General features: G+C 40.5%; 1 protein-coding gene and 2 long non-coding RNA genes across 5 annotated transcripts; 2 read left to right on the top strand and 1 right to left on the bottom strand.

Annotated features, from left to right (window-relative positions):
• Positions 1 to 14,146: 14,146 nt before the first annotated feature.
• On the top strand, positions 14,147 to 15,436 carry TCIM (transcriptional and immune response regulator). The gene has a single exon (XM_036838449.1). It carries the CDS (start codon positions 14,208 to 14,210, stop codon positions 14,526 to 14,528), a length of 321 nt encoding a protein of 106 aa, XP_036694344.1. The 5' UTR covers positions 14,147 to 14,207; the 3' UTR covers positions 14,529 to 15,436.
• Positions 15,437 to 45,430: 29,994 nt separating this feature from the next.
• On the bottom strand, positions 45,431 to 54,625 carry LOC118888087. Of its 2 annotated transcripts, XR_005018233.1 has the most exons (5): positions 54,444 to 54,625; positions 52,387 to 52,505; positions 50,295 to 50,358; positions 49,371 to 49,542; positions 45,431 to 47,899 (listed from the first exon to the last, which is right to left on the bottom strand). It is a non-coding gene; the product is annotated as an uncharacterized LOC118888087 (long non-coding RNA). The 2 variants fall into 2 exon arrangements; XR_005018234.1 differs by lacking the exon at positions 49,371 to 49,542.
• On the top strand, positions 52,518 to 62,878 carry LOC118888088. Of its 2 annotated transcripts, none has more exons than XR_005018236.1 (3): positions 52,518 to 52,695; positions 53,699 to 53,836; positions 62,643 to 62,878. It is a non-coding gene; the product is annotated as an uncharacterized LOC118888088 (long non-coding RNA). The 2 variants fall into 2 exon arrangements; XR_005018235.1 differs by lacking the exon at positions 62,643 to 62,878 and adding an exon at positions 60,589 to 60,671.
• Positions 62,879 to 72,089: the final 9,211 nt, after the last annotated feature.

Here is a 72,089-nt window from a genome sequence, read left to right as displayed (position 1 = left end):
ACATACATATAGATATAAATATCAGAAACATTAATAGATGGGTATAAATATTGTAAATGTATCTATTAGTTACATATATAATAAAATAATGGTAATTTCAGAGAGTGATGGGCTATGAGCTAGAGAGTTTTTAAACGTTGGGGCAAACTTTTGATTGAATTCTGTATTAATTTCCAGGATTGCTGTACAAATGATCACAAAATGAGTCATATAAAGCAACAGAAATTTATTCTCCCATGGTTCTGGGGGATAGAAGTCTGAAATCAAGGTGTTGGAGAGTCCATCTAGGGGAGCTATGTTTCCTTGCCTCTTCTAACTTCTGGTAGGTGCCAGCAATCCCTGGCATTCTTTGGCTTATTAGATGCATCACTCCAATCTCTGCCTTAGTCTCCACATGGCCTTCTTCCCTGTGTGTCTGTGTCCACATTTTCCCTTTTGTTATAAGGATACCATCAATGGATTAGGGCCCAGTCAAATCCAGTATGACTTCATCTTAACTTGATTATACTTGTAATGATTCTATTTTTAAATCACAGGTCACATTCACAGGCACTGGGGGTTAGGATTTTAACATGTCTTTATGGGAGACACAATTCAATCCATAATAAATGCTAAGAGAAGGCCCCTATGGAAGAGGACATTAGAAATAGAACCTGACTGATGAGAAAAAGGAAGGCACCTGACCATCTGGGAGGAAGAAATGGTTTTAGGCAAAGGGCAGTATAAAGTCCTAGAGCTGGATCACTCCTGAGAGAGACAGAGAGAGAGAGAATCTAAGACCATATATGTGAGCAGGAACCATATCAGAGTGAGCTTTGTAAGCTCACATAAGGAGTTCAGGTTTTAGTCTATTCAGTGTGAAGCTACTGAAGTGTTTTATCCACAGAAAAATTAAGATAAGATCTACGCTTTCAAGGAAACATTCTAGATGTTATGCATGAGAATGGTAAAGACACTTTTGCGGTAATCCAGGAGAAAAATGACGGTGGCATGGAAACTGGTGGTCCAGCAGAGTTAATGAGATTTACTCTGAGAAGCCAGTCCACCAGAAGTCACTGAATTGGACATAAGGTGGGAGAGAGGAAACAGGTGGAGGGAAGGACAGCCTGGGGTGGATACTGTCACCGTTGCCTGAGAGAGTATGGACTAGGGCAGGAGTAAGTTTGTGAAGCGGGGGTTGAGTTTAGTTCTTTTTTCTGTGTCGGGCTCCCCCATCAGTGTAAATTCTTGAGTGGAGAAACTGCGGTGACATGCCACGGAGGAAGCACGTGAACAGAGTTTGAAGTAGATGTTCTCCATCTCTCTAAACCTTATTAGACGTTCCACCTGAGGCACGGCTCTCCTTCTTCTTTACTCCATTCATACATCTTCTCCAACACAGAGCCCTTCCCTCTCTTCTCTCTTGGCTCGAACATGGCTGCCAAATTATTGACACGCGTAAGCTGCTCTTTCAAATGTCAGAACAAATGCAGGGGGATTGTGAAAAAACAGAGACCTAGAGTCACACGGACCTGGGACAACCCTTCCATCTCAGCCGCCCAATGTTCTGTGTGATACTTTGCTTCCCGAAGCCTTAATCCTCAAGGGTTCAACGAGTGGCTGGGAGGATGATTTTAGATTTTGTATTTACTGATAGATGATAGATGACAGAGAGATGGATGATAGAGAGATGAATATAGATATAGATATAAATACATAGATACTGTGGGTAAAGCACACCATGAATGTACGTTTAGGAGAAAAGTGGGGGAAGAGACAGAAGCCAGGACCAAGGCAACATGGTGGATGCAGTATTTTGGTGGACAGGTTCTCTGTGGTTTTGGATTCAGATAGATCCAAACAAGAAACGAGACCCTGTGCATTCACTTATTAAATAAACCTCCCTTTCCACAAAGAGCCGAGTCCCGATCTTACAGGACTCTGGTGACGATTTGTAAAGTGTATGAAAGGTGCCTGGAACGGGAGGAATGCCTGAAATATGACTTCCCTTCCCTCTTTGCTCTGCCCAGAGCCCTGCCCGCCAGAACCCTGGCGAGTCCAGGTCATCATCTAGTGTTAAATTCCAGACAGTAATTTTCCAACTTTAACTTTTCTCTGAATTTTTCTTAAAAAGAAACTAATTTCCCCTCTCCCACCACTATCGTGATAAGTCAACACAGAGCAATGTCCAGAGGTATAGGGACAAAGTTAGGAGAACTTCCAATTTCCTAATTAAAATGATGACGGGGGTCTGAACCAGAGGCAGGGGGCTCTCAGTCAGATGTCTTGTGGTCCCTTGCAGTTCAGGGAGTCTCTGAAAAGCTGAGTCCTGGGTCCAGTACAGTCACGCAGGCCTCCGAGAAAGAGCAAACTTTCAGACAGGGGTGAATTGAGCCTGGGACCCAGTACTCTGCCTTACTTCTCTTTTCTAAAAGACTTTGCAGCCCCTCTCGGCTCTAAAACGCAATGACATATTTGATTTTAGTGTAAGGGATCCGATGCTAAGGCCATTCTCAAAATCCGGTTACATAGATGCATCTAACGTCTTTCACGGTTTTCCTGGCTTCTAGGCAAGCTGAAAACTGAACTAAATTCAAGATTTAGGCAGCACTCCGTGATTCTTTTTTTTTTAAGTGTCATCTTGTATCAGTGACTTCCTGCCAGGAGTACAAAGAGGAAGGAAGGTGAGGATGCCAGAACAGCCAGATTCCTTTTCGCACAGCCTCTGCGAGGGACCCCAGGGGTTTGGGAGTCAGAGGGGAGCACGAAGGGCCAACGAGCTGTAACCTCACAGCTGCTGGGGGTGCAGCCTCTGGCCGTTCTTCCCTGCTTCTTCCTGGATTAGGAACCAGGGGACAAGCTAGCCAAGAGCTGCAGTCCCCTCTGGGACACGGAACCTGATTAGACCAGAGGAAAGTCCGGGAACGCGGTGTCCTGAAGTGCTTTAAGGTTAGACAAACAGGAGGCTGGAGGGATCTGGGAACTGGAGAGAGACCCACCGTGGTTCAAGCGTGCGAAACTCACCACGGAGTTTGCACCTTTCTATTAAAAGTCAAAAATAAGTGAGCAGCATGCTGGACACTCAGTATTATCTACTTTGTGATTTACTGAGAGCTACCAGGGGTCAGGTGTACAGTCCTATAAGGATACTAGTCAAGCAGCTGAGGAGAAACTGAGCAGGAAGGAGAGATGGCCGTGTGTCATGGACCCATCGACCCCAGGGTGACATTGGGAGGGAAATAAGGCATAAATGCAAATACCCTCTCTAAAGGGTACCACAGAAACAGTATAGAGCACTGATTCTCAATCCTGTTGCAGAGTAAGTTTGAATGCAAGGGAAAGCATTTGTTACCCGGAAAGAAACGGGAAGAGGAGTCCTAGACGTTTAAGACAAAAGGTCCACTACCCCAGTTTCCAGGAGATCAGCCATTGGTTTGTTTTAACCACTGCCGGGCCACCCAAAACAGCTGTGTCCCTCAGAAAATTGCCTCCCTGCCTGAGCCCCATCTGTGCGATGGCACGGTGGTCCCATTCTGGCCACAACATATGTAAGATACTACGGACCCCATGGCTCTGCCGGCATGTCAGTTGAACTCACTTTTATCACTAGTAGAAATATTTAATGCACATTAGAACTTAGAACATAATTAACTAGAAATAATGTTTGACAAGATTTGAGAGCACGTGTGGAACACTATAGGTTGAAAAACAAAAAGACAAAAGACAACATACTAAGTTGATGTCAGGGTTTTTTTAAAAAAAGACTAATTATAGGAAAGTTAATACACTCTAAGGGGTTCTGTAAATATTTAGTTAGTCTTGTTCAGTGACCTTGGACCAATTCCTTAATGTTCAAAACAAAAACCAACAAAGTTCAGGGACCATGATCTCTTTCTTCTGCTTTTGAGTCATAAAATCCATCATAAATTCTTACTGAGTGTTAATCTCTGCACGATCCTGGAACACATGTGACTACATTAAATGCTGCTTTCCCTTCCTTTCCAGGCTGTCTGAAAACTTAGATTTGACATGCTTAAATAGAAAAGTAAGTTTATCTCCAGAGATACAAGCTTGGATTGTATAGCAGTTGTGCAATTTTTCCAGCATTTTAGGGACTCTCATATTCATGTGTCAACAAGTAGTAAACTAGAAGAGGGTCAGTTTTTCACTTCATGCATTTGAAAATGGGTGCCTGTTGAGTGTCTTGGGAATCTGTTGGGATCTACTTTGTTAACTTTCACCCAAGGCTATGTTTTTTTTTTTTAATTGGAGTATAGTTGATTTACAATGCTGTGCTAGTTTTAGGTGTACAGCAAAGTGAATCAGTTATACGTATACATATATCCACTCTTTTTTAGATTCTTCTCCCATATAGGTCATTACAGAGTATTGCGTAGAGTTCCCTGGGCTATACAGTAGGTCCTTATTCATTATCTATTTTACATATAGTAGTGTGTATATGTCAATCCCAATCTCCCAATTTACCCCTCCCCCACCCAAGGCTATTCTTGACCTCCCACACCCGACATCAGCATCCTTATCCTGTATCATGGCACCCTTTTTTCTACCTTGGTCCTCCAGTTCTTATCTCATTATCCCTGTAAAATGGAAGAGGGAACACCTTGGGATGTTTGGAGGAATGGCAAACAGGACTTATAAGCACATAGAGTATTTGTCTCTTTAGGGCATAGCAAAGGGGATGGGAGGCTTTTGAAATAAAATAAATAGATATTTTATTGACTAAATGAGCAAAGGATTGAATGTATGATTGCCCTTGTGGTCTAAACTACTGAGATATTTTTATGTGGTTCTACTACCTAGTTCTAGAGACATGTTAAAAAAAAAATTATTCCCCAAATGATTATAGTGATGGCAGCTGTACTGGACTGTCTACCATTTCAGGGCGGTTATGTCGAAGCCTTTCCTATACACAAGTATCAAAAACAACAGCACAGCAACAAAGCGACAACTAGTTACGTAAAAGTTTATTGAAGCACAGGGTCACGATCTCCTCTGCTCAGCATCAAAAGAGTCATTAAAATTGTCTAGACCAGTGGTTTTCAAACCACAAGTTGTGACTCATTAGTGAGTCTGAAGTCAGTTTAATGGGTTGTAACTGGCCATTTTGTAACGACCAGAGGATACAATAAAATAGAATGAAATACGTAGTGCATAAAGCTAGTAAGTTTAAAGGTCTTTTTGAAATTTGTGCTTCAGCTATGCATGTACATTATTTATACATACATGAAACATATATATATGTTCTTCTATATAATGACTGAAACAAAAATGTTACACACTTTCTTATGTGTGTATAACCTGATGACACAAGCTGTAGATCATAGGCAACAAATAGAATAAGTAAAAATAAGCACTGGTCTAGTCTCACTACTTACATGTCTCTACGAGATACCTACTAAGCGGTCATCCTGACTGTACTTGAATGTTCTCACTGTTTATTTTCTCATTGAGTAAATGCCTTTAATTGTGCTGAGTCAAAATATGTCTTTCTGGAGCTCACCTATTGCATTGGCCATATTTCTACCACCAGGCACTTTTCAGATAAGCCTAATTTTTCTTCCATTTAATAACCTTTCAATACTTAAACAGAGATATGTTGTCCTTGCTAAGAGTTTGCTTCACCTTATGAAGAACTCCAAGAGTCCAATTGTCCTTCAGCGGCTTGGAGAAGCTTCGGGACCGGATTTCTCCAGGCCCCTCAGAAGTTTGGGCTGCCTATCGTTCTTGGAAAGTCAGACAGAATTAGTAGGTCAGTCTGAGGAGAGAGGAGCCAGGTGTGACAGTAATCTGCTCAGGAGAAGGGCCTTCAGAAGTGGCCACGTGTATGGTTTGCGACACTACTTACGAAATCTGGGAAGCACATGCCAGGAGTTCTTTCTCTGTGGAGTCCCACTTTGAGAAAAACCGAAATACGCCAATGTCACAACTCTCATCTAGAGGCACGCACTGCGGGAGAGGGAGCAGCAAGTGGGAGGAGATGGTGCATCAAGACGTTTTTAGCTTTAGTCATAGATTACAGAAACACACACTACTATAAATACATATAAATATCTCATGCCCACTTCCTGAGAAAAACATGTTAGTTTATGTTCACAACTGTTTCCTTTGAAAGAAGCTATTAATACCAGGAGCTCAATATCTGAATCTGAGCAGCTAATTAAAATGTTAAAAAAGAAAAGCTTATCTTCAGTTCCTTTTTTAGGAGATGTTGCAAATATAGACTGTGGCTTAGGCAAAGACAGCTGTTTCACTTCACATGCAAAGGCACCATTAAAAAAGCAGCACTTTAAAAAAATGGTCTTGGTGGTAATTCTTTGCAGTAAAGTTGTGGATTTTTCTCCCCATATTTTGATTGAAAGCATTTTGGAAAAGCGTTTCTCTGTTTTTTGTTTTTTTTTTCTTTTCTCAAAATTTTTATTGCTTCAGAATGTTTAATTAGTTCCTCTCTTTGAGTAAAAGTAAATGTCAGAATCAAAGTTTCTAGAAGAAAACCTGCCATTTGTTCTCATCAGCAATCACTAAAGATTTAAAAAGACATTTAATAAAATTTACTGAAATAAAAATGTTTGCTGATTAATTTTTTAAAGGGATTAACCACAACTACAGCAGAAATGGACATCTAGTATAGATTTTATATAAACATATGGAATACAGTAAATGCCCTCAAAGAAATTACTTAAGAGAATGATTGCCATTTCAGTTGTTAAGTACAGAAAAATGAAGGAGGTTTAAGTGTCCAGCGAAAAGAAGTCACGTGACCATTGACCATTGTTTTCACATGTTATTCAGCCCTCTCTAGGCTTCGGTATTTTCCTCGTGTAAAATAATTCTAAAACTATTTATATGAATTCTACTTTGTGCCAGGCATTGTTCTAGATTCTGGGTTCATGCATAAGTAGGATAAAGAGAGCTGCAGTCAATGTTGATTTCTTGACAATTATTACTGAGAAAAAATAAAAATTAAAACTATATTTCAGACTTCTCCTCTGAGCTCTAGATTCACATACTCAGCTATCTTCTTGGCAGTTTCCCAGGCATTTCAGATTTACTGTGTGCAGCACTGAACTTGTATTTTCTCCCAAATCCTTTTCACTCTCAACCTTCCCCACCAAGGAGGCCAAGGCTTAACCTGGGAGTGACCCTTGACACTTAGCCCATCCCCTATTAAAGTCATCACCAAGTCCCTTTGAGTTTATTTCCAAACTACATTTAGAAGAGTCTATTTACCACCTGAAACCATAATTGTTCTCTTTAGTTGCTGTCTTTGATTACCCAGCAAAGCAATTTAAAAAATTAAATTAGAAAAGCGCAGCAGTTTCCCTTCCATGCTTATAACCTTTTCAAGACAGCCCATTGCCCTTAGGATAAAATATTAAGTCTTCAACACGGTCCTCCACCCTTTCCATCTTCCGGCCCTGCCTACCAATCTAGTATCATCATCCTCTCCTCGTTGGTTTCTATTTGCCACCTGCGTTGCCTTTGTGTCTGTTTTCCTGTCCTTCAAATTCATTCCCACCCCAGGGCCTTTGCACAGGATTTCCTTCTGCATCCAAAGCTCCTTGCTGTGCTCCTCTCCTTGTTAATTGCAACATTTACTTCGAGTCTCAGCTTAAATGTCTCTTCTTCAGAAAAGCTTTTCAGGCCTTGAACTATTTAAAGGAGGCCTCACCTTGTTTCCTCCTTTATATCACCTGATGTTTTTCATTTTCTCGCACTTATAAACGCTTCTTCATCTACTGATATGTTTACTTATCTGTCTAAAGTCTCTTTTCTTCTCTAGGCCTCATGTTCCACAGACAGCGGGATGATGTCCATTTCTCCCAGCCTACTTGTTCCTCAAACTCGTGGCACACAGTAAGCATTCAATAGTGTGTTTGTGACTGAATCTATAAATCAATGAATAAAGACATGAAAAGAAAAATGAAAGACAGTTGGGATAGAAGTTTCAAACTATAAGAGATAAGTAAACAATGAGCATAAGCAGGAAGCCATGCGATGGTAGGAAAAAAACCATAGGATTTAAAGACCAAAAAATGAGAGTTCCAGGGCCGGCTCTGTTATTTAATTAGCTCCAAAATTTGGGGAAACTTGCTTAACTTCTGTTATACTCAGTTTTCTCATCTGCAAAATAGGGATAATAAAACCAGTGACGTTGTGAACGTCAAACGAAGTAATATATGTGAAAGCACTTGGTAAATTGCAATGCAGTATGAAATTTTTGCTGTTAAAACAAAAATGTACAGGGATAGCTCAGTGGAAGTTTAAGGTACACATTTCTAGTTGCTGGCTTCTATGCTTTTCATTTTCAGGAGATTGCCAGGGAGAGAAATTGGTACACAAAACCGCATTGAAGTAAATTCTGTGTGCTTACTTTCACTCACTTCTTCATGTAATAATTCAATAATTATTCATTAGATACATTCTATGTACCAGCTACTACACTTAATATCTTTGGCCCTTTAAAGATATAAATAAAGTTATCATTTTTCATCTGGAAAGGTAAATCTAGAGTCTTAGTGATGCGAACAGTAGTGGCAAGTAGCCTAGCAAAAGTTCGGGAAAACCTTCCCAAAGAGATTTGAGGGATAAGAAAAAAATCTGGAAATGAATTCAGTTTTTACAACTTACTTTGGACAGATTGTTTAGCCCAATTCTTTGTTTTTAGTGAAAATGGAGGTCGATAATATCTACTTCCAGTATTGTTATGAAGAATAATTTAGATATTATATGAAGAAAACTAGGTATACACATCACTTAATAAATATTAGTTTTCTTCTTTCCCTTTGTTTTCTCAAATCTTTTCATTAGATACAAAAGTAACCAAGCACACACGTATTACTGGCAAACAGATCTCTTTGTGTGATGAAAAAAATACTGGAAAACTGGTGCCTGAAAGAAAATACACTAGCCTAGAAGCTGCTTCTTAAGTCCTAACCACTGGACTGCCAGGGAATTTGCTAGAAGCTGCTTCTTTTAAACAGCCTTCATTATGTGCTGTCTTTACTGTAGAGAGCAAAAATTCTGTAAGGCACCTATGTGATACCATCTCGTCCATATGCAATTTGTGGCTCCTTGCCAGTGGTTTTTTAGAGTCTGTTGTCCACATCATTCTCTGAAAATATTTATACAAAGAAGGGAAAGAACAGGGTGACAGCAGCAAAAGGCTTTCCGAGCACACATGGAGTTACCTTTGGCAAAGGGCATCAGCAAATCACAGCCTTAAGGCTTGTGTCACATTTCTGGTAAACAGAAACTAACACTGTTTCCCCGTGGATGGGCTTGTCCTCTAAACAGTTTTGAAATGCCTTAATCTCTCAAATTCATCTGAATGCTTTTAGGCAGTACTCAAGGAGAGCTGCTTTGTGTCATGTGGGAACATTATTCAGGCTTTTTGAAGAGAGAGCTTGCAGTTGATTTGAGAGCAATTCAGTAGAGTGTTTAAAATCACTGCGCTTTGGAGTCAGGTAGTCAAGGGTTCAAGTTGGGTTCAAGTTGTCTTCTCACAGCTGAAGGATTTGCGGAGTGAATTCGTTTCCCATTGCCACCGTAACAAATTGCCACAAATTAGCGACTTAAAACAACACAAATTTACTATCTTACAGTTCAGGAGGCCAGAGGTCTAGAATGGGTCTGCGGCGATATGTTCCTTCTGAAGGATTTACAGGAGAATCTGTTTCTTTGACTTTTCCAGCTTCTAGGGGCTGCCTAGAAGCAACCCTTGGCTGCTTGGCTCACGGCGCCATCCTCCGTCTTCAAAGTCAGCCACACAGCAGCTTCTCCCTCTCTGACTTCCTGTCTCCTTCTTATAAGGACTCTTATGATTACGTGGGCTGACCATGTAATAATCCAAGATAATCTCCACAACTCAAGATCTTTAATTTATTTACACCTGCAAAATTCCTTTTGCCATATAAGCCCCTTTTGCACCGTAAGGTTCCTTTTTGCTTATATTCATAGGTTCTAGGACATCTGGGGAGAGGGGGAGGATATTCAGCCCACAGCAAGGAGCAAGTTTCCATTGCCTCAGTTGTCCTGTCTGTCACACGAGGATTGCAATAGTTCCTACCGCACAGGGCTGCTATGAGAATTAAATGGAATCACACACACTGTTATTTAGTTAAACACTGCAACACATTAAGTGACCCAGGAGCTTCGGACACATTAAAGAGAAGCGTAGAGCTGATCCCTGCTCTTGGTGGAGACAGGCTTTAAATCAGTAATCCCCCAAATAAATGTGTGCTTGAAAATTGTAATAAGTGCTACAAAGGAATAGTAAAGGGTACATTGGCAAGGAGGCGTGATCTGGTCTAGAAGCATCAAGGAAGACTTCTCTGAGCAAGTAGCTTTCAGTTGAGATTTTATGAATGAATAGCTGAGATAAAAGGCAGAGAAGAACATTCCAGAAAGAGGAAAAATATGTGCAAATACCCAGGGCAGGAATGGGCATAGTGCATTCAAGGAACTGGAAAGCAGGGCAGAAAGTGGCAAATTATCATGCGGCAGGAGTAGCCAGGGACCAGAGCAGGTCAGGCTCAGATAGGTTGTGTTAAGATTTTGGAGGCTTATCCTAAGAGTAATAGCAGGAGTGGTCTGACCAGATTGCTTATTAGACAGTATTGCTCTGGGTCCTGCACAGAGAATGGAGAACAAGAGTGGAAGCAGGAACACCAGGAGAGAGGTCTGGTCTTGGTCCAGGTGAGAGAAGATGGGGTGTCATGGACCGGGATCCCGAGGGAGCAAACTCTGAGCTGGCGTGGAGCAGGCAGGTGGTTGATCACTGAGAGCTCTTGGGATCATTGCCAACAGATGGGAAAGAGACAGGATCTGGCAGAGGGTGGACTCAGCAGAGCCTAAAGGATGTTCTGAAGTGTAGAAGATCCCTCAGAAGTGGGGTGAGGGGAGTGGGCATTTACACCCGCATATTGACCAGTCACTAGATACAGCTGCACCAGGAAGGGGAGGTGCCTCAGGGGACATGATCTTCTTCAGTGGTGACAGACTCCAAAGGCAGCTGACGGCTGAGCATCTGGGGAAAACTTAATGAGAATGCTGGGTCGTGCATCAAAGCATCCGCCCTATGGAGGCTTATCTAAAGAGTGGCAGGATAAACAGAGAGAAACTGGATAAATTTGAGAAATATTTGCAGATAGAATTGACAGAACTTGGTGATATATATAGATGGATAGATAGAGAGAGAGAGGGGAGAAAGAGAATGAGATATTAAAGATTACAGAAGATTATAGCTGGGTTTCTGACTTTTACAACTGAACAGATATTAATGTCATACGTGTGTTGCTTATGTATTCTATAATTAGTTAAATAAATGAATCTATACTTCAGAGGACAGGGGCAGGTTGGAAATCAAAATTTGGGATTAATTAATGAATAGAGGATAAAAACTGTGAGCCCACATAAGAGTCACCTCAACAAAGGGCAGAGCATGAAAAGGCTGATGAAGCCTTGAGCAAGGACAATTCAGACAGGTTATGTCCATGTCAATCCCAAACTCCCTGACTGTCCCTTCCCTCCACCCTTCCCCCGCTGGGAACCATAAGTTCATTCTCTAAGTCTGTGAGTCCGCTTCTCTTTTGTAAATAAGTTCATTTGTATCATTTCTTTTTAGATTCCGCATACAAGTGATATCCTACGATATTTCTCTTTCTCTGACTTACTTCACTCAGTATGACAATCTCTAGGTCCGTCCATGTTGCTGCAGAAGGCATGATTTCATTCTTTTTTATGGCTGAGTAATATTCCATTGCATATATGCACCACATCTTCTTTATCCACTCATCTGTCGATGGACATTTAGGTTGCTTCCATGTCTTGGCTATTGTAAATAGTGCTGCAATGAACACTGGAGTGCATGTATCTTTTTGAATTATGATTTTCTCCGGATATATGCCCAGGAGTGGGATTGCTGGATCATACAGTAGTTCCATTTTTAATTTTTTAAGGAACCTCCATCCTGTTCTCCATAGCGGCTGCACCAATTTACATTCCCACCAACTGTGTAGGCGGGTTCCCTTTTCTCCACACCCTCTCCAGCATTTATTGTATGTAGACTTTTTGATGATGGAATAATAACTATTTTTATGTTAGTGAGGCTGCCACAAAGGTGTGCTACATATGCCAGGAAATCCCTAGTCGTGGGAAGCAGAACATAGGGTTCTTCCATGGAAAAACCAGAACAAGTATCAGCTGCCGTGGTTGGCGCATTGAACACCAGCTCACCTAGAAAAGTCTCTCAAGGAAGCATCTTTCACGAAGAGTGCGTGCTGGGCTCCTGTCTGTCTGGTTCCCCAGGTTGGGGCCGTCTGCAATCCTTTCGACTCCCCTTTCACAATGTGTCCAGAATCTGATTTGTTTCCCTACAATCTATTCTCTACTAAGAAGTGACAGTTGTTTATTTATTTATTTTTTAATTATAAGAAAAATCATGTCATTTCTCAGCTCCAAGTTCCCCCAAGGCTACCTACCTCCTACAGAGTAAAAGGGAAATTTGTGAGACAGGGTTGTGAGTACAGGAAATTTGTGAGTGCAGGGTTGTACTCAGTCTGCCCCTGCATTTCTTACCCTGAATCCCCTTCTCACTCTTCTCTGGTGACTCTGCTCCAGCCAGGCTGAGCTCCTAGCTGTTTTTCCTACCTACCCGCCACGCATACTCTTATCTTCAGGCCCTGGCACTTGCTGTACCTCTGCCTACAGCACCCTTCCCCCCGGGTGTCTGTCTACACAAGCTGCTCCTTCAGCTCCCTCAGGTCTTTGCACAAGGTCACATGCGGAAGCTGCCTCTGGACAGCCTATGCAAATTCCAACCCTCCCTTGCTTCTCCTGTACAACCTGCCTCACGCATTACCCTGTGACATCCTCTAGACTATACATGCGCCTTTTCCTATTGTCTATTTCCCAGCTGCATGTAAACTCCACAAAGGTAAGGTAGGGATGTTTTGTTTTTTATTTGATTTAGTGTGGTTTCCTGTTACATTTCCAATGCCTAGAAAAGTTCCAGCTAAAAGTCAACCTTGAATAAATACTGATTGAATAAACGAGTGAATGAATGAATACACGAGAAGAGCCTCTAACTCATTTTTCTAGTGAGGTACCTTGTCTACATGCTCTCCCTTTGTGCACTTTTCTAGATGACCAGATGAGAGGAAAACAAAGGCCAGCCCTGTTTCTGAGAGTGCCGGGACCCGGCAGAAGGTCCCTGAAAAGAAGTCTCCGGAGCCCTTTGAAGCTGACATTGAACCTTGGGTGGAATGTAAGTGTTCCATACATCAGTGCGGACAGTGGCTGGCTGAATATTGTGGAAGGCAGAAAGAACGAATTTAAATTCTTCCAAAGAAAGTATTGTTCTGACTGTGTCTGACTGATGCCAAAATAAATATGAGAGGAAAAAGTCAACTCATCCCTTTTGAGTGCTATGCACATAAAAGCACCTTTTAACTCTTCCTCCGGCTTTTTTTGATATTGTTGTTGATATATACACAAGCCTAAGGAGACACTGTCTATTGCTACGATTATTATTAAATGAAAATTTTATTCAGCAATTGCAGATTTGCTCTTGGACGCAGGCTCTGAATGGTCACGGACTCAGGCTGTGTCACATCAGCGTTTTGTAGCGTCTGACCCCCATTCTACAGCAGACGTACTCCAAATCAATGTCCTTGATGCTTAAGCTTTCTCTCAATAGCTTCGGGGTTGCCCTGGCTAGAAATGTCCACGGGGCACTGGTGTGGGCTGCCAAATGTTGGGACTGCACTTCAGTTAACTTCTCTGTGAATTAAAACTTTCTGGTGGCTGGCAGAACCCTTTGTATTGGTTGTTGTCTCGAAAGATTTGAGTCTAAGCCACCTTGTTTGTCTCTTATCTTTGTGCTGTCCTGGTTTCAGCTATTTTTTTTTTTTTCTATAGAAGGGTCCAAGTCTATAATTCTATTGCCACAGATGTGGTAAAAAGAAATCCCCCCCTTTCCGGCCCTATCACTGAACACAGCTTTTAGTAACATTTAGCACAAGAACAGGATATTGGCAACTCAACTGTTAAACCTGTCTGCGATTATACTTCCTTGAGATCACTCTGATGTCACCGGTGTAATCTGAGCCTGGAGCTTTTGTTCACACTTTAAATAGCAGTCCCGGAATGATTTTGCTACAGACTCTCTGGAGAGCCCGGGAGCTGGATTCCCAAAGATTCACACATCGATGAAAGCCAAGCCAAGCCACCCGGCCAGAAGCATGTCCACCTCATTGCGAGTAAGCCCGTCCATCCACGGCTACCACTTCGACACAGCCTCACGTAAGAAAGCCGTGGGCAACATCTTTGAAAATATAGACCAAGAAGCATTACAGAGGCTCTTCAAAAACTCTGGGGACAAGAAAGCAGAGGAGAGAGCTAAGATCATTTTTGCCATAGATCAAGATTTGGAGGAGAAAACACGGGCCCTGATGGCTCTGAAGAAGAGGACGAAAGACAAGCTTTTCCAGTTTCTGAAACTGCGGAAATATTCCATCAAAGTTCACTGAGGACCAGACGATGGGTAAGGACATTAGCCAAGAACGGACATTTAAAGACCAAGCGAGTCTATGAAACCTACCGCGCGCAGCATCTTGTTGCTGCCTTGTAAGTTTCTCTTCCATAGGAACGGAACGAACTTGTTACAAAGACTCCAACTAATTTCACGCCTGTGCTGTTACAGTGGAGAAGGAAATGCTTTCAGCAAGGACTGGAAAACTCCCCCTACGGGAAAAGGACTGATGCTGATGTCAGGGGAGAGTCCGGACAGACATAATGAGAACTGAAACGGAAGATAACAGAAGTCTGGGGAAGAATGGAGGCCAGGGTCTCCCTGTCAGGCCCTAGGACTTAAACTCAACCTGAACTTTTTTTCCTTAACCAAACTGGGTAGGGGGAGGGAGATGGGGAACAGGAGAGAGAATTCCATGCTGCAGTTGTTTACTGAATTTTTTATTTGAATGTTCAAAGTGTTTGCCAACCTTCAATGTTGTCTATCCGTAGATTTTTTTTTTTTAGAGATCAGTAATTGATTATTTATTTGCATTTATTACAATGCCTTAAAAAGTGCACCACATGGGTGTAAGTACAAATTCAAGGAACTGCATTATTTTCAGCAGCTCAGTGAAACCGTACGCCACCTTCTGGTTTGTAAGGGGTTTTTACGCATTTCAAACTGGTTGCCCAAAAGTTAAAATAATAGGGTCCTTCATAAATCTGAAGTACTGTGAACAAATTTTATAGTTTTTTTTTAATCTTCTAACTAATGCTAAAATATAATCTAAATTTCTTACAGTTACTTCAATAAGCATTAGGAAGTGAATATGATACACTTAATAGTTTATAAAGATGCTATGGTTTCTATAATTTATTATTCATGACAAATGATATACAACCTTAATAAATTATTATAAACTTAGCTGCTCTTGGTGTGTGATGATTGGTCTCAAAGGAAAAATAAGATGGTAGTTTTTATTATTATAAACTTTTATAAGCTTTTCTAAGGATTTTACTCTAAGAGTAAGAGGTGATTTTAAAGTAGCTTTGCATTGCCAACTTATTCAAAGCAAATTCTTACATCAAGTATCTAGGAAGTTTCTCTGTCCCGACTTTAAAATATAAGATACAGGCATAGAAATTCATAGAGTGGCTCATCAGTATTGTTTATGTATCCATAGAGGGTGAGTTTCAAAAGGTTTTTCTCTCCATATTTTTGAAATTTTTCCTCTGTGGCTATGGTAGCTGTGTACATTTATTTCTCCCAAAACAATACATCTGAGGGTCAGAGTCTGAATTACGATCAAGATTTTGTGGCTTATCAATGTTTATTTAATATAAACCAATATGGGAATAACATTACAGTCTCTTTGCTTATTTCCTCATAAAATTATAATAAAATATTTCTAAGAAGGTATATAGCAATGCCTGCTGCACTTTCCTAGCAGAAATAAATTTTAAAATTTCCCTAGAAATTAAGTGTTTCAGAAATATCTACAAAGGTTTTTGAAACTGCTGATCATAGTAAAACAAAAGTGAAAGATCTGAAATCTTTGGGGAGAGTTATAAGTCAGGTTTTTAAATAACATATTTTTTAAAAAAGAAATTAAATAGTCAAGTCTGTTTTCAAATGTTAATTGATTCATTTACTGAAGATAATAGAAATCATTCCATTTAAAAAGGATTTTTTTTACATGACAGCATCCATAAAAAACACAGATCAATATGCAAAATTGTGTGTGTGTGCATTTTTCCTGGAGGAGTATTTCTAATTTCCATCAGATTTGCAAAGACATCCATGAAACCAAAATAAGTTAAGAACAAAAAAGAAGGAGTTCTGACAGGTGGACGTCTTGGCTAGTGATGGTATTTGGGGATCATCAAAGTGAAGGCTTTGGAAATGAATACGCTTCCTACCTCTGATAGGGCCTGTCGGTGACACATTTTCTCTGTCCATCTAGGGTGCCCCAAAGACAGTGATAAACTGCTTGGGAAGGAAATTTAGTAAGTTACTCCCCCAGAGAAGTTATCATACTCCACGATCTCAGTGAACATGTTCAACTTATCTTCCACTCCAAGACTTTAAACACATCTCAGATGCTGAACATCATTCAAAGGCTGAGTTTATTACACATACTCATAACTATATTCTCTGCCTCTGTTGTTTTCAATAGAGTACAATGCGTATCTTACCCACTTTTCACATAAGCATGTATTAACTTAGTTTTCTTGCAGGATATTATTATTATTTTCTGACTGCAGTACCATAACATGGGGAACAAATTAAAAAGCAGTTGGGATATGATCCACAATGGTGTGGAGAATAATAATTCTTTCTGTAGATTATTACACAAGCGTGGCATCCTTCTCCTTCATGGAGAACGGAAGTTGGAATCAATGCACAAGGATGATTTTTAACTTCATGATATTTTTATTATTTAATGAGGGGTGAAAGCATCCATCATTAGAACAGGTAGGATTAGTTCTGTTCAGAAATCCTTCTACGGCACAAGGACGACCGAATATATCTCAAGACATCTCATTATAATAGAAGAAACAAAAGCAACAAAGGTGAAATAGCTCATTAATATTTTTCTATCATTAGGATCATAATAATAACAACTAACTTTCACTGAGTGCTTACTATTCACCAGTCAATTTTCTAAGTGGTTTTTTTGTGTGTGTATTAAATCACTTCATTAGTACCGTGATATAAAAACATGCGTGTGCATGCATGTGCCTATGTATGTATAGTAATGAAACTGAAGCACAGAGAGGTGCAGTAAATTTCCCGAAGACACACAGCTAATGAAGGCAGGAATCAAACCCAGAGAGCCTTCATTCCGAACCACTAGGTTCCTCTAGGAGGAAGTAAACTTCTCTTTTATCCTTTGAAGTGACAATTACTTATATGCTAGTAAGAAAGACGGGAAAGCAAGCCCTCTGAGAAATCATTTTTATCTGATCTGTGTCTGTTTGTCTATTTATTTGGCACTTCCCTGCATGCGGAAAGCTTCTCAATCATTTTAATTGTATCAAAGATTTCTCAGATATAGCCTTTCTGGTCTACAGTTAAAATAACACCTGGGTTAGCACCTTGGAACAAAAGATCACATCTAATTTCTCTTCTGAGTCGACAGTCAAGGCTTTGGGTCTGGGTTTGCACACTGGGGGAAGTTAGAAACTGTGGATTCATGGTTTTATTCACTCAGTGTAGACCTTCTCAGTTCCCAGCCCTGGCCCAGCAAAGGAGGGTTTGTACCCATAGGAATCGCTGACAGATGAGATTTACTGAGAAAGGGGCCTGGGATATGTGACTGCCTGATATTTTTTTCCCATTGTCCGAGGGTAGTCAGAGAATGTGACTGCTGTTCCCTTGGAGAGCCTTCCTAACAAACAAATCATTAAGCTGCGGTCTAGGAATCGCATGGCCTTTCAAAGCGCCTCATCTACCCTTCCAAACTCCACACAAGGGCTTCCCGGAATGGCATGTAATTTAATTGACCTCCTTTGTCACACACAGGGAGTTGTTGAGTGGAATCAGGGTCTCTACCTTCTCCATTTGCACAACAGAAATGTAGTAAGCACCCACGTGTGGGCTGCCATGGACAGAACAAATCTCTAGTCTCCTTGTCAGAGGAGCGAGAAAAGGTTTTAAAATGAATACAGTGAGATCCACGATAGAAGTTTAAACAGGATGCTATGGGAGCAGAGGTGTGTGTGTGTGTTTGTGAGTGTGAGTGTGTGTGTGTTTGGGTGTGTGTGGGGTGGTGGTGGCAGGGTGTAGAGAGTAGCAGCAGAGCTGGTGAAAATCTATTCCAAACTGGGGAGATCCTAGAAGACTCCATAGAGAAGTTTCAAAGTAGGATTTAGGAGAATGGAGAGGAAAAATGTCATTCTGGCGTTTGGGTGTAGCATCCGCAAAGGCAAGGAGGTGGGAAAGAGAGTACATTGTTTGAGAATCTCTACGCATTGTTTGAGAATCTCTACGCAGTTCATGGTTAGGGGCCTAGGCATTTGGAGCAATCATTAGAAAGGCAGCTGGGTCTAAAAGACAAGCTTGAGTATTAATTTTATCCTGAAGGAAAGAAAGAAGCATGAAGGACTTTCAGCAGAAGAGTAACATTTACTGCCTACCTACTATGTATCAGGCCTACGAAAAGATACAGGTAATATTTTGAAAAGCAATGCGCTGTCTGGCAACTGAACACACGGTTGGAGGCTACAGTGATTTCTTCCAGACTGTTTCCTCACAGTTGGTCTACTGAGGTGAAAAGCCATACAGCTCTTTCACAACTCAATAATAAATGAGTAACTATGTGGAATCTGAAGATGAAACAGAAGTTAGAGATTCTAAAAAAAAAAAAGGGTTGGGAGGCCAGATCAGGGGAACCACAAACTAATCCCTAACGAAATTTGTAAGAAATTGTGACTATGCTTGAATCTTAGAATGCGTCATTATTCAACAAATATTATCACTTAATGGCTACTGAGCTCTCTCTTCATTTAAATAGCTCTTCTGCAAAAAGAGTTACCGGATATTTTCAGTGATCATCACAGACACACAAATGTGTTCTGTGGTAAGGTATGCACACAGTGACAATGGATTGGGTTCACTCGTGTATTGGCAAAACTATCTTACAGAACTGTGGAAATAAAAATCTTGTCCCAATAAGGTGTAGCAGTGGTTTTAAAAAAGTGGACGAGGGGTTGCAAGGCTTTTGTTGTAGCCACCTTCCTCCTCCCTTTGCTTTACACACACGCACACGAGCACACGCATGCACACAAATGCACACACAGGCACACGCACACACACACACACACACACACACACAAACACGAGTCCGAGGAGGAGCACAGAAGTTTGGTTCCTGAGCCTTTGTTTCCTCCTACGTGGGCATGGTATTGAGCAAATACCACCAGACTGAGTCTGACTTTCTGGGGTTTTTCCCAACTCTGCCTGAAGCAAATTCCTTTTTTATCCCTGGTTTTCATCTGGAAGGAAAAAACAATAGATCTGACGGGCTGATGGCTGTGACTTCTAGATCGCATATTCTACATACATGGGAAATAATGCTTGTACCTATCACCTTACGTGATAGGATTTCTTTCTGGATCGGTTGGTATTCCATATATGAAAAGAATTTCTGTTCAATAAAACAAAAGCCTAATTTAAAAGTTTTGATCTTTACTAGTTGTTGCTGAAGGCAGAATGTGAGAGAAGTAACTTTCTGTGGATCCTTCTTTTTTTACGATTTTTTTTATTATGTAATTTTCAGGTGTACAGCGTCATAATTTGACATCTGTCTACACTACGAAGTGATCAGTACCACAAGTCTAGTTACCATCCGTCACCATCCCATTTCACCCACCCCTTCCCCTCTGGTAACCATTAGTCTGTTCTCTGTGTCTATGAGCTTGTTTTTATTTTATTTTGAGTGTTTGCTTGTTTTGCTTTTTTTTTTTAGATTCCACATGAGTGAAATCATACTGTATTTGTCTATCTCTGTCTGACATATTTCACTTAGCATAATATACCCAAGGTCCATCCATGTTGTTGCAAATGGCAGCATTCCATTCTTTTTCATGGCTGAGTATTATTCCACTGCGTGTATGTGTTTGTGTGTGTGTGTGTATCACATCTTCTTTACCTATTCATCCATTGATAGACACAGTTTGTTTCCACATCTTGGCTATTAAGAATAATGCTGCAATGAACATGGGGGTTCATATATATTTTAAATTAGTGTTTTCATATTCTTCAGATAAATAGCCAGAAGTGGAATAGCTGGGACATATGGCATTTCTATTATTAATTTTTTTGAGGAATTTCCATACTGTTTTCCACAGCAGCTGCACTAATTTACAGTTCCACCAACAATGTATGAGGGTTCCCTTTTTCCACATTCTTGTCAACATTTGTTATTTCTTGTCTTTTCCATCACAGTGATTCTAACAAGGGTAAGGTGAAATCTCATTGTGATTTTAATTTGCATTTCCCTAATAATTAGTGATGTTGAACATCTTTTCACGTGTCTGTTGACCATTTGTATGTCTTCTTTGGAAAAATGTCTGTTCAGCTCTTCTGCCCATTTTTTCATCAGGTTCTTTGTTTTTTGTTGTTGAGTTGTATGAGTTCTTTAGATATTTTGAATATTAACCCTTTATTGTATATATGATTTGAAAATACCTTCTTCCAGTCAGAAGGTTGCCTTTTTATTTTGATGATGGTTTCTTTCATTGTGCAGAAGTTTATTAGTTTGATGTAGCCCCATTTGTTTATTCTTGCTTTTCTTTCCCTTGCCTTTAGAACAAGGAAAGATCCCAAATAGCCCAAAGAATTCTGAGAAAGAAGAACAAAGCTAGAGGTATGACACTTCGTGATTTCAAACTATATCACATACCTATAGTAATCAAGACAGTATGTTACTGGCACAAAAACAGACACACAGATCAATGGAACAGAACTGAGAGCCCAGAAATAAACCCAAACATATGTGGACAATTAATTTATGACAAACACATAGAGAATATACAAGGGAAAAAGGGTAATCTCTTTAATAAATCGTGCTGGGAAAACTGGACAGCAAAAGAATGAAACTAGACCACTATCTTACACTATACACAAAAATTAACTCAAAATGGATTAAAGACTTGAATATAAGACCTGAAACCATAAAACTCCTAGAAGAAAATGTAGGAAGCATGTTCTTTGACATCAGTCTTAGTGATGATTTTGTGGATCTGACTCCATCTGTGTTTTCTTTTAGTAACCTGCCTCTTTCCTGGTGGCTGGGTGCCCATGCCAGGGCCAGCTGCTAATATTATGACTATCTCTTCCACATCCAAGCAATGTCAGAGTCACTGAGACAATCTCCATGCTGGGTGAGAGTCATAACCACCTGTGTCGTTTTAAAAATATAGATTCCTGGGACTTCCCTGGTGGTCCAGTGGTTAAGAATCCATCTTGCAATGCAGGGGACGCCGGTTCCATCTCTGGTTGGGGAACTAAGATCCCACATGCTGTGGGGCAGCTAAGCCCGTGAGCCACACGCGCTGGAGCCCACTTGCCACAACTAGAGAGAAGCCCAGTCACCGCAACGCAGAGCCCGATGTGTGCTGCAACTAAGACCTAATGCAGCCAAAAAATAAATAAATCAATCAATATTTTTAAAAAAAAAATATATATATATATATATATAATATATATATATATAGATTCCTGGTCCCAAATCTCTGGGCATTGAGCCCAGTAATGGGTATTTTTACAAAACTCTGTAGTCAACTGTGAAGAACATAGGATGTAAGGAATTGTTTTCTTACGTTACAGTTGGATCTCCTATTGATGGCATTTCTTAGTATAAGACTAAAAAAGGATTTGACTTGATGGCATTGGCCAGAGTTTTTCCTAACATACTAATTCTGTCATTAATTGAAAAACAGACCCCAAAAAGGACATATTTTGAGGAGAGGATAATTTCTCTTGGATTTTAATAATTGCAATGTGTGTAGACTAATACTTCTGCTCCTTTTCTGGAGTTTCTTTTCCTTGGATTTCTGTCTGATGTTTGTCTACTTTGATAGGTACATGTTTTATCAGGAGAAACACTTCCGCTTCCTGTATTTTCTTTTTATTCTCCTGCAGTTTGTCCATGTTTGTTATTTATGCTCAGCCTTTATCATCGGAAAGACTTTGGAGAATCCTACTGATCTCAGCGTCACAGGAACCACAGCATCTGAAGTGCTGATATCAGAGCATCTTCTCCCACCAGTTTTGCGGAATACCTCCAGCAGGGCAGTTGTTTCCAAACCTACTGTTATCAGAATCTCCTGGGAGACGTTTTAAAATCCAGGTCCTTGAATTTAATGATTCAGAATTTCTGGGGCTGGTCACCTGCTATCTCTGTTCTTAAATCACTCCCCAGGTGATTTTGCTGCAAAGTCAGATCCAGAATCACTGACCCAGAATAAATTCACCACTGTGCGCAGTGAGGATGTGGCCCGTTTAAGTTCATCTGTGTCTCCCCAGGTACATTGCAGGCCTCAATACATTTTTGACTAAACAAACTGTTGACCCAAGGTGTGCCCGTTACCTCATCCTGGAATACGTTGTGCCTATGACCTTCCATCCAAACAATACCATTATTTTGACTTTGCTCATACATGTTATATTCTAAAAAATCTTACCTGATCACCGTTAGCTAACCCCCCATATGGCACATAGTCTTAGCAATTAAAATACATTTTTCAAATGGATGGAAGGCTTTCTTCCCCCTAAATATATTTACCACTTGCCTGCTATCCTGGAGACTTCATTTCTTAATCCAGACAAGTTATTCTTTTAAAGTTAGCCTTTTTTTTTTTTTTCTTTTTTTTTCTGGCCTCGCCTCGCAGCTTGTGGGATCTCTGTTCCCCGACCAGGGGTTCAACCTGGGTCATGGCAGTGAAAGTGCCAAGTCCTTAACCACTGGACCACCAGGGAATTCCCTAAAGTTAGCCTTTTAAAAAGGAAGGTTTAATAACTAATGAAAACCTACTGTATAGCACAGGGAACTCTACTCAGTGCTCTGTGGTGATCTAAATGGGAAGGAAATCCAAAAAAAGAGGGGATGTATGTGTACATATGGCTGATTCACTTTGCCGTACAGTAGAAACTAACACAACATTGTAAAGCAGCTATACTCCAACAAAAAATTTTAAAAAATAAATAAAAAGGAAGGTTTGGCACTAATCACTGACAATCACTTATGTAATTTAGCGTACTAACAGGTAACGAAACACTTTCTTCCTAAAAACAAGTATCCTTCACTGAGAAAATGTGGTTTTCATTTTAAGGGGAGAATGGGCAGCCGAGCAGGAAGCTGGAAACTAGGGATAAGGGGGCATCTGAAATTGGTAAAGGAGGACACAGAATGAGGGGGTGAGCTGAAGAAAAACAACCGCCCCCGATTTTCTCAGCGCTGGTCTTGGCAGTTAAAAAGCAGATAGTCAGATGTTCCGTGTGGTGGACAACGGGAAGATAAACCGAGCGTGTTTTGGGTGTAAGAACTGGGTTCTAATCTGTCCTCAGCCGTTTAGTATCATGTTTAAATTCTGAGTAAATTATTTAATCTCTCTCAGCCTTCCTTTATCATTATAGAATAAGGATAATAATGCCTCCTGTTTTAGTTTGCTAGGACCGTCATAACAAAGTATCACAGGTCGGGTGGCTTAAACAAGTGATCTCCTCATGGTTCTAGAGGCTAGAAGTTCAAGCTCAAGCTGTCAGCAGGGCTGGTTTCCTCTGAGGCTTCTCTCCTTGCCATCTTTTCTCTGTGTCTTCAGTGTCTCTCTTCTCTGTGTCTTAATCTCCTTTTCTTACAAGGTCACCAGTCAGATTGGATTAGGGCCCCACCCATATAACTTTGTTTCCCTTAATTACCTCTTTGCAGGTCCTACCTCCAAACACAGTCACATTCTGAGGCACTGGGGGTTAGGACTTTAACAAATGAACTTAGAGGGGACCAAATTTGGCTCATAACATACTTATTCTTTTGACTATTATAAGCATAAAATAAACGGTTGGGTGTTAAGTACCTATAAGGGTAAGATCCTTGGCGACAGATGTGGTGCTGTGCTTGTGGTTGAACAGTACAAAGCTTCCAGCAGAGCCTAACATGGGGGAGGTACTTAATAAGTGTGTGTTCATATGAACATACACACGTCAAATAAACATACAGTATTTGATGTATCAACTGACTAATCTCTGAAATCAACAGACACTCCTCGGCATCCTTTTCGCCTCCTCCGCATCTCAAAGGGGGGCTCAGTTGTCAGGGGCCCACTGGGGTTGAGTAACTGAGCCGTGGCCCGGGTCACAGCTGTGTTGAAAGAGTCACGTGGGGAAGGTGTTTCTGTCACTAAGCACTTTTGTTGCTTTTCCTCACACATGAAAGGTTTCAAAATGTTCAGTGGAAATGAACACGTTCTCTGAACATCCGTGAACTGAGTTTGCTGATGGCGCCTAATTCTGTTGTTCTCGACATAATTTTTGCGCCTCTGGTTATGGACCTAAGACTGAAAAGTATTGTAAGACTAAGACTGAAGACTGAAGACGTCTGGTTATGGACCTAAGACTGAAAAGCATTGTAAGACTAAGACTGAAGACTGAAGACGTCTGGTTATGGACCTAAGACTGAAAAGCATTGTAAGACCTAAGACTGAAAAGTATTTCCCATATCTCCTTCCAGCTTCAGGCATGTACCAAGAGTCACTGCCGGGACATTGGCATCTTATTTGGGTGAGTGTGAAGAAGGGAGGGGATGAGACAGACAAGGTTTAAAAACTCCAAGTGATAGACACTGAAAAAAGACTGTGCTGATCCCCAAAGTAATTCTATACCTCGCACCACATACGGCAAGAATTTCAGAATGAGTAGCACAGATTTAGAGAGTTTTCTAGTCTGTAATTGAGAAGCATGGGAACCTCTGTGGAATAAAGCCTTGCAGCGTGTTTTTAGAAACTGAATGCCATGGGCTATTGTCTGATTTCAGTTGGGAAATTGGGGGCAGAAAAAACCTAAATGTTTTATCATACCAGCAATTAAGATTACATTAGTGTGACACTGAGCAATCATCTAATGACATCACTTGACTAAAAAGTCGGCCAAGTAAGTGTGGGGAAATTTGGATTCAAAATAACAATCCGAGTGTCCGGTTTTTAACTTCAAGTTCATTGAATTCACACTGCGTAGGTGGGAACTAGTATTATCTTTTCATTCTACACACATTTGGATGTTGAAGATGTCAACATCTTCACCCTTCTCATGGGGTCAAAGGGCACATGATTCTCCATCATCCTTGAAAGATGTCAAGACCCGATCCTCTAACCCCCAATCAGCTTTCACACCGATTGCAGTGAACCTTTACTCTTTTATAGCTTTTTCTTATTATTTTGAAGCTGATGTAAAAAATGGATTCGTTTTTCAACTTTAAAAACTCAATGTTGCCATTAGGGAGGTTTGTAAACATTCAAGCAAATGGGACAGAGCTGGTTGCTTGGGCAAGACAGGGACATGCAGGTTGCATTACTGCTCAGAACTCTGCTTCTCAGCTAAGGAAGACCAGAAACTCAGTATTGTGGGCACCAGGCTCAAAAGACAGAAAGACTCGCTCACCCTAATCAAAATCACAGGCTGCATGGTGAACAAAATCACTCATTTATTCATTTATGGGAGGAACTGAGCTGCCAAGAAGGAGGACAATGTATAAATGAAAGCAAAGGGAGAGGCAGTGTCTGGAGGGCAAATGTCAGCTTGGCTTTGATAAGGTTTGAAGAACTAGCCTCATAGCACAGAACTCTTCTCTACTGATCACTGCAACATTGGGCTTTTGCTGTGTAACAAACCCTCCCAGTACTTAGTAACTCAAAATGACAACTGCTCTATTTAGCTCAGGATTCTGTGGGGCAGCTTGGGGGTTCTCCTAGCCTGGGTTCTCTCATGTGTCTGTGGTCAGCTGGTCGCTGGATGGTGTGGGATGACCTCATTCACGTGCCTGGTGATTGGCAGGCTGTTGACCAGAGCACCCACCAGAGGAGTGGATTATCCTTCACTACTTTTTGCAATATAAGCTCTTAGTGGTTTTCACCATAAAAGTGCTAGATAAGCATCTGTCAAATTCTGCTTTTCTGTCTCTCCTATTTGTACTCGCCATGCCCACCACCCACCTTCTTTGTAACCCATTATAAGAAACTACACTTTATCTTATTACTGGTAGTCACCCCGTGGGCTCACTTCCCTGCGATCCAATCCAGACTAGTTCACAAAACTCTGTCGCTTATTTAAAAATGCTTTTTTACCTATTCCCATGACTCGTTAATTCAGTTCACAAAACTCAGACATTCATTTAGAACTTTGGTTCACAGAACTCATTCACTCATTTAGAAATACTTTTTTTTTTACTGACTCCCATGGCTAGCTAATTCCCTCCATAGGGGTGAGTTTTACCAATGTCATGCTCAGAGAACATTCATTACTGTTTTTCTGTAATTCCTTCATGGGGCAGGAAGGGCAGAGACTTTACAATCATCCCCGTGGACCCACGGCAGTGCCAAAGCAGGTGATGGGGGTAAGCAGAATTTTGAAAAATCCTGACTGCTTTCACCATACTCTTTTACTCCTTATGAAATATATAAGCATATGTCACTGAACATCTGAGCTAGTCCCTCTCCTGAAAAACCACGCTGTTTAGAAAGGGTGTAAAATTAACTGCTCCAAATGCCTGTTCTGTTCTCTGGGACAGTGGACATTGAGAGACATTAGCCAGAGGAAGACACACTTACTGAGGGCAAAGAATTAATGGAAGCACATGGCTCCTGCCGGCAGGAAATGCTTTGATAGGCCCTTTCCTCTTTTTGTTACCAGGAGAGCCTTGACAATAGTCTCCACCTTGGAGCAGCTGTTCACTCCCCGTGTGATGATCACAGCACATTTTCCTTGTCAGACTTGAAGTCTGCACCCGGGAGGGCGCAGGAAGAGACACACACAATGTTGGGGATCTGCCCTTGGGCCTCGGAGCTGCGTGATGGGTGGAGACGTCACCCCTAAGACACACAGCCAATCCCTTTGGCACGCGCTTCCGGAAGGCTGTCTGCTGCTGTGGTTCCTCTGACCTTTTGTTAGAACCCACCCGAAACTGGCAAGAAATGACCAGAATAAAACTAAGCCGAAGGCAGCTTGAGACCCTGTTGCTTGTGAAAGCAAGTCAAACAAGCAAAAGCCTTGGTTGAGCACCTAACACGTGCCCACTCGTCTGCTACATATTAGCTGATGGAGGGAAAATGAATATTTTTCAGTGACTACACAGTGTCAGGCAGTATATGGGATGCTGACTAGTTTCATGTCATCTTTTCAGTATTTTTGTAAGGCAGGTTTTAGTATCCCCATTTTATAGATGAGGAAACTAAGGCTCTGAAGGGGGGAGGTTCATTAACATTTCCAATGCGGGTCTAGCCTTATAAGAATGTAGGGAAGGACAATGTAAGAATCCTGCCTCGAGCTCACATTTGATTTGATTTCAGCCCTGATGTGTTCCTTACTCAGATGCTTAACAGTTTTTATTCCCCACTCTTGTATTCAGTGTCCAAGAGGTTCCATGAAACACAGAATCAGGAGACCTGGTTCTCAGTCCCATTCTGATGGGTGCCATGGGGAGAGCCACTTAAATGCTGGGCTTCAGCCTCCTTGATAATAAGGCACTGGGTCTAAATGAGATCATGACCCTTCTGAATCCTAAATTTAGAGCTGGGTTATCAAATGTAGTGTGAACGTCACACCTATTAACATGGCTACTATATGTATTTTCTAAGTAACAAGTATGGGTACAGAGTTTCATTCTGGAAAGATGAAAAAGCTTCGGAGATGGATGTGAGGATGGTTGTTCACCGAAGTGACCATACTTGATGCTACTGAACTGTACTCTTAAAAATGTGAAAATGGTAAATTTTATATTATGTAGATTTTACTACAATAAAAAAAGAAGTTAAACATGTGGTACGATTTTTTTTTTTACAAAACATAAGCATATTCCCCTTTCTTGAAAAGGGAGCCTCATTCGATTTCCTAATGATTTTTAGGGACTTTCAAAATATTGCTGATTTTACAGGTCTAAACTCACTTGTAATACAAGCCACAATGTACAGGAGTAGAAGCCGTTTTGACAAAGGATGGAGAAGAGAGAGTTTCAAATAATGTGACTAATTTATAGCAAGATTCTGTGTTGGGAAAAGCATACCTTGTCTGAGAAAATGAGAACAAGTTGACGTTGCTGGAACCCAAAGATTAGGGGACGGAACAGCATGTGCTAGAGACAGAGGCAGGGCTGAGTCACTGGAGACCAGGTTACAGAGTCTGCGCTGTGTGTTACAATGGAAATAGAGACATTGACCAATTTCACGACGCAGAGTGGCGCTATTCTGGTTTGTGGTCTCAAAAAGTCAGTCTTGCAGCGTTCTGTGGAAAGAGCCAGTGGGTAGCAGTAGCATGAAACGGTACACATCTTTTAGGTGACTATTGTCATTGTTCAGAGTAGAGTACATAAGAGGCAGGGTGGAGAGAAGCAGTTAGATTTTAGAGATAATTTGAGAGGAGCCATCCACAGGACTTGGAGATGCATTGGCTTAATCCTCTGTGCTATTTCTCTGTAATCAGTGCCACAGTCACCCTTACCTGGGTCTCTGTCACCATCTATTAGAGCATTGCTGTTATTGATGGGGTTCATTGCCTTGAGCTCTTGCCCCTAAAGGTGTCCTTTACATCATAGCTAGACTTGGCTTTCTGAAATGCCGCTCTCCACACACAACTTCCCTGCTCAAAACATTCAGAGTCTACCCACTGCCTTCAGCATCAAGTCCCACCTCCTTAGCCTGACATACAAAATAATTTATGATTCTATGTCTCTTAACGTATCTACCTCATTCCCTTAACAGGGACTCAATAAAAAATATGTATTCAGCACCTATTATTGGCCAGATTAATTACTACCAGCAACTTGTTATAAAGCATTTTTCTTGCTACTCTTGCATTCATTCTGTCTTCCTGGAATGTCCTCACCCTTATCACTGCTTATGGAAATGCTCCTCTTCCTTCTCTGGAATCAGATCTCATTTCTTAGGAAGCTTTTTGTGAGCCTCTAACTCAGACGAAGCACAGCTAGCCATTGTCTCCATGTTCCAGGGCGTTGGCATGTCCTGCAATTAATTGCTGGTAACCTTTTATTTGTCATTGGAAGTAGAAACCTTATTTTCTATTGAAAAGGTGCAGTTTGTTACTGATGATGCAATCAGTAATGACATGCTTTGTTCTGAGCAGTAAGTTAGACTTAGGGACTTGGGATGCTGAGAGGCAGAGGGAAATTAAAAATGTCCAGGCACCAGAAAGGGAAGGTAGAAAATGCCTGGCATTCAGTGAATAATTATTGAATAAATAAACAAACAGGTGATTGGCAACTTTGTCCAGCTACATACTGTACTCTACGTAATTTAGGACTAAGCCAGTGCCTCATTCTTAATGATCGCATAACTACAACTTAGATAGTTCAGTCCAATCATTTCTTGAATATTTGGTTCGGGAGAAGCCAAGATGGATAGGTTTCTGCTTTAAATATTAGTGGTGGAATTGGGGGAGGGCAGGAGGAGGGCGAACACAAATACAGATAACATAGGGCAGTAAGTAGGACAAAAAAAAAAAAAAAAACACACCATAGCAATAACTCAGAAAAGAAAGTGGGTTAATCCTGCCTGGGAAATAGGAATTGACTAGGATTTGTTCATATCCCAGGTTGATTGAGGTACTCCCCTCATTCCATTGCAAGCTTTTCTCACTCTTTGTCCAACGGTCTGCCATTCACACACTCCTGGCTCCAGCCTCAATGGTCCAGGTTACTGTCTTCAAACAGGTCCACGACTTACCTGGGAATCTTGTTAAAATGCAGGAGGCCTGAGATTCTGATTTACCTAAAGCTTCCGGATGACACCAGTGCTGCTGGTCTGTGGACCCCACTCAGAGTAGCAAGATTTCCGTGGCCTCCCTGAAAACATTTTTCCCCCATTTATTCAAATCCTCTGTGTTTATACGGGCTAAGTCAAATGTCTGCCCTATGCAGGTATCTCCTAAAATCTAGGGCTGTGCGTCAGTGTTTTTTTTTTTTTTTTCTTTTCTACACTCCCTGGCAGGTATTTCTTGCCAAGTCTTTCCCCCCCAATTTACCCCCAGTTGTTAGCTCCTTAAGGGAAGGACTTGGTCTAATTTATCCAGACTTGATCTAATGCACCCAAACTCCACGATGGTATATGTTACAGAATTGGGCCTTCATAAATATTTGTTCAGTTGAATTTGAATTGAACTTAAATTTCATGTTGTGTATGAAGTAAACGTGTGTGTATGTTTGTGTGTATACCCTATGCAATGTAGGTAGACCAGATCAGAATACATACAGGAACCAGGTCATTTTAGTACTGTGTCACCATGAATGAAACATAGATTATAGTTATCTGGGTGAGAGCAGTCACCCAGCATATAAGCTTAATGAAGGCAAGACCCTTTTTTTAAAAATTGAAGTATAGTTAATTTACAATGTTGTATTAGTTTAAAGTGTACAGCAAAGTGATTCAGTTACACACATATACACACATATATATATTCTTTTTCAGATTCTTTTCTATTATAGGTTATTACAAGATACTGAGTAGAGTTCCCTGTGCTACACAATAGGTCCTTGTTGTTTATCTATTTTATATATAGTAGTGTGTATATGTTCATCCCACACTCCTAATCTATCTTCCCCTCCTTCACGCTATCCCCTTTGATAACCATAACTTGATTTTGTATGTCTACGAGTCTATTTCTGTCTTGTAAATAAGTTCATTTGTATCATTTTTTTAGATTCCACATATAAGTGATATATAATATTTGTCTTTCTCTGTCTGACTTACTTCACTTAGTATGGTTATCTCTAGATCCATCCATGTTGCTGCAAATGGCATTATTTCCTTCTTTTTTATGGCTGAGTTATATTCCATTGTGCATATATACCACATCTCCTTTATCATTTCATCTGTTGTTGGATATTTATGCTGATTCCATGTCTTGGCTATTGTAAATAATGCTGCAATGAACCCTGGGTTGCATGTATCTTTTCGAATTATAGTTTTCTCTGGATATATGCTTAGGAGTGGGATTGCAGGATCAAATGGAGACTCTATTTTTAGTTTTTTAAGGACCCTCCATACTGTTCTCCATAGTGGCTGCACCAATTTACATTCCCACCAACAGTGCAAGAGGGTTCCCTTTTCTCCACACCCTCTCCAGCATTTATTGTTTGTAGCCTTTTTAATGATGGCCATTCTGACCAGTGTGAGGTGATGCTTCATTGTAGTTTTGACTCACATTTCCCTAGTAATTAGTGATGTTGAACATCTTTTCATATATGAAAGATGGTCATCTGTATGTCTTCTAAGACACTTTTTTTCTTGTAGGTCACTGGGTCCTCAGAGTCTAGGCCTGGGCCTAGCACGTAGTAAATAATCAATAAATATCTGTTGAATGCTCAATGAATGAAACGGCAAGGTATTAGTTTAAGGGGTCTTTTGATAGTCAGAATGTGAAATTAACTTGGGTGTGAGGTTATGAAGGGTCATGGAGTGAGTTATACATTTGCATTGTCATACACAGAACAGAGATGCATATTGTCCTCTCTTCCATACATTCCTTAGATTATGTACTGCTGTTTGAGGGAATGGTTAAGAAGAGGCTCTGAAAATATGGAACAAATTGGGAAGAAAAATTCCCTATTTAAAAAATTAATTTCTAAAATGAAAACAATGCCTTTACTGTTTTTCTTCAAATCATTGTAATGCTTTTCTTTTTACATCTTTCAGTTTTAGCATTCCTAAACAATAAAGTGGTCAAGTGATGTCTTAAAAAAAAAAAGAAAAGACAAGGTTTTAAATTTCAATTTCATGAATAATCACAATGTCAATCCCTAGGAAATGAAATAAGTAAAGCTCCGTTAAGATCTTCATGTTTCTGAAATAGAGTAAAAACAAACAAATAAACAATATTCAGGGCATTTCCACTCAAGAAAAGAAGGGCCAAAAATAATCTGAAAATCTTCCTCTATAGTGAATACACATTAAGTAATACATTTTTTTCACTAAGTGTGTCTTCAGACATAGCAGCAAAACAAAATCTAAGACATTTTTCCATGTGAATTATCTTTTCCCTAAAATACAAAATTGTTTTAGATCAACAAAAGGCTTTGCTTTTTTACTATTAAATATCAAGGGACCCACTTAATTGCAAACATAAATGCTTTTTCCTTGTCTCTCCTACAGTTTTGCTGATGAGGAAGATTTTGCAGCCTTACTTGGTACCAAAATAGCTCTGTTTTGCTGACCATTATCATCTTCACAGGGCAGAGCAATGGTAATGAACTTAGGACACAGGAAGTTTACCATCTCGCAGTATAAAAATAGAACTTCTTATTACAAAGATACCTCTCCCACAAAGGAAAGCAACTAGAATTTTTTTCTTTTTTTTAAATTGAAGGATAGTTGATTTCCAATATTATATTAGTTTCAGGTGTACAGCATAGTGATTCAGTATTTTTACAGATTATATTAAAGGTTTTCATTAAAGATTATTATAAGATAAATGCTATAATTTCCTGTGCTATACAATATATCCTTGCAACTAGAATTTTTATTTTCTTTAACTTGTTCACATTATTATGCTGTATTTATATGTTAAGGTATTCACATAATTGATACTTGGGAAATTGCTTCCATGCATATTTTAATTCAAATAATTATTTTTTTAAGAATTCAAAAATTTCCATTGACTATTAAGTACTTTGTCACTATGGCTTAGCTGAAGCCAATGTTACAAACAATAAACATTTTAGGACTCCATGCTTTCTACTAAAAAATTAGGTGGTAACTATTATTTTTATATGGTAATCTTTTTTTATTGTCATATTTTGCTTTCACACTTTCTAACATTTTAATTTTATTGGAGTATAGTTGATTTACAATGTTGTGTTAGTTTCAGGTGTACAACAATGTGATGCAGTTATACATATACATATATTCATTCTTTCTTAGATTCTTTTCTCATATAAGTTATCACAGAATATTAGGTAGAGTTCCCTGTGCTATACAGTGGGTCCTTGTTGGTTATCTGTCTTATATATAGTAGTGTGCGTGTGTTCATCCCAAGCTCCTGATTTATCCCTCCATCACAATCCCACTCCTGGGCATATATCTGGAGAAAACTATAATCTGAAAGGATACATGCACCCCAATGTTCATAGTAGCACTATTTACAATAGCCAAGACATGGAAGCAACCTAAACGTCCATCGACAGAGGAATGGTTGAAGAAGATGTGGTACATATATATAATGGAATATTACTCAGCCATAAAAAAGAATGAAATAATGCTTTCACTTTTTAAACGGTAATTTAAGAGTAGGGGTATGAGTCTGGAATAACATTTGCTGAGTACCTAGCGTAAGAGTGGCCCATTCCATCCTCATAGCTGGCCGTACAGGTATCTACTGCCATTCCTGTTTCACAAATGAGAAGACTCAGGACCAGAGTGGGTCAGTCACCTGCCCAAGGTCTCATATAGTGACCCCGGTGGGAAAATCTGACTTATCTTCCTGACTCCAAAGCCCTCCTACGTTCCTCTGCACCAAGATGCCTTTAGAAATCTACCCTCTATTTTATTAAAATGCTATATCTTTGTATAAAAAGTGTAACATGCTGGGATATCTGTATCTTAGATAATATAACTTGACTCATTCTTTCAATAAACATTTACTGGGTTTCTGCTGTGTAATTGGCAATATGCTAAGTGCTAAAAATAGAGATGAAATACTGTGGTGTCAGGAGAGACAGACCATTCAAAGACAAATGCAATTTGAAATTGCCAACGTTCAGCTGCTTTTGAGTTATAAAAATGTCCATTTCAAATGACTTATACTAAAACCCATTATCCAATAAAGAGACTAGCACACTTTATTCTAATTATTCTAACTTAATATTTTAGAAAGGAAAACATTTCCACTTTATTTCTCAACATTTTGATTATATAGGATGAGTAAATAAGCTGTGGTTTTTTGTTTTAGTTTAGTTTTGTTTTTGGTTAAATGGAAACCTGGATTCCCCTGAGAACACTTAGAGTAGAAGAGGATCTGAAGGAGCCTTCTCTCTGTGTTTCCATCCTGATTCTGTCGCTCACTGGTCCTGTGACTTTGGGCAAGTCATTTAACTTCTCAGCTTCATTTTCTTTATTCAAATAATTGAGGAAACTTCCTCTATTTCAGAGGTTCGTTCTTCAATTAATGAGCTGATGAATACTTGCCCAATAATTTGTATTCCTCCTGCTCCGAACCCCTTCATCCTAATTTAAATGTGAAGACACTGGAACAGAAGCAATCAACCTTTCAGGTTCCAAAATACTTTAATTGTCATCTTTTATTATGATTCAATTCCTTCTGAATGAATTTGCCCTGTAATTTTGCCATGGCTTTATGGGGAAAAAAAGAGGCAGTTTATCCTTGTGCAAAATATTTTTCAGAGGACTTCTCTGTGGCACAGTGTTTTAGTCAGTCTGGAGATGACTCAGCAATTCCAAATCCCAGGGCTTCCCTGAGAAACGCACTTGGATCACGGAGGTTCTCTCGGCAGTGCAGGACTGTCATCCCAGAGCCAAACCACCCTGAGAAAGACACAGCTCCTTCCCAAGCCAGTCTGGTTCTGCACTCAAGGCGTCTCCAAAGCTGACAGGAAATGATTCAAGACCAAGGTTGGCCAGAACGAGCGTGGTGGTTTCCTCTGTGCATGAGATGACAAAGAACTTGCATCACGGACCTTCCCTGAATAGACTACCAATTCAACGGGTTCCAAATATCGTGAGCTAAGGCACATCTTTTGCGTGGTATACTTTTGTCATCTCTACCTGAGGACAAGTAGTACCTCAGAGTATAAATACACCACTTTCCTACTCCTCCCCCGCTATGTTTAAATGAGATTAATCAAATTCACTTTAACTGACATGTGTGTAGTTCCTACACAGTAATAATATGTATGTAGCTGTGTTAGGCGTGGGAAGAAAGTGACACAACATAGATTCCTGTCACCTTGAAGTTGAGTCTGCAAGAACAAATATGAGTCACAAAGGTAAATAAATGTATTGTTTCAGAATATCGTAGCGGGCCTGAAGTACAGGGTGTCCTGTGGGAGATTGTCAGAGAACACCTGGTTTATACAGTAAGTCCCCTACATACGAACTTTCAAGTTGCGGACTTTCAAAGATGCGATCGTGCGTTCCACCAATATCAGGCGTGAGTGAAATTGCAGCTTGCCCTCCATCTGCTATTGCTGACGATCCTTCAGCTCTACCATCTCCCACCTGCTCTCCTTCCTTCTGTCAGTAACTCTTCTTGCCTGTTCACTTGATGCCAGCCCTTGTATGCCAGCTGTTGTACTGTACTACTGTAGTTTTCAAGGTACTGGACTGTAAGATTAAAAATGTTTTATTTTTTGTGTTTGTTTTTTATGCATTATTTGTGTGAAAAGTATTATAAACCTATTATAGTACAGCACTATATAGCCGATTGTGTTAGTTGGGTACCTAGGCTAACTTCGTTGGACTTACGAACGAATTGGACTTATGAATGCACCCTCGGAACAGAACTTGTTCATATGTAGGGGACTTACTGTGTTGGTCCTTACTGAGAAAGGGACTTTCAAAGTGAGTTCTGAAGGATGCCTCAGCCAAGTGAAGAATGGGAGGAAAAGGCAGAAGGGCTGGATGGGCAAATGTTTTGAGACAAGACAGGTAGCTTGGTGGCTTGGAGGAAGAGAAGGCAGCCTGGTGTCTGGGGTGGAGCTCATGCTATTTGGACTTGATTCTTAGAGCAATGCAAAGTCAGTGAAGTGTTACAAAGTGAAGGGTGGTGAAGTAGATCCATGGTTTTAGGAAATCAGCCTCGTTGCTGTGTGGAAAGTAGATAGGATAAGGGGCAAGAAAGGATGTCGAGTGTAAGGGAAATATGGTGGCCATGAGCGTTAAGGGGAGCCTTAATCAATGACACGGAGAAGATAAAATTCGTGGAAGTGGCCAGACATGCAGAAGGGGGAAAGAATCTGTCAGAGCGAGGTGCTGTGCATAGTCTGTGGGATACAGCAAAAAGGTCAGCAGGGCGTGAAGGCAGGGGGCCAGCCTCCTGTGTAATGACTTGGAGAAGTTGTAGGATAGGGCTGGAGGGAGGTGACTTGCTTACTGGTTGTTTGTGAGCCTCAAACTGTCTTTCAAGAAGATCTAGAACAAATCCTCTCATTCTCTTCCTTACTTCACTGGCACCCCGATCCAGTAGAAGTAAGTCGGCTCACACAGCAATGCTGACCCCAACCCTAAAAATCGCTGTCCGATTCCCTGTGGTCCTGACCCCAATCAGTTACCATGTACGACATGACCAAGCAGTAACAGTCTGATGCTCTGTGGCATCCAGGGGACCCCCCTTGGCAGTGGGGTCTTTGGGGGAGCAGCCATGTGTGAATAATAGGGACCCCCAGTGTTTCCACAGATGAATGAACATGGCCCCTCCATCGCTGATGGAGATTGCTCTGTGACAGAGGAGTGCTTTGCCCTTTGCGTGTGATTAGTAAGACAGAGATGACTATTCTTTCAAAGTCCCCCAGTGACCAAATTTAGCCTCCAAGAGCTGAGTAGAAACATTTCACATGAGTCACGCTTGTTTGCCTCATGTTCTGTCATTAGTTGTTATGGAAACCACATAGCACAACCTAAGGGTTCAGAATTCCTGCAGTTAGCCTCCAACTTACCCCTAGTTTATACAGCAAACAAGTTTGCTTACTTGGTTAATCTTTAGCTACTTCCTGCCCGGTCTGAGGCTCACAAATTGGAAGCTGAAGAACTCAATACAGCCTAGAGCCCAGGCTGCCCTTTTTCAGGTGAATCAAAATAAAAGACATGCCCTTGTGTTCTGCCCTGAGGATGGTATAGATATTTAGAAGAATTTCAGATTACTTCCTGGGTTATCTGGTTGTTAGATCAAAGCTGCTCCCTTGTTAACATGGACACTAGACACACATGAAAAGAATTCAGGAATTCCTCACATTGTCTTTTTTGGGTTCGTCCCAATCTCTTGGCAAAATCTCCAGTCAAATCTTAATAGCCACTGGGTTTACTTTGGGAAATATGCACTTTAGAGAGATGCTAGACAGATTTTTGCTCCTTGAACTTCTTTGATGATAATACAAATCTTTGAAGCTCAGACACAAGAAAAGTTAATGTTCATAGTGCCTCCTGATGATTCAGAGACTGATGGTATGCTTTGTGGCTTCTTCTGCAAGGAATTTGAATCAGAAAGACACAGACTGGGGGTGGGGAAAAGATGGAGTGGGAGTTCGGGATTAGCAGATGCAAGCTATTGTGTCCAGAATGGATAAACAACAGGGTCCTGCTGTATAGCACAGGGAACTATATTCAATATCCTGTGCTGAACCATAAGGGAAAAGAATATGAAAAAGAAGGCTTCTGTCTATAGACCTCTCTTCATAGAATTTAGTACCAGTCCACAGGGCCAGAATAGAGACAACTATTGTCTCAGATCCACCTGCTACATCTCTCCCTCTCTTCAGCCCCAAATATTCATGAAAATAATCCCTTGACAGCCTTGCCCATCATTTAGTAAACACGTTCAGACAGGTCAGAGCATCAGCTTTAATTCAGGTTAGGACCTTGCGCTAAGGAAAAATAGAACTAATTAAAGTGAAAATGACACTTCATTTGAATAAAAATAAGAAAACATCATTATGAGCTGAAGAATACATGATTATTAAAGTCCTAAGAGAGAATAAGAAATAGGGCCAGATTAGCAAAGACGTCAAGTCTTAGGCTGGCGAGTTTATACTGGATACTGACGGGCTATATAGTCACTGTAGATGAAAACAGAAATAGTTGAAACTCAAGTCAATTTCTGTATTCTATTTTTTTAAGTTTAATGACTTAGAATTAAATCCAAAGCTACTGAGTGCTACTGTCCACTTTTGCGCAAACAATGTACACTGTCTAAGCATCAGTTTGTTCTTCTGTGATATAGGGGTAATTCTAACATTGTTAAGGATTGCTGTAAGAGTATATCTGATGATATGCATAAACGCAGTTGGTTCATAGCCTAGGTCATGCTAGGGTCTCAATATATGTGTCCGTTTTCTCTCTCCTTAGAAGATGATGACGATGAAAGTATTTTCACCTTAAAAAAAATTAAAGCAACTTTAAAAAGCTGAGTTTAAGAATTATCTATATATTTTAATTATTCATCTCTTAATGATGCACACCATCAATGAAGATAACTGAGAACAATTTTATGGTCAGAACTTAAGAGTTAAAAGGAGAAAAGGATAAAATTAGTCGTCGGAACCGAAAGTGTTTTTTTTCTTTCATCCTCTGATAAACCATACCTAAGTCCAAATTAGGTATATTACTGAAATGCAACAAATAAAAATAGTAACAACAATATCTTCTCTTTTAATGGATGTGTTATTATTAGAAAATGAATTTATCACATTTGCTTCCTCTGACCTGTTACTATATTTTTAACTCAAGGTGTTCTGACTTCTTCTGTAATGTATACACAAAATCAAAGGTTTAAAAGTAGAGCAGTGTTATCAAACTCTTAGAGGAAAACATAGGCAGAACACTCTATGACATAAATCACAACAAGATCCTTTTTGACCCAGCCCCTAGAGAAATGGAAATAAAAACACAAAGAAACAAATGGGACCTAAGGAAACTTAAAAGCTTTTTCACAGCAAAGGAAACAATAAACGAGATGAAAAGACAACCCTCAGAATGGGAGAAAATATTTGCAAATGAAGCAACTGACAAAGGATTAATCTCCAAGATTTACAAGCAGCTCATGCAGCTCAATAACAAAAAAACAAACAACCCAATCCAAAAATGGGCAGAAGACCTAAATAGACATTTCTCCAGAGAAGATATACAGATGGCCAACAGACACATGAAAGAATGCTCAACATCATTAATCATTAGAGAAATGCAAATCAAAACTACAATGAGGTATCATCTCACACCGGTCAGAATGGCCATCATCAAAAAATCTAGAAACAATAAATGCTGGAGAGGGTGTGGAGAAAAGGGAACACTCTTGCACTGTTGGTGGGAATGTAAATTGATACAGCCACTATGGAGAACAGTATGGAGGTTCCTTAAAAAACTAAAAATAGAACTACCATATGACCCAGCAATCCCACTACTGGGCATATACCCTGAGAAAACCATAATTCAAAAAGAGTCATGTACCACAATGTTCATTGCAGCTCTATTTACAATAGCCAGGACATGGAAGCAACCTAGGTGTCCATCATCGGATGAATGGATAAAGAAGATGTGGCACATATATACAATGGAATATTACTCAGCCATAAAAAGAAATGAAATGGAGGTATTTGTAATGAGGTGGATGGAGTTAGAGTCTGTCATACAGAGTGAAGTAAGTCAGAAAGAGAAAAACAAATACAGTATGCTAACACATATATATGGAATCTAAGGAAAAAAAAAAAAAAAGGTCATGAAGAACCTAGTGGCAAGACGGGAATAAAGGCACAGACCTACTAGAGAATGGACTTGAGGATATGGGAGGGGGAGGGGTGAGATGTGACAGGGTGAGAGAGTGTCATGGACATATATACACTACCAAATGTAAAATAGATAGCTAGTGGGAAGCAGCCGCATAGCACAGGGAGATCAGCTCGGTGCTTTGTGACCACCTAGAGGGGTGGGATAGGGAGGGTGGGAGGGAGGGAGATGCAAGAGGGAAGAGATATGGGAACATATGTATATGTATAACTGATTCACTTTGTTATAAAGCAGAAACTAACACACCATTGTAAAGCAATTATACTCCAATAAAGATGTTTTAAAAATAAATAAATAAAAATAAAAATAAAAATATGGGCTTCCCTTGTGGCGCAGTGGTTGAGAATCTGCCTGCCAATGCAGGGGACACGGGTTCGAGCCCTGGTCTGGGAAGATCCCACATGCCACGGAGCAGCTGGGCCCGTAAGCCACAATTACTGAGCCTGCGCGTCTGGAGCCTGTGCTCCGCAACAAGAGAGCCGCGACAGTGAGAGGCCCGCACAACGCGATGAAGAGTGGTCCCCGCTTGCCGCAACTAGAGGAAGCCCTCGCACAGAAACGAAGACCCAACACAGCAATCAATCAATCAATCGATAAAATAAATAAATAAATAAATAAAAATAAAATAAAAAATAAAAATAAAAATAAAAAAAAGTAGAGCAGTGTTATTGAAATATAATTCACATACCATACAATTCACTGATTTAAGGTGTAAATTCAATGACTTTTAGTATATTCACAGAGTTTGTGCAACCATCGCCACAGTGAATTTTAGAACATTTTCATCACCTCCCCAAAACCTCTCATATCTTTTATCAGGCACTCCGCTTCCCACCTCACCCACTCCCCTACCCTGAGCAACCATTAATCTACTTTCTGCCACTATAGACTTCCCTATTCTGGACTTTCCTATGAATGAAAATATATAATATGAGGCATTCGTGTCTGGCTTCTTTCACTTAGCTTAATGTTTTCAAGGTTCATCCATGTTGTAGCAGTACTTTATCACCTTTATTGACAAACAATAGTCCATCGTAAGGATGCACGCCATTTTATTCATCCATTCATGGTTTAATGGATTTTTGGATTGTTTCCAATTTTTAATTATTGTGAATAATGCTGCTATAGAATTGTAGAATTTTAAACCCAGAAAGTATCCTGTGGCTTATTCAGCCCATTTGCTCTCAATTTACAGATATTCTACTGAAGTGTCAGAAAAGGTAGGTGAATGGGCCATGTCTTACTGCTTTTCAGATGCAAAGCTTGAACTAGAACTCAGGTCTTCTAATTATTGTGTGATTGCTATTTCTATTTCCATCAAGAGCTGGCAAAGCTTTAGGAAGAGGGCCTTGAGCTTACTGTTATATCAGACGCAATGGTGCGTAAGAGCCAGTCTCTGTAATCCCAGCAGCATACAGTTGAATGAAACAGTGATTGTGTCTGATTTTATTCATCTCTGAGACACTTCTCTGAGTGCAGCGCACATAATGAGTATATAATAGGAAATTGCATAATTGGTACCTTGAAAGATCTGAACTCATGGGGTGTAAACACACAAGCAACTTTGTGTTTGATTTTTATTTTTCCTTTAAGCCTGTTCAATGCAGTAGTTTTTTCCATTCTCCTAGATAAAAACTTGGGTAGGCCCCAAGAAATGAAAAGACCTGGAGTTTCTTTATGTCACAAAACCATCTCAATTCAGTTCTGGGAATGCCAAAGCTATGCACTGGTGAAAGTTTCCATCTTCACTGGAAGTAGCCTTCTCTCCCACCTAAGGCAACAGGCCAGCAATGTGCAGGGGGTGGGGAGAGGGTCCAAGGGGAGCTGGAACGTTCTGATAATGCTGTAAGGACACAGCCTGTGTTCTCTGGGGCCGGCAGAGGTCTTCACACCTCTTTCTTTCATAGCTGTCTTTGGAGGTTCTTTAGAGACCTTCTCTCCCGTGTCACAGGGTGACCACTGTTCTCTTGACATGGATGATTTGTACTTTTTTGTGCAAATCACTTTCTCCTTCCTTAGCCTCTGGGAACATAGCAATAGAAGCCACATTGCCCCTCCTGATAGCCCTATTGGAAGTTTTATGGATGGACCACATCTAGGTCACTGGAAATACTCATGTATCAACTGCCCCCATAATGTCAAACCCAACACAGCCTCTCTTCAGCTCTTCTATCAGCGGCAGGTGGCCAGTGCTTAGTTCACCCTTTGTATTTCTCAGAGAGTTGACTCTGTCCCTCTTCCCACTCTGCCACATGTACTTAGTGCTCTGGCCAGTTTCTTTCACGTTCCTCTCTTGACTTGAGGTGGTAGGAGAATGTTTCTCCCACCTGGGGTGTTTGTGTGTCTGAGGTAGTCAACAGAACTCCAATCACAGCTCTTTCCAAGGAAACATTCCTTCCTCAAGCTTTTTACTGTAAATGTGGGCAAGCGGTTTAAGAGTTACGGATCTGCTTAAAACAAAAACAAAAACAAAGCAAAAACAGAAAAGGAAAGAACATCCAATGAACTAAAATCTTTGAAATTTTGCATCTTGGTTTGTTACCTTACTTTGGAATAGCATATTTATTATATCTTGGTGCCTTAAATGTAATTTCCAATGTAACATCTGGTTATGCTTTTAAATTGCCTGGAAGGCAGGGTGATATAATAAAAGGAACACTGGTCTAGGGCGGTACCAGCTGTCATGTATGGAACTCTACTTTATACCAAACACCATATTAAATAATTTGTAAACATTATCTCAGTAACTTCTTGTAACAAGTCAATGATACACCTTTTGTGATCTTCATTTAATAAAGCGGGGAATTAAATCTCCAAAGTGTATCGTCTGGAACAGTATGCTAAATATATCATTTAGTTGGATGCTTTCAATGAAAGAAACAGAACACCCCCCCCCCCCAAATTGTCTTAAACAACAGAAACAAGTACTATTTACATAATCCAAAGGTAGGACAACTCCAGTGTCGGTTAACTTAATGGCTCAAAGATGTGCCCAGCATCTGGGTTCTTTTCGTAGTTCTGTTCTGCATCCCTGGCGTTTAAGCCTAAGCTTTCATGATCACAGGATAGTTGCCACATTTTAGAAATCACATCTAGATTAGACAACGCTTAGGAGAAGAAGAGCTGTCTCTCCCCTTTAGGAAAACTTTTCCCAAATCCCCACCCAGCAACTGAGCAAAATGGCATTCTGCAGCAAGAAAGAAAGTGGATGTGGGGTGGGCAACCTTAGCCACAGGCCTTACACAACTTGCCTTAAATCATTGGAGTGGGATTTGAATCTAGGTTTGTCTGGCTCCAAAGCATATGCTCTTGTGAATTCTTTACCATATGCTGCTGTAGCCTCTATATCCAGAGGGATAGGTAATTTGGGTTCTATTCCTTGTAGTTATGTAACTTTAATGGATTGTTAACTTCTCAGATCCTCAGTTCTCTCAACTATAAAATCAGAGAGTTGTGTTCTGGTGACGGTCTATTTGTTTTATAATTACAGTGGGACTGACGGTACCTTGTACCATACTTTAAAAGAAAAATATATATAAGAGTGCATGACTTTAGGTCTTTAACTAGACTGGTCATTGTCCTGCACGTTTAAAAAAACAAAACAAAACGTGTTTCAGTTATTGTGATTTTCTGTGTACTTTCTGTGATGAATCAATACGTAATATTGCCAAATAGCTCAGAAGCTTTAGCCAAATAGCCAAATACTCAGAAGCTTTGTCAAAACCCATAGAATGTGCAACACCAAGAGTGAACCCTAATGTAAACCCTGGACTTTGGGTGATGATGTGTCAACGTAGGTTCATGGATTGTGACGAAGGTACCACACCAGTGAAGGTCTGCGGTAATGCCCTGTACTTTCCACTCAGCTTTGTTGTGAATGGAAAACTGCTCTAGAAATAATGTCTGATAATTATACATCATAATTAAATGTTGCTGAGTCTTTTAATTTGTCATTGGTGGTCGTCCCCACCACGTAAATCAGTTTGTGGAATGTACAGCTTTAGGATGGCTTGAGGAAGCATGGTATGGTCAAGCCTCAAGGTCAAATCATGGCCAGCACATAGGTATATAGTTATACAGGCTGTACCTGCCCCACTACACGGGTAACTTTCTCATAGACTGTGATATGATTTGTCTCCTCTGGAATTTTGCAACCTGGCAGCCTTTGTGCAAATCCATCCTCCTTTAGCTAACTGGCTCTATGACTTTGATTCATATAGTTAAGCTTTTCAAATCCTTGCTATTTCATTTCCTATAAAATTGGGATGACATAGACTCCATAGAGCATATGAAGAAATGTCCCAAAGAGATCATTTCTATGTGGAGCAGAGATCTATTAAGATAAGTGATGTCCAGTCTAATGTCCATTTGCCAGAAATGTCATTTACCCATCAGGGTAAATCGTCTTTTTTCCCTTAAGCTGGAATTGGAAACTTCCTGGAAGAAGAGACTCAAATCTTCTGTTAAAAAACAAACAAACAAAAAAACACACAATAAACAAAAAACTAAGCTTGGTGAGTGAGTTACATTACCAGGAATACAGGAATAAAGAATAAAGACAGGAAGTGATATTCCAAGAGGAATTCCAGCTACCAATTTGAAAGTATGAACTACAGACCAGGCACCAAGAGTTCTAAGCTATGCCCTGATTTCTCCACATTTGTTACTTTTGATATTATCTGTTGCTTTTTCTTTCAGAGAGTCACAGTTAAAACCTTCACTGTGAAGTGTCTTGCTGCCTGCCTAGGAGAGGCTGAGCACATTACAGCCCGCTTTAAGAAGAGACCCACGAAGATTAGGTGATGGTAGCCTAGCAGGAGGGAAAGGGAAGCAGGCTAAGTATGAGTAGATGGTCTGCACCTGGAAAGAAAGAGGTTCCTTGGTAGTCCTAGAGAGGAAAGTCACACATATGTGAAAATGTCCAGTACTTAGTGAGGTCTCAGTAAAGGTGATTTCCTCCCCTTGAAAGACAATACCATCGGTTTCTTAGAAAATGCATTTTGATCTTCCTAATTGGACTATGCATTCTTAAATGTGAGATAAATCCCCTTGTCTTCGGTGATATTCCAGTTTTGTTTTTATATAAAATGTCTTCTCGTGATTTGCCAGAATAACAGAACAGAGTTGTTATATCTATAATCCAGTGGCAATTTTTTTTTTAAACTAGTCCAAATGGAGGGTAGATTTAGTCACTATTTGGAGCCTAATTCTTTTAAAATAATCAACTCATGCTGGAGAAAGAAGTAAATCAGCGGAACAAGAAAGATAGTGTCTTTCCTGTTTGACTCAAATGCTGAGAACCCTCCCTAATTACAAGCTAAGGAAGTATCAGTATTGAAAGGCAGTCTCTCTTCTCATCCCAGTCTGAAGAAACTTGCTCTATTTATTATGCACATATTTCTTTCCTAGGAGAAGCAACCATTTGTTTAAAGAGATACCCTGTTAGGATGAATTCTGCTTGGTTTGACTGAGGAAGTAAAAAGCAAATCCATACAATTTTATCAGGGACTTCAAGCAAATTTGACAAAAGTAATTTACCCACAGATAAACAAGAGGTAACTGTATTGGAAATACTACGTTGAAAAACCTCCAAATTATTGCAAAAATGATTGAATGATATTGGCAACTGGGCATGGGTGTCATTCAGTCCTTACCAATGGATGAAATCTCAACTTTTTTTTTTTTAATTAAAAAAAAGGAAAACCAACACTTAGAGAATTTAAGAATCAAATCCATCAAATCTTTATTGATTCTCGGGAACCTGGAAGCAGGCACGAATTTCAATATGAGCCAAACAATGACCCTCAATATTAATCCTGTACTTCTTCAATCCACACACACTCTTTGCCAATAAATACATTCTTAAGGATGTTGATGCAATTAACACATAGGTGCTGAGCTCTACTGTGTACCATTCACTGTGTTAGGCGCTGGGGATGGATACAGGTGTTGGTTAAGACAGACTCCGTCCCTTCTTGTGGAACACTTATCTTCCTTGGGAAGACAGACAAGAAACAAGTAAACAGACCACAAATAATAACACAAATATAAATTATTTGTTAACAAACGAGGGGCTATGGTTACGAGTGAGCATACAGGGAGGGTCTTTCTGATGATTTGGCCTTTCTTAGACCTAAATGATCAGAGGAAGCTGAGATTCAGAGGATCTGCTTAGGTAAGGAAAAGGATAACTTTATTTTTTTTTTCAAGGTAAATCTTTATTGGTGAACCTCGGGGCTTGAACATAGCTTAGTGATCACGTTGAATTCCTTCACATTAAAATGAAGAAATTCGATTCTGGAAACTGTTACTTCTACGAGGTCATTTTAGTCATTTTCATGTTTTAAACGATTTGCATCTCTGTTTCAGGCTTAATAAGAAGGTGAAATATGTCTCTGATGCTCTCTTTCCTTCTGTTCTTCATCCTCATTCTGAGTGACCAGAAGCCTCATGTATCCCTCATTTTCCATGGTGCTTCACCCAGGCTTTCTCTGCTCTCCCAAACCTCTCCAGGCAGAACACAATTCTTTTGTTCTACTATGGATAACGCATCTGACATTAGCAAAAGGATAAGTTTTAAAGATAAATCATGAGTTTACTTTATGCAATTCTAAAAACCTCTCTTTAGAGTGTCCTGTAGGTTAGTAAGCCTTAAATGTTAGCACGTGTCTGAATCACCTCCTACAAGCCTCGTTGAAACAGATCCCTGGGCTTCACCTTCAAAGGTTCTGATTTCGTAGGTCTTGGGTAGGTCTAGACATCTGCATTGTTAACAAATTCCCAGATGGCGGTGGTTGCTACTGGCTTTTGGACCACACTTTGAGTAGCTACAGGACAAATGCTTATCATCAACAAATTGCAGAGAGGTACAGGTTAACAAAATTATGGTATGTCATCCTTGTGTTAATATTGCTTACAAAGCATTTGCACATAGGTTATCTCATTTGAGCTGTATAATTGCCATACGATGAAGAAAGGGCAAGTGATTTTGTCACTGTATTATTTGTTCATTTAGTCATTCATTCATTCAACACGTTTTGGGATGCTATAAGATCATCAGCACTACACAAGAGGTGCTGGAAATATGGCGGTAAGCAAAACAGACACAGAGCTCAGGGTTCAGAAGGACAGATAGACATAAAGCCAATTGTCCCATAATATTTCTGAAATACATATACAACACTCACATTACATAGATAAGTAGCATGAAGAAAATGTGCTTAGAGAAAGTAAACCAGAAGAAAACTGTTTTATATCATACAGTCCAGAAATGCCTCTCTGAACCTTCCTGGGTTATGCAGTTAGTAGGTGAGAAAGTCACGGCAAGCTCCAAATCCCAGTACAACTTCCCGTCGAGCACTGCTGCCTCTCAAGATGCACAAGGTCAGGAAATCACAAAGTCAGGAAAAGGATAAGGCATTCAGATCAGGAAGTGCTACTGTCTGGGGCTGAATCTAAGGAAGACCCACACCCCTGGATGGGGATGGGACTCGCCATGTGCAAGAGACCTACCAAGAGCAAGTCATCAGGTCGAGTAGCCAGAGATACGTTATCAGTGAGTGTACGGGCTCTCACCTGATTATCCGGAAGCACACAACCCAAATGTCCTCAAAAGAGAGAGGAAACGAAAAAAAAATTGTTTTTAGACTCTCCCACATATGAGCATATTTTCTACCATATTGGTGCTTATCATTTCCCTTATACAGTTCTCAGGTTCACAGAGGTTAAATAACTTAGGCAAGTTCATACATTGTGGCAAAATGGGGTAAAAATCCATCTCCGTCTGACAATAGAGTCAGCTCAGAGTCAAGTAGATTCAGAACTCTAAGGAAAAAGACAGCGACTCCCAGGGGACCTGGCTTTGAGCTAAACTCTTGTATCTGATACTAGAGTCAGATGGAGACCAGTCTGAGCATTTATTTCAGGGATTTTCAAGTACTTGTGGGCAGAACCACAGGTATGTGCTTGAAAGTGATGCTAGGACCAATGCCGAAAGAATCTGATCCAGCAAGTCTGGATTTGTCTCTGAAATATGTACAATAAACACACACTCACACACATACACATATATGTATATATACATTTTTACAAAACTAGTTTCCCAGATCATTCTTAAACCCAGTTAGGTTCTTTTCCACCAACTGAGCTGTTTTCAAGCCTGAGGGTAGAGCAGAAAAGTAGGTCAATATGGCTAGAACAAGTACAGAAATAGAAAATAAAGACATATTTTAACATTTTCATGAGTAAATAAAATTATTATCATTTCATGCCATACATGAAATGTTCAAAAATCCCATGCTTATCAAACTTAGAGATAACATTTCTAAGAAGCTTGATACTGGGCAAGACTGCCCTAACAGATCTCAATTCTCTTGTCGTCCTGACAGATCGGTCTCTATAAATTGATTTTTTACTGTATTTTTTTCTGGGACTTTATCTCTTACAACCATATTACCTTCAGTTTATATAGCTGAGAACTGCCCTTGGTACTGTGATCACCATGGTGTAAAGTATGGTGGATATATAGACATGATTAAACCTTTAAGGAACTCCTCTTTGTTCACTCCTAAGGCCATGAAATAGAAGAGATTGCTAAGTATCCAGTGACTATCAGAGAACAGGTAAGAGTTCTCGAAAACAAAATACCTGATTGTAAAAGTGAGAGAATCTTATGGAAGAATTAGAACATAGAGTTGAGGAAACTTCTCAGGAAATAGGTTGAAAAATGCAGTAAAAAGTAGGAAAAAAATTAGAAAATCAAATCCAGAATGTCCCTTATCCAGCTAATAGGGGTTCCATAAAGAGAATAGACAAAATGGACAGGAGGACATTTATGAAAGGAATCATGCAAGAACATTTTCTAGAACCGAAGAACATGAGTTTCTAAATTTAAATCTCACCAAGTATCAAGCAAGGAATTAAAAAACAAATAGAAAGCTGCTACATTATCATGAAAAGTCACTGAGGATAGAGATCTTACAAGATTTCAGAACAATAAAAATTGTTTAAAAACGAATATCATTAATCAGAAGAGGAATGAACTCCTCAAAACCTAGAAAATACCATCCTAATCATTTTGAAGTAACGATATTGAACCTAGAATTCTACACAAGCTGTCAATCAAGCATGATGCTAGAAGAAAGGCAGTTGCATACAGGCAAGGTGTCAAAAAAGTATATTCTGTGAGCACTTTCTGTGGAAGTTACCGGAAAACATGTTCTTACAACAAGAAAAGAAAAAAGAAAGAGGAAGATATGGGATTCCCAAAACAGGGAACCCTGTATGGTCTTCCTGCAAAACTGGAATGTAACCAATGAAGAAAGAACACTTTGCCAAACTTTTTATTTTATTTTTATTTAATTTTATTTTATTGTTATGTAGAGAGTCATTGGTCAGGAAAAGCTCCCTTGGAAAAACAGTTTTACCATAGAGGCTTCTTTCAAGCGATAAGTATCATGAAAAGAGAAGAGATGAAAAATAAATGAAGGTATTATTCATTTCTGGAAAAAATTGGTTTCTGGAAAGAAACAAAAATCTGGTCAAGAAAAGAAGTGAAATTGGAGGAGTCCCATAGCTCAGTTCCTAGTAGTTTGGGATCATAATTACGTATTCACTTACTATAGAATTACCTGTAAATGTGGGATTGGGCAAAGGAGGAGGAGGTAGGAGAATGGCTTGTTTATTGAACACATACTGTGCGCTGGAGACCCTTCTGGATGCTTTACACATTCTCATCCATTTAACTCACAACCACCCATTGAGAAAGGTGCAGGTCTTATGTCCATTACACATACAAGGAACCTGAGGTACAGAGAGAAAGGAACCTCTTCCGGGTCACACAGCTGGGAAGTGCTGGCCCCAAGGTCTAAGCCCAAGCCACCCGGCTCCACTGGTATTGCTTCCAACTTCTACCCTGGATTGTCCCTCAAGTCAGTTAGCACATCAGCAAGCAATAGATTATTTCTATAAATGGAAAGCAGGAAATTATTAAAGAAGCATCTCATTTAGAATTATGAATGTCAATCTCCAAAAGACAGCTCAGCTAAAGAGTTTGCCTCTGAGGATCACGGCTGGAAGGTTTGAGAGCGTTTGGTCAGGGAAAGCTGTTTTTCATTGAAAGCCTTTCCATACGTGTTTACTTATATGCTTGTATGACTTTGATTAAAGTGAAAATGAATTATTAAAAAAAAAGTTTTCAACGAGGATTTCAGAATCTTGTTTCCAAGACTCAATTCCACTTATAATCAGCTGTTACTAAAATTATCTGCATTTTAGTTTACCCACTTTATCTCTAAAGTGCTTTCAAGTCATGCTCATTTACAATTATGCTAAAAACTCATGACAGGATGAGGGCTGGGTGGGAACACGTGACGGTCATAGAAAATATGGGTAAGTTCCTCCCATGTAGTGATGTGTAAAATGGGGAAACACCATCTGAGTACACCCTGTGTACAGTCTGGAAACATCATGAACATGACAGTGGACAGTAATGGATGGTTGTTGTCAAGGCCACCACCTTCCCATCCCCCATCAATGCCATATCTCCCTCCTACCTTGATACCATGTCAGAAGTAGTATTTTGGGCAGCATGAATCCTGCAATTCTTTTGTCCTTGACCTAAACAGGAAAACTCAAATTAGACTCTGATTTAAAGTTATGCGCTAGAGAACTCTTTTGGGTGAAGAAATCCAGTTGAGAGAATTATTCATGTTTGAAACATGAACAGTAGAGTTAATAATCTGCTGATCACTTGGGGAAAAAATAGCTGAGGTTAATAGCCAATTGAATGTTTAAAAAAACCTCAGAAAAAAAGGAATATCTCATATTCTTACAGCTGAATTATTTGTGCCTCTTACATGGAGTGCTTCAAGCCTATTTATAAGCATGAAAAATAAGCAACAAAGTAGAAAACATATGTTTCGATGGAGTAGGCTTGTTGGACAAATCCTAAGAGAGGATCTGAAGGAATAATAATGATTCATAGACAGACATTTCAGAACGATTTAAATGTCTAGGTCTAGAATAGATCTGAAACTGAATAAGAATATTGGCCATAAGACACCAATTTTCTTTTAACTAAGGGAAAAGGGACAATATACCAGATAATAAAAACTTTCTAAGACAAATCCAAGAGCACCCAATTTTTTTTTAAATCAAAGAGAATTGAGCAATAGCTTATAGAGATTAGGCACTTAAAGGGACAGCCTACATTCTAACTATTTAAGGAAATGAGACACAGAGAGATGAATTCGCTTGCTCATGGTCACGCAGATAGTGAGTGGCAAAGCCAGAATTCAAGCCAGCTCTTCAGATGCTCATTGATCAATGAAGAGAGACATCATGCTGGACATATTTGTGCAGAGTTGAAGATATGGAGAAGCTAATTACAGGTTCAAAGTCCATGGGTTGCACCAGTCCCTGCAGGTGCTGGGAATTGCTGAGCTGTAGCGTTGCCATGGGAGAGGGTCAGAGAGAACGCAACCAGGAAGATGCTTTATGCAAGCATTTCTGGAAACTTGACTACATAGGTATTAGAAGCAAGGGACTTGAATTTGCAAGGCTCCAATAATGTGTTTATTGAGATTTATTTTCATGCCGTAAATAAATATGTAATTTTATACCAAATTTTTTTAAAGAAGTCATCTTTAAAATCTAATTCAGGCCCCGCAGAACCCATATGAACTGCATATGGACCTTCATTGAATGTCATTATTATCTTTATTACCTAACTATTACCTCAATTTACCTGAAATATTAAAAATTAAAATGCTTATTTACATTACAAAATGCCATTTTGCGCTCTTGTAAAGGGCCAAATAATAAATATTTTAGGCTTTGTGGCATCACACAATCTCTGTCACAACTACTCAACTGTATCTTTGCAGCCTGAAAGCCCCATGGACCATACATGAATGAATGAGTGTGGCTGTGTTCTAATAAAACTTTATTTACAAAAGCAGGCAGAGGGCCAGATTTAGCTCACAGGCTGCAGTGTGCCACCCCTCGATCTACAGTGACTTTAAATCAGATTTCTCCACCTCAGCGCTAAGGACAAGGGATATTCTGGCCAGATAATTCTTTGTTGTAAGTGGCTGTCCTGAGCATGTGGTTAGCAATGTCCCTGACCTCCATCCACTAAATAGCAGTAGTAGCCCCACCTCCTCCCCGCGGTTGTGACAACCCAAAATGTCTCCAGACATTGTTTAGTGTGCCCTGGGAGACAACATCACCCCCCATTGAGAATCACTGCTTTGAATTAATGGAGTTTCAAAATGTGTGTGTTGGGGGCTGGAGGGGTGGAGGAGAGACGTTCATGTCTGAATAACCTGTGGGACTTGCTCTCAGGACATCCTCTAATGCACCTCCCCCGCCTAAAGATTCTAGAACACCTGAGGGTGATCTCCTGGGCTGCCACGGGCAAGTCCTGCTGGTGATTCAGAAACACAACTGTGCCTTCATCTGTGGATTATAACTTTGGTTTATTTCACAAATATAAGATGCCCAGCAACTCTTAAAACTGAGGCTCCCCTGTTTGTAACTAAGACATTTGACTGCTTGGTTTGATATTTTACATAACCCATCACCTCTAAAAATCAACGGGGTATCTGAGGAAACTTTACTCTTGGATATTTTACACGGTCTTACTTTTTCATTCAAGATGGCGTAGTAATCACATCTGTGGTAGGGTACATGGGGAATGCCTCAGATTCTGTAATGGTTGATCCCTTGCGAAATCCAGTTCAATGTTCTTGGTAATTCTGTACCTTCAGGAGAAAGCAAACACAGAGCTGACAGGATCATCCACTGTATCAGGAGACTGTAAAACAGGGACGGGGAGAAAGCAGTCTCTTGGGTAGTTTCTGTGCTCCTTTAACATGGGAAGAGAAGAAGGGCAAACAAACTCTGGGGTAGTCTCTGCCCAGCTTGGTTTGCTTTCTGCTTCTGAGGGAAAAGGTACTCGTGTTTGCCTTTCATCTTTTTTTAAATATATATATATATATATATATATATATATATATTTATTTATTTATTTATTTATTTATTTATTTATTTATTTTATTTATTTTTGGCTGCGTTGGGTCTTCGTTGCTGCGCAGGGGCTTTCTCTAGTTGCGGCGTGCGGGGTCTACTCTTCCTTGCGGTGCGTGGGTTTCTCATTGTGGTGGCTTCTTTTGTTGTAGCACGCGGGCTTCAGTAGTTGTAGCACGCGGGCTTCAGTAGTTGTGGCATGCGGGCTCAGTAGTTGTGGCGCATGGGCTTAGTTGCTCCGCGGCATGTGGGATCTTCCCGGACCAGGGCTCGAACCTGTGTCCCCTGCATTGGCAGGTGGATTCTTAACCACTGCGCCACCAGGGAAGTCCCGCCTTTCATCTTTGACAAACTGCGAGGGAGCCATGGGCAGTAGGGGCTGAGGGTGTTTTGGGCGCCGTGGGCAGGGTGCCTGGCACCAACGGGTCACTCGACCGCCACTTTCTAAATCAGGTTTAGCCTTAACAACCCCACTGTTCAGAGGCATTCCTCCCACAGAAAAATGAAAAGCTTTTATCCTCCTGCTCTTAAAAATGTCCTTTCATCATCAATCTTTACACATTTGATTGCAGGGCTCTCAATTCCCTAAGTAAATTAATTAGGGATAATTCAATATTTGGTGATAAGATCTGCCGTTCTGCTCCTTACAGTTTCTTAGGCAAATGCTCCATAATTGAGCTTAAATGAACAGCTCCATTAATTCTGATCCGGTGTCAAATGGGCCCAAACAGCATGGGGTACTCAAGCAGACACAGGAGAACAGGAGCCAGAGAAAGAACAATCCCTCTTAAATATTTAGTCCCACTGCTTCCCAGTTGTGCCTCCCCTACATATTTCCATCCTTAGAGGAATCACGCCTTCTAGAATTTGAAAGACTCTTCATGGAGAAATGTGGTCCTTAAGGAAATTTATTCTCTCTGGGTAACAGGAGTGCTGGCTGGACTCTTGCAAACCAGCAGGAGAGAAGCACGTGGATGGCATTATAGCTCTTATTCAAGGATTCTCATTTGAAAGGCACCTACAGAAAAACTCTATTTCCCAGGGACCAGATGCCTCTGAACTTAAGGTACAGTTTTTCCTAACTCATGTACATAGCAAACCAAGAAGAAAGTTTGACCGTGTGCAACCAAATTCATCTGTATCAGAAAGCACACAACTTATACGCAACTTGGTATATATGTATCTATATATATACATATACACACACATATATTTACACACATGTATGTGTGTTTGGCAACTGAATTTTTCACCCAGTAAAGTGCACGCCATTGATTATCGTCTGATTTTTTTAGCAAGCATACTGACTGCGTTAGGGGCATTGCTCCATCTCTATATAATGTCTTTCTTTAGCAACTTAGGAGAGAGTCTTCCTGTGATTGAAGAAGAAGGAAGGAAGGAAGGAAGAAAAGAAAAGAAAAAGGGAAAAATGAAGGCCTAGGAGTGCAAGTTCTAATCTCCACTTCACTGCAGACGCTTTACCTACATGTAAAATGAAATTACTGATAACATTTTCCATATCAGAGAAGAGGATAAGATGAAGTGAGAAGAGCGACTTTTAAAACTACAAAGCACTTGCAAACTCAAAGCCCAAGTATAGACCACTGTGAAGAGTGGTGTACCTGTATACAACCAAAGCCAGAAAAGGTAGATGAGGTGAAGCTTGCGCTTACATAAACCTTATTCTCAATCCGTCCTTGTCAGCGCTTGCGTGGAGCCTCCATCTTCATACCCCCAAATGCTTCTTTCAGACCTTGAGCAACCATTTCTCTAAAATGTTCATCTTACCATCCTTTCTCCCACATAACCCGCATCGCTGTCAGCATACACTGGCAAGAGTTTTTAACATGACTCACAAGGCTTCTGACTGTTTGAGCCGTACCTGATTCAGTGGTTTCACCGCCCCTGCACCCGCTCCCTTGAACTTTGGTCTCTAGCAATCCCAACAGCTTTTTGTTCCCTGAACACACTGTGCCATTGTTACTATCCCCGTGCTGTTGTGAAACTTCTCCTTTTGCTTGCAATGCCCTTCTGCTCTAAACCTGCCTGGGAGACTAGTAACCATCCTGCACTTCACCACCGGCTCTTACTCTGTGAAGCTTCTGCGCTCTAGACAAGCTGAATCATCACCCTTCCCTTGTGCCGCCACTCTCTTTTGTATACGTTTATTTTTTCCATTCTGATTTGTTTACCTGTTTACTTTCCTGTCTAGACGCCAATAGTCTTGAAACCATAGAGCAGGGGTCCCCAACCCCCGGACTGGTATCGGTCTGCGGCCTGTTAGGAACCGGCCTGCACAGCAGGAGGTGACAAGCAGGCGAGCGAGAGAAGCTTCATCTGCCTCTCCCCATCACTGCCCATCGCTCGCCTTACTTCTGGAACCATCGTTGGCATTACCGCCTGAACACCCACCTCTGTCCGTGGAAAAATTGTCTTCCATGAAACTGGTCCCTGGTGCCAAAAAGGTTGGGGACTGCTGCCACAGAACCATCTAATTCAACCTTGATGCCAAGTGCCTGCCCAGTGTCTGACACGTAGAAGATGCTCAATGTTTGTTGAGAGAATGAATGAAGGAAGGGAGGAAGGGAGTTCATGCCTAAGCTTTAGGTTATCTGTCTGCTCCAAATGTCTTTCATGTTATGGTTACATAGTTTACATTCTTTTCCATGTGCATCTTCACCCCTTTGTCCCCCAAACCACTAAACCTCTGCCTTTTGTCAATTTCCCCCAGAAAATAACGTCTTGAGTCTTCATTCTTCCATGTTCTTTTACAGTCTTCAGTTTCCTCCCCAGGGTTAGTCAGGACATTTTACTTACCAAAGATTCCTAGGGCTTGTTGGAGGAATGCAGGATTCCCAGAACCCAAGAAAGAAAGAGGACAGGATGAGGAAGGTGGTAGGAGAAAAAAGAACGTCCCACACAAAAAGGGGTGAAGAATGAATAGCAAGAGCTAGCATGATTACTACATCCATGGGCTGAGGACGGGATAGACGTAGTTTAACTCTCGACATTATAGTCATAATGTTGTCTACCCCTTAATTACAATAGTTATTATGTAAGTCCTTTAAACAGCATCTTCAATCTAGTGAAGTTGTATTTACTCATCCAAACACAGACATTTATAAATATCGCTTAAGAAACGAAAACCAAAAAAAACAAAACTAGCCATCGTAACCTCCAGTCCCCGCAAATAAAACCTTTTCCTTGGATCAGTTAAACCAACACACTAATCACAAAGATCAAGTAATGTCTTCATGTATTTATAGAACTAACCTAGTCACCAAAACTGAGTCACTTCAAGACCATATGAATAATACTCTTGTGTAGAAAATTCACAAAAACATTTTGACCTCAAAGTTTTAAGTACATGCACGCCCTTCTGGTTTCTAAAACATTGCGTCTTTGACATAGTCAATTTATACCTATTCAATTTCTACTGATTTCGCTCTTTTAATAAGAAACCTCTAAGTTAGATATTACGGCTTATATTTATTTGATATCCATACCCAAATATTGATCAAAGACTTAATAGAAACATCATAATTCATAGACCCGGTAAAATATTTAACCTGGAAAGGACCTTAGAAATCATCTGATCCAACCCTCTGATTCTGCAGACTGAAAAATGGAAAGGAAGAGCGCTTCGTTATCGTATTTAAAGTCATGCATTGGGAGAAATGGGGTGAAATTCAGATCTCCTGAAGCTGAGGTCAGGATATTTTCCCTTAAATCACAGGGCACAGAACGAGACACATGAAATACTGAACAACATGCAGAGTTTACACATATACATAGATGGAAAGACGAATATTTACTGCTAAATAATTAATTCAGCTGTTGCTTCTAGCATAAAAATAAAAGACTTTAACTTTAGTAGAATCTTTTTATTAGATACAATCTCAACATACTTCTTGATAACTCAGTATACTTCATCATGTATATTATTTTATATATATACACATATGAAACAATAATATATAATAAAATATATAAATATATTTCATATATATTGCATTTTAGGGAATTTTAAAAGGGCAAAAAGTGAATACAAGTGTTAGTGAAGCTTCATGAGTGCGGTCAGCATCCCTAGAGCCAATGACGTGTTTCTTTCCTGTGACTGAGTTGGAAAGGGCGCCCTCTTGTGTTCCTTCAGTGTCATAGATTCTTTTGCCTTACAAACAACCTCTCCTTCTTTAAGAATTCCCTCTGTCCCTCCCCAGAGAGGAAATGGGCGTTTGAAACATAAAATAGCCCTCCTGTCACTCACATCTGCGTGCTACATGTACCAAGGATAAATCAAACCATACATGTGAATAGCTAGTCTTCATATTTATTCCTGACTTTGTTGGCTGTATTCACCATCGTAATTCTTTTCCTCACAGTCTGGAGTACACAGTACAACTGTAATTTAAGAAAAAAAGAAGAGAAAACAGAAGACTACTTTCTTTTATGCACAAATGTATTGCTACTGGAAGATGTTATTTCATTGGTTTTCCAGGAGTGGTATCAGGCCAAGCTTACTCTATTCCTTAGTGGACCATTAGCAATCAATTTGTTAACTTAGTTAATGCATTAATCCAGTCAATAAATCCTTTTGAAGCCTCTAAGTTTCCCAAAGCAACATGTTAGTAGTGTGCAGAATATAAAAAAGAAGAAACTACACCTGTCCTCAAGGAACTTACCATAAATTAGAAGATAAAAGTTCTGATCACAAGTGAAATAAGACAACTTTCCTAAAGTGACCCACAGATGCTGTAAGAGTTCAGAGGAAGAAAATCCCTGCTTAGCCCTGGAGATCAGGGAAGGCTTTATGCAGAATCTTGCTTGTCACTAGGCTTTCAGAAGTTAGATGTGGGCTTTGGCAAAGAATCCCATGGACAAAAAAAAAAAAAAAAGGAAAAGGTGGAGCTGAAAATGGAATCAATTCTGGACTTGTTGGAATAAGAACATGTACAGAGAAGCCACTGTTGGGCCAGGAGGTGGCCTCGAGTCTTTGCAAGGAGGCTGTGACAACACAAAAGAAGACCTCACCAATCCCAGCATCCTGAGTGCACAGGAACCAAACACATGACCTTGGTTCTATTTGCAGCATCATATTCTTTCAATCACCTGCACGAACAGAACGAGGAGGGCGATTCACAGACACATGTACTGTAATGCTGCACGGTGACATTTTGAATAGCAGGCCTGATGGCTTATCTGCCCCTAGCTCTGCTTGGATGTCACATTTTTGCAAGCGACATCTTCAAGCTACATTCCAATGTCAGTTATCTGCACTAAGGAAACAGAACAGTGCAACAGATCATCCAGCGGTCCTTCCTCTTAGCCTTTGGAATGCATTACAATGGGAATTTGAAGAAGAGAATTCTTTCTTCCCAATTCATTTTTTTCAGACCCATATGAAAATGAACATGCCCTCCCTTCTAAATACATCAGACTGTCTGGTACTAAAGATTTTCATGAACAGTCTGCAGAGGGAATGATCCACTATCACTAATGGACATCACTTAACTACTGTCACATTTATCTAATTACATTATCTCACATTAACAAAATGTAACATTTTTAAGTAAGCACCAGGATGTCACCTCCTAATCTCTGGCCTGGATCCATCTGAACCCCACTGGGATGAAACTCTAGTTTAACATCTGAGCTCACCACATCCTTGAGACGGTGTCCTTGGACAATCTCTTCAACATGTTTATTTCCTCATTCTACTGTGATTGTATTTTAGTTTCCTGGGTATCAACATTTAATGTGTTTTTTCACATTTGGCAAACACTTCTATTCTCCTTCACTTTCCATTAGATGCCTCCTCCACACCTCTTCCTCGCCAGTGGCAGGGCACCTTTGAGTGTGGTCCATATACATTAAAGCTGAGGGGTGGTCTTGGGTTAATATCACTGATAAACAAAGGGGGGCCATTTTCAAGAGATGAACCCAAACTGACTCTTTGTTTACCTTAAAGGAATAGGCTAAGTTCCTCTACATAATACCACACAGTCATCTTCTCCTGATCCCCAGCCAGCGTCACAAGCAACCTGTTTCCTCCCTGAGAAATTGCGGCAGAAATTGCGGCATGAAAAGGATTCCAGGTGCCTGGCAAGGACAGACACAACACATTCTGCAACACGGCTGCCCTCTAACGGGTGACCCAGAGACGTGCCCTATGGTGGAGGATTCACGCCTCCTGATGGGAAGCTGCAGCTTAGAAGCAAAAAGACTCAGCCTTTGAGAAACAATTTAGTTTCAATTCAAATGGAGATGAGAAGAAGAGGAAGTGGTACCAGTTCCCTGATATTCCTCTCAGAATCACCATCCCCATCACCATGACCACAAAAATCAGTTATCACATCTGAGAGGTGGTGTATATTCTGGGGTAGCATGGAATCATTGGTCAGTCCAGGCAAACAGACAGACATACACATACATACATATCTACATACATAAAGGAATTTATTTCAGATGTTCTTGGGAAAAAGTAAACCTTGCAAGTAGGACAACGAATGTTTATTTTATATTTGGAAAGATTTGGGATATAATTGCATTCTATACTAATTCTTAGAATAAACAAAATTTGGATTTTTTAAAAGCCTGATTTATCAAACTGATCATAGGATAGCAAGATGCAATGCTGATCACCCCAGGTTTAACTGGAACACAGCAATCATAGAAGATCAGTTTGTAAAACATTGAATAGATACCTCAGTTTTCCCAAGGGCCTCGCTCATGCTTTGATGTTCAAATCATTCCCTTTTGAATAATCCATCAGGTCCAGATCCCCTTCCATTTTCTCCAGTCTTCAAGTGGAGTATCTCTCCCAGACGCACATTCATCGGCGCCAATGTGTTTGTGATTCCAGCAGTTTCTGAGAGCCACACTCATTAACTACATGTAATCTGCCTTTTTGAAATATGGGTAGTTTTACTGTGCAATTTTATTAGACAGGGAGAGTTGAGTACATTTTAATTTTATAAGTGATCAGTTTCTAAATGAATATTTTAATGTAGAACAGCTTTTCCTTCCCCCAGGAAATGAATTCCAGATAATTACGTCACAGAAATAGAGGACTCTCAATGTTCTCTAGACGGCTGATTTAACATTAGCTGGATATGGAGACCTGGACTTGGAAGGCTTTCTTCATTGCATTGCCTTCCCCTATTTCAGCAGAGACATTCCCAGCGCAATCGGACACTGGGAATTTGGGGATAACTTCCTGGTCATTATGGTGAAGTAACAAATGGCACATCGGTGCTTCATAGCTCAGGAAACATGGTGTAAGACTGGATGGAGTTCAGAATTGGTCTCATTATCATTCGCCGAGGGTTGTTTATTGGCATAATGACAGTCATGCATTTATGCCCAAAAATGAATAAACAGAGCAGCTTCCTATAGTCACCATGATCATCATTTCAACTGCCCAAGAGGGGCCGTGGAGGAAGCAGAGGGCCATCTCTGTGAAGACAGTGCAAGCCTTAAGCGCCGAGGATATTATCAGGAATCAAGATTTAATGAAGGCTAGTTGTTTCCATTTTCCTTCGGGGATGAGGAGGTTTACATCTTTATCGTAACCAAAGTTGGCTCCAGTTGTGAGCTAAACAAAGTTTTCGTCTTCTGGGATACCTTTTCATTACCTTGTTAAAAAGAACCAAAACCCTTATACCACTCGGTCCTGTGTGGCTTAGTCTCAGAGCTATGAAACAGTCAATAAAACACAAAAAGAGCTCACATCTTTTGCTTGCTTTTCTTAAAAAGCCTAAAGAGGATCCAAACACACAGTTCAAGGCAACCTCATAAAACTCCCTTATTCCTTCCTAGGCCTTCCATCATATTCTGCAGCTAAGACGCTCTTCTCTTAAAAGCCCCCAAACAGGGCTTCCCTGGTGGCGCAGTGGTTAAGAATCAGCCTACCAATGCAGGGGACACGGGTTCGAGCCCTGGTCCAGGAAGATCTCACATGCCATGGAGCAACTAAGCCCGTGCACCACAACTACTGAGCCTGTGCTCTAGAGCCCGTGAGCCACAACTACTGAGTCTGCGCTCTAGAGTTTGTGAGCCACAACTACTGAGTCTGCGTGCCACAACTACTGAAGCTCACGTGCCTAGAGCCCATGCTCCGCAACAGGAGAAGCTACCGCAATGAGAAGCCCGTGCAGCGCAACGAAGACCCAATGCAGCTAAAAATTAAATAGATTAAATAAATTAAAGAAAAAATAAATAAAGTCCCCAAACAAAATGATTCTCTGCTCCAGCTCTTATAACTTGGGTCTCCTCTGCCTTTCCTTTCTGTGTTATTTACTTCAATTGATACCTTCCAAGTCCTCCTCCTTTTCCTCTAGTGTCTTGAATTCTCTTTTAACTAGGTTCCCAATTTTTGCATTATAAAAACTCAAGTCTGGTAGAGACCGAAGAAGAGGGCAGAAGCCCTCTGAGGATGGGAAAGAAGGTGAGGAGGCAAAAATCAAACTCTCTTTGGAAGAGATTGGGGGTGACTGGAAGTCTGGGAACACTGCAAAGTTAATCACGGTTGTCGCATCTAAACGTACATCAGATGTACAGGAGTAACGGTAATTAGGGGCTGAGCATGCTGGTGGGGCCCCGCTGCCTTCACTCCCGGTACAGGTGAAAGAGAAGCCAGCACAGAGTCTGCACGGCAACAGAGAGCAGCAAATACGAATGTCCAGACAATCTCCTCTGCTTGACTCAGCTCTGTGTCCCTGTGGATGAAAAACTGGAGCTCTTAACACCCTGCACTGTGATTGCTCAAACTGTGGAAGTGTGTGTGTGTGTGTGTGTAAAAAGACACACTAAATCACGAATTAGACAATGTCAGGCTTGGAAAGACCCTGCTAGAGATTATTTCACTTACACCCATCCTCACCCGTTGTTTTAAAGGTAAGAAGTCAGAGGCCCAGAAAGATTGTGATTTGCTCGTGGAAAATCAGAATTTCCTGAATTCAGATTCCTTAGCTCCTAGGACACAAAGCTGAAGTGCAGGTCTGTCCCCACTGGGACCACTGGAGGATGGTATCAATGAAAGGTGTAGCACGGGCACCGATAGGCCGTGTTTGCAGAGACATCCTGTTTGCACATCTCTGGGCCTCCAGCCCCTCTGCTTAGACATCCAGGAAGGTGCTGAGCCTGGTGCCAGAGAATCAGCATAACCCTCCCAGTAACCCTTACCTCTAAGCGGAAGGTGGGAAGCAAAGGTGTCGCCCTTATACAAAGGCTCCAAGATCTCTGGTAGAGCCCAGTGACTGTCTTTCCTTTAACACAGAAAAGGGTGGACTTCCCTGGTGGTCCAGCGGTTAAGAGTCTGTGCTCCCCATGCAGGGGTCACGGGTTTGATCCCTAGTCAGGGAACTAAGATCCCACGTGTTGTGTGGCACGGACAAAAAAAAAAACCAAACAAACGAAAAAACAAAAACCAGAAAAGGGAAACTTGAAACTCAAAACCTAGGTTTTGTAAAAATTTGCCACTCTCCTATAAATGAATCTGCTGCCCACAGAAACCTGCAAAGCATTTTCCTTCATCCCTAGAACAGCTCAGATCATCTCTCGGTATCCTTTAATTTCATGCCACATTCCTTAACCGAATATTAGATTTCCCCCTTGAAGAGACAGTAATAAATCACCGAGGAGAGAACTGGCAGTTCTTATGAAAAAAACCAGAGGTACAAATTAGAAGTGGACACCTTTCTCGTCTTGTCATTCCAGCCCTGGGCACAGCTATGCGGCCTCAGCTGCCCCACGGAGGCTGCTCTGTGCCCTTGACTCTGAGGCCCTGCAGAGTTCTGGTGCCATTGTTACTGCTGCTGGTGTTGGGCTGTTTATGTGTTTATTTTTGTGTTCTTGCTGTTTTGCTCTCACAGGAACAGGTGTGGGCGTTTCAGTTTGCTTGTTCGCCTCAGAGTCATTTTGATTGAAGTTCATGATGACAGCAAACAGATCTACTGTGGCAGTAGCCAAGCTTTGATGCTTGCTTTGATGCTATTGTTCTAGCAAGACTTTTTTTTTTAAATTTTTCAAGATAACCCTATTACATCCCATGTAGATTTATTGTTATGCTGCACAATTGTATAATATATACTCCTCAGTTTCCAAAAATCCTGCTGTTTTGTAAATAAGAAAACAATACAGTATCCAGCTGCCTGCCAAACCATTGACTTCATAACACATGTCAAATGCTTTTTGCATATACAATTGGGAACTATGTTTACAATCAATCCCTTGTTGCCATTCTGAAGACAAAGGAGAGAATTTGCTTTCTATTTAAGGACAAGACGCATGTGTGTCTTAAGGGCACACTGCAAAAAAGCGAGGAGAATTTCTCCTTAGCTTCCTTTTAGCATCGCATGGAGAGAACTGGATTAAGCTGACATTCTGGGGATAAACAGAAAACATTCAGGTGAGTGAAGTGGAACTTGAAAAAAATCAGAATGAGGAGATTAATTTGCTTGGTTCACACTCTGTTTCATAAGCGCTCGTTTTCAGCAGCTCAAACTCTTAAGGGAGTTTTTGTCACTGGGATGAGGGCTTCATCTCAACAGGTCAGCTGTTGCATCACAGGTAGAGTGTTACCTGGGGTAGCAAAGAATCAGTCACTCCTGATGTTTTAGGGATCCTGAGCCTTGACTGAGATAACTACCCACACCCATGACAAAAGCTGAGGAAATCAAAACGTGGGTCTGGAATTCTGTGAAGCAGCAATGGCTAGTCTTCACTGGATGCCCACCGTGAGTTACCTACGTCTGTGATCCTTCACTGGGTGAACTGGCCCCGTGCGGAGGCAAGGTGAGCAACAACCTATGGAATTTATTAGAGACTGACAGATACTCACTGAAAAGAAAACCAAATTTTTAAGTGCCAGCTATGCAAATAATTTAAGAGACATTGACAATGATGAAGTAGATGGTTACTGACATGAAAAGATGACCCCAAGAGGAAATTGGTCTGGGGTGGGACCTGGGTGTGGCTCATTTTCTGAAGCTCCCTAGGAGATGCTCTTGGTCTGCAGGGTTGACAACCTCGGCTGCAGAACTTTTAGCTTCGTGATGGGAACAGAACCCAAAGCTCCACCTATACACCAGCTATTGGCTGAGGGAAGCAGCACTTCACCAAGCCCAAATGTTCCCCCAGCATCTCTGTAGACAGAAGAGAATATAATAAAATAAAACAGTCTAAGCAGAATGTAAGGGATTTGGAGTAGATAGAAGGAGAAACCTTAAGAAGGAAGGAGGTTAGATATTAAAATGTATTACCTCAGGGAAATTGTGCCACATCGTTTTCCGGAGAGTTTCACAATGAGGATGAATTCCCATCTGTCTTGGATATGTTTCTACTGGAATGCCTACATGGTACTGGAGAGGAGAGCTCATTCTTTCAGACAGGGCTGAATTCTGCACTCATTCATTCAAAACAAATCAAGCATTTCCCACGTGCCTTATAATGTCCTAAAGGAGACCACTCGGTTTGATGAATTATTTGGGTATGTGAGTTGTGTCAGGTCCTGTTTGTAAAACCAGTACAGTATAGAGAGACAGTACAGTATTTGGGCTAAGGATGTTTCCTCTGGAGCCAAACTGCTTGGTTTCAGTTTTTCCACCTATTAGCAGATAGGCATGTCCCCTACTGTATCTATCAGTTTACCTGTAATGATGATGATGATGGTGGTGGTTATGATGATAGTACCGTCCACAGAGAGTTATTCTAAGAGTTCAGTGAGCTAACGTATGTAAAGCACTTAGACCATGCCTGAAACACAGTAGACACTTATATAAAGATTAGATTTTTTAATTAAAATTCATTTTAGGTTGCTTAAGTCATAGAAGACACATTATATTTTTAACTGCAAAATTAAATATATGCTCTTTTTTTGTGTTTTTTAAGCTAGTATAAAGTACAACTCATCCTTGGATTAGCAGAATCTTAAGAGTTTGAAGGAAATAGAGAAACTGTGTAAAGGAATTGCTCTCAAACACAGCTGCGCGTTGGAATCACAGGGGGAAATTTTAAACATACTGATACTCAGACCCAATCACAGACAGTGCAATCAAATACGAGCTCTTTTTTTTTAAAGCTGTACTTGTCATTCCAAAGTCTAACAAAGGTTGCAGGCTACTGGGTGGGAAACATCCTCCTTGAAATTCAGACATTTCTTCAACAACCTCTTTTTAATATTTCCGTTGACAGCGAACTCACTACTTCACATAAAACTGAATGTCCCCTTAAGTTTAGGTACCACTAAGCTGATAATTCAGACTGAAAAAAATTCAGAGTTTTCTTTTCGAATCCCTCACCTCCTCAGATTGTTGGCAGAAGGTTTGCTCAATCAAGTGATAAAGGCCAAATATAATGAAATATTTCTGTAAAATCTCTAACCTTTTACTACTGTCACAGTTAAATGGAACAAAATACTTTTCAAAGCAAATCGAATTCGTTTGCAATATATAACACAACTATTAGGAGTTTAAATGAAATTCATAAGATGGCATTCCTGTTTTGAGAGTTATTTGAGAATTGGCCTCCACATGAACAATTTTACACATTTCTTTTAAAATGATATTATTCTTTTATTACTAGTTGTTTAATAAGCTATAGCCAAGAACCAGCATCAGACACTGGCTACAAACATTAATAAATACAAAACCAAAAGCTGGGTTGAGACTTTGAATTTTCTCAATATTCCACAGCTTTTTCTTTGTCCTGAATTACTGATTGTATTGAAGATTCTATTAACAATTAAGCTGATGTACAATTGACCTAATTTTTAAATAGACTTAATATATAAGAATCTTGAGCTGTAATTCAGGTCAGTTAAGGAGTTAAGGGATGGGGTGAGGGTGAGAGGTTCATTATGGAATTTTTTTGAAAAAGTGAGTTTTTCTAGCTTATTTAAGATGTGACTTACTTTACCAGAATTGTCCATATACAATTTCTGAAGACACTGACTGAGTAAACCAAGACCTGCCAACAGCTGAGAATTCCTGTGCAGTGATCACTCTTGAAATATCAGTGGGTAATGCATTTAGGCTGGCTTCGAGGGCAGAAATGAGAGGAGACCAGGGCCATCAAAGGTTGGATTCCATTAATTAAATGAGAATAGCCCATCCGTGTCAGTGTGGTTCAGAGGAGGGGCTGGAGCCCACGGTTCTCATGAAGGACACCTACAAGGGCAACCTCAAGGACATTGCAGCTCACAGGAATCCTGCCGGTGAGGTCTGTGAGAGGTGATTGTTGCAATATCCTCAGCAAAAGTACTACTGAATTTTTATTTTTCATGGCAAAATATCAGTGGGCCAAGGGTTATGAGCACCAATGATACAAGTAATGACAACCCTTGTTAATGTGTGTCTATAAACACAGTTTTTTCTCCAGAACCTTTAAAGCACAGCTTTCGGGTCTGGTCTTATCTTTTCTAGTTATTATCATTAAAGTATATCTTGGAACAATTTTTGGATTCTAGCTCATTGTATTTCCAGCTAAACTGGCAGGGAGCAAAGGAGCTGGAATTAATACAATGAAATAGAATGAATGCAAGTGAGAAGGCACGTATAATAATGTTGAGTGGAAAGAAATTGATTGTGGTTTTAAAAGTTTCAATGGGCTTTTTTTTTTTTTTTTTTAATGCTAAAATAAATCCTTACAGGATACCCATTTTGGTTTTTTGGGTTTTTTTTGTAAATTCAATTTCTCAGGTTCTTTTCAGTCCAGTGTAAAAAAATTCAATCTTTATGATTTTTCCCAAAAAATACACAGGCAAACATTAGTGATGCTCATTTAGATTTATAGAATGCCATTCTCTGACATAACACACTCTCAGTTTATCCTCACAGCACTAAAAAAAAAAAAAAAAAAAAAAAGGATTTTAAAGCAAAACGACTCTGGTCCTCTTCTTGATTTTCTTTTAATTGATCTGAACTTCGGAAACACTCCTAAGCTTTGCCCTGTGTTTCTTTATCCAGGTTATATATTGAGTTTCTTCCAGCTGTAACATTTTATAAATCTCTACTTTGGAGGGCGTTAACATAGTGGTGAAGGCTTTCAGTAACTTGCTCAGGGTCACATATTTAGACAGAGGTAAAGAAGGACTCAGGTCACCCGAATCAAATTCCAAAGTGTCCTCCCTAGGCTTGATTGCTTATTATTGGGAATGTGAAAATCAGATCTTGGTTAACTTCACTATTATTTTCTTTTACTTTTGGACTAAAGAAATCTGTTTAAAGTCACACTTGAATATTTGACTGTGACATTTGACTGGCAACGATGTGTTTCAAGTAAACAGCGAACACCAGAGTTTTGCATTTAGTTGTGAGAATTAGGGGAGAAAGATTTCTACTCTGACCCAAAGCCACCAACTGCCACCATAGTCTGCTATTTCTTGGGTTGGCACTGTTCCTAAAAACAGTGATTCCATTCGTGCTAAAGGAGTAGGACCTGATGAATCCTAATTCTCCAAGGCCAAAGAGAAAAGCTCACCTAGATGATTGAAAGTTTCTCGGAGTTTTACTGTTTGTCTATTTGTATTTTTTTAGCTCTAATTTATTTTGTATTATTGTGTATGATCACAACCTAGTGTATTTGATTTCAATGACATGAATGTTTTCTTCAGTATCACTTTTAAAAAAATTGTTTTTTATTGGAGTACAGTTGATTTACAATGTTGTGTTAGTTTCAGGTTAGATTAACCCAAACTTCATGGATTTCTTAAATGGTATGAAGCTTAAAAGCTAACCTTTGAAGAAGAACTAATAATAAGTATTGCCTTCTACTCCCCAAGAAGGAGCCGCATGGGAAGGAGCACATCTTATTCTTCTCTTTATCCCATTACTCAGTTTTCCCCATAGAGCAGAATGGTGAAATATTGGCTTCCAGTGGCCAATGTTAAGTAGGAACTGAGGTCATCACATTGAAATAGCAAAGGGTCCAGTTGCTGGGTCCTTTGTGGATGGCTTACACTGTCCTCTGTCCCTTGTCTCCATGCAAAAAACTCCCCAGGGAAGGCTTGCTCTCTTTGGGCGTTCTCTACCTTTTTTCCAGCTTCACTGCAGGAGTTCAGTTGGAGTGAGATAGCAAGTCCCAATCCTTTCTCCAATTCAACATTGCTAGAAAACCCTATACTTTGAGAGCTATTGGGAAGCCATTGATAAATTGATACCATAGTTGGCTCTTGTTTGCCTCCTCGACTATTTCTCTATGTACTTACATTCAAAAGAGAAGACGGAGGATGTCATTAGCACTCCAAATCAACAGAAGTGCGCAGAGCAATCAAGAATCAAATTCTAGGGGCTTCCCTGGTGGCGCAGTGGTTGAGAGTCTGCCTGCCAATGCAGGGGACACGGGTTCGAGCCCTGGTCTGGGAGGATCCCACATGCCGCGGAGCAACTGGGCCCGTGAGCCACAACTACTGAGCCTGCGCATCTGGAGCCTGTGCTCCGCAACAAGAGAGGCCGCGATAGTGAGAGGCCCGCGCACCGCGATGAAGAGTGGCCCCTGCTCGCCGCAACTGGAGAAAGCCCTCGCACAGAGACGAAGACCCAACACAGCCAAAAATAAATAAATAAAATTAAAAAAAAAAAAAAAAAAAAGAATCAAATTCTACAGCTGATGACTACAGAGGGCAACAGCATTTGCTGTTAGAGTTGGCTAGAAGTTGATGTAATAATTCCAGATTAAGAAGGCCATGCAGGAACTCCAATTGCAGTGCATTTCTCATCTAGTCTAATTAGATTTTAATGTCTTCACACCTTGTCAGTTGGTTGGAGAAAATTACACTGGGAAGCATCACATGCTTCTGTCGCTAATAATTATCCTAATTTGTCTTGCTCACTTTGTGTCATAAAGTAGCACAAGGTGGAAACGGGGGCCCAGCAGGTCAGTGTGTATGACTTCACTACTCGGTACACATTTGTAGATCATAAACATGGTTCATTAGTTCCTCAAAGACAAGAGAGTTTTCTTGCAGCAGACATTTCTGAAAGCAATACAAATTATATAATCATTCTTGAAGAACACAGAACGTTTACCGTCGGAATAAATTTTCCATGCACACGTGCATGTGTAACAAATGGTGTAGAGACTGAACATTAAAAGGAACTCTTTAACTACAGAAAGCCACATGTCAACCCTTTCTTTAATTGTGATGAAATCTCTGCTCTTACCTGAGAAGGTGACATTTCACGGCAAGTAAGTCTGGGAGATCACCTGGGACATGAAAAGATTTCCTGTTTTGTAAGCTGTTTCCTATAATGGCCAGAAAGTTGTGAACCAAAAGCTAACTGACAGTACAGTTGCTCTGAGCTTTGTTAAGCAGGTCAGGAAACCTGTACTTTTGTTTGCAAAGCAAGTGGAGAACTCTGGTTCTCCTGGGCATGAAGCTAGCCCAGTGAATTGGTAAGTCCGAGTGAGCATCGACATTGCTCAGAGCCTCAAGTCCCCAGGATTGCTGTGTAACACAGAGAGGCAGATGGGCAGAGGACAAGCACATGATGCTGACCCTTGGTACCCATATGCTGCCCTCTCATCTTCCTCGTGGCCAAGCTGCTGCCAGTATTATCACCTCCACTCACGCAGACACTCCGAAGGCAGCAAAGTCATATGGATGGAGCTGGAACTGGTACCAAGCAGGGCCCTGTGGGGCTCCTGGGCACAAAAGCCTTTCTGAGTCCCCCATTTCTTCAATTACAGGAAATAGGCTTCATTCAGCCTCCATGACCTTCCCTGAGTTCCAACGGGCAGATCCAAGCAGTTGATAATTAAGGAAGGAAGAGGATGCAGAGACCAGGGAGAAACAAACAGTGAAGAGAAACAATAGTGCAGCCTTGGGGCAAGGTCCTGGTTCCCCATCAGGAGATACACACAACAATAGCTGTTTTGCAGATACTGAAACCCCCCCTAGGTGGAAAAAGTTAATGGTTAGTGATGGTATGCTGCCCACAAGCACGTAGACCCCCGACCAGTTGGAACCAGAAGGTTGACAGATGCTGACTCCTACTTATCTCATCACCAACCAGTCAGAAGAATGTCCACGAGCTCGTCACATCCTCTTTGAACCATTACTTCTCAGCCCCCTCTCCAAGTTGGGATACACAGTCTTGAGGGCATTAGCCTGCTGTGGCCCCCTTTGCCTGGCAAAGCAATAAAACTATTCTTTTCTACTTCACCCAAATCTCTGGCTCCAAGATTTAATTTGCTGTCAGGGTACAGAGGCCGGATTCTGCTTCAGAACTAAGTGCTTTGCAATAGGGTCTCACCTCTTCCACCATCCCCCTTCAGGACCTGCTATCCTCTGTTGTCACCTTCTCGGTCGGTTGTCCCCTTGAGACTATTCCTGATGTATATCTATCTGAATAAGACACCACAAAGATACAGACAGTAGATGGAAAAGGCCCTGACAGTATCATTTATCTCAGGCAGTTCAACAGAGACAGTGAAGTGAAATTCTCCAAATGTTAAAAGATAGCTTTCAAACCTGGGGAAAAGAGCACTACTTCCAAACTCTGTGGCATCATCCATTGCACTCAGATTTAGGGGAGTGTTCCAATATCGGTCCTGGAAGAGATGAGCAGGAACCTTCACAGTCCCAGGTGTCCAGGTGAGGCCAGCTCTGGGAGCAGATGAATGATAAGTCTGTGGCTTTAAAAAAAAGAAAAGAAACAAAGGAAAAGAAACAAACAAACAAACAAAAAGACGTTCTGTTTTCTTTCTGTCTGTTGGATGTTCAGAGAGAACTGTAAATACATAGATCTCTTCACTGGGCCCAAGATTCTATCTATAAAACTGTGAACTGAATGGACCCCCAAATGGGCAGTTGGAATCCAGACCACTTGCAACACAAACACACACATGCACAATAAAACAAAACAAACAGATTCTGGATTGAAGGAGGGAAGATGCTTGTATTCTTCACCGAGTATGCCAACTAAGCCTCCACACTTGGAATCTATGATGAGATGTTGTGTAATAAATACTGCACTAGGAACTGGAAATTAGTTCTGGTCCTACTATTTGCCATGTAACCTGGATGAGTCCCTTAATATCCCCACCCTCCCTCTTTATAGCATGGTGAAATAATACCTAGTTTACTTCCCTCAAAGAGTTGTTGTCAGATTAAGCAACAGATTAAAAAGTGTAGCGCATTGAACACGTAGAATGCTACCATTTATTGCTTTCCTAAGTAATTCTGCTTTGAATAGTTTTACTTTCTTTATCCACAATATTTTTATTTGCTTCTCCTAGCCCCAGGAGATGGAATAGGGAATATATTTATTAGTAAATCCCTTACCCCTGAAATTTAGAAGACTGGTTGGTAACTGTGCTTAGTTAAATCATACTTAAGGGAAAAATTAGCCTCTACTTGGACCACATTGACTGCTCCTCCCCCCCACCAAAAAACACTTAATGTATACTCATTTTTTATTCATTAAATTGGTCCAAAAAATTTCAAACCAGGCTTGTAGCTGAATTTTAAATTTGGATATGACTCAGTCTAGAGTAGGCATACAAATAAGTATAGTTACGTAATAAAAGAATGCCAAAATATTGCAGGGCAGGGGAAAAAAATTAACTTTCTCTGAGAGTAGAAAGTGAGAGTCTTTACAGGAAGATATCACAAAGAGATATCTTGAAAGATAAGTAGGCTTTTTCTATGTGAACAACAGTATTTTCATGTATATTCATCAGTAAAATCTTCCTTTTTAGTAGGAAACTAAAGAGTGAAATTATATGAGTAAATATGGTAATCACCTTTCACAGTAGGGTAGGTTCTTTTTTTTTTTAATAAGTTGATCACTTCAGGTTTTTTTTAAATTAATTAATTAATTAATTTTTATGTTTGGCTGTGTTGGGTCTTTGTTGCTGCACGCGGGCTTTCTCTAGCTGCGGCGAGCGGGGGCTACTCTTTGTTGCGGTGCGTGGGCTTCTCACTGTCATGGCTTCTCTTGTTGCAGAGCATGGGCTCTAGGCGTGCAGGCTTCAGTAGTTGTGGCTCACGGGCTCTAGAGCGCAGGCTCAGTAGTTATGGCGCATGAGCTTAGTTGCTCCGCGGCATGTGGGATCTTCTGGGGCCAGGGCTCGAACCTGTGTCCCCTGCATTGGCAGGCGGATTCTTAACCACTGTGCCACCAGGGAAGTCCAGGGTAGGTTCTTTTGAAAGCAAATTAAACACTGTCCCCGGTCAAGCAATTGAGTACCGCAGCGAGCACCGTACGCAAGGCTTGCTAAATGGTCTGTTTGGATGGAAATTGTCCCACTGGAATTAAGTCCAAACACAGTCCAGTGGAAAAAATGCCTAGGATACAGCTGTTCCAAAGGAGCTTAGG

The sequence above is a fragment of the Balaenoptera musculus genome, chromosome 21 (genome assembly GCF_009873245.2).
Source record: "Balaenoptera musculus isolate JJ_BM4_2016_0621 chromosome 21, mBalMus1.pri.v3, whole genome shotgun sequence".
NCBI lineage: Eukaryota > Metazoa > Chordata > Mammalia > Artiodactyla > Balaenopteridae > Balaenoptera > Balaenoptera musculus.
The sequence above is the reverse complement of the archived record's forward strand: the minus strand, read 5'-3'. Positions and strand labels throughout refer to the sequence as shown.

Bases quoted from the DNA above. Each gene is read 5' to 3' on its own strand.
- TCIM (XM_036838449.1), top strand. From the start codon at position 14,208: ATGAAAGCCAAGCCAAGCCACCCGGCCAGAAGCATGTCCACCTCATTG.